Source organism: Marmota marmota, unplaced genomic scaffold, assembly GCF_001458135.2.
Source record: "Marmota marmota marmota unplaced genomic scaffold, marMar, whole genome shotgun sequence".
Taxonomy (NCBI): domain Eukaryota; kingdom Metazoa; phylum Chordata; class Mammalia; order Rodentia; family Sciuridae; genus Marmota; species Marmota marmota.
In genome coordinates, this window is record NW_025999842.1 from 34882311 (window position 1) to 34954399 (window position 72089).

Below are 72089 nucleotides of genomic sequence, written 5' to 3' on the forward strand. Positions count from 1 at the left end.
AATAGATTTCAAACATTTTCCATAATAATGTTAAATGTAATATGTAATGATTTAATTACCTAGTTAATGTTTTCATTTTGTAATCACAATTGACCTCAGCGTAGAGGAAAAAAAAATCTCCCTCTTCTGAAACTTTCTATACTCATATAGACGGTAGAAAAAAAATAAACATTTCAATAAAATTTCAAGATGAATTCACTGTCTCCTATTTAATGAGAATTAGCTATTTTCCTGTCCAGGATCTTCTTGTAGTTCAAATCTTGTTATTGCAGATTTGTTATTGTGAACCACATTTAGAGTGCTGGATTATCAATGTAGTGAATACTGCTTGAAATAAGAGGGTTCTTCTGCTTTTGGTGGCAATTGGGGTAGAAGGGGAAAGGGTAGGAATCTTTCATTAGAGAGGATGTGGATTGCTGCCCTCTTCTGGGCAGAATAGGAGAAGAAATAGTGTACAGAGGTATATAAAGATCTTCAGATATTTTCCAAGTTTACTTTAAAACATTTCATGAATGTCTATAATGTGTAGCATGTGGCTAACCCTAGCAATACTTGAAACTATTCCTCCCTTTGATAAGCTGATAGGTGTGATAGGAAAATGAAATTGTCCGGAAATGAGAAATAACTTCACTGAATAATACAAACAAGCATCAAATTAAGCAAAATATATGTTTTATAACTCAGGGAAACTATTATTTCATTCTTTTAAACTTTTTTTTGATACAGGGTCTCACTATGTTGCTCAAGCTGGCCTTGGGTTCAAGAGATCCTCCTGAGTAGCTGGTACTACAGTCATAGGCCACTATGCTCTGCTCTATTTCTATTCTTTGTGAGACACCTTTGCTCTAGTTAGATGATTAATGGAAATATATACAAAAGAAACTGTTCAATGGCAAATTCTTGGAAGATCTGTGACAAATCACCAATAAATTGGTGATAAATCACCAATAAAATTGGATATCACAGACTGATTAAAATGTTAAATAACACCTAGACCTATGTTGCTCTAATCTTCTAATAGAAATGTTTTAAGGAAGGTTAATCATGAGTTCCCTTATTTCTCTGAGGTTGGCTCTCAATTTTGCTTAACTCAACACTGCAACTCCTGCCTCATGCAAAGCAACTTTGATCCTCTAAGATCTATAGATGTTTCAGAAAATGAATCTGGTTGACTTACAGTCTATGAGATTGTATGCTTTTCATATGGGCTTCAAGCCTTGAGCTCCCACTACATCTTTCACTAGGTGGTATCTGAAGTGTCAGTCTGCTGTCGTGCCTTGCATATCATTCCCTTGGACTTTCAGATAGAAAGTAAAATTCTTAGCAATATTCTGGGATTATTGACCATATCATTTTAATAGCATGTGTTCATCAGCTTTTTGGCACTGTGACCAAAATACCTGACAAGAACAACTTAGTGAGGGAAAGATTTATTTTGGCTCATGGTTTCAGAGGAATCAGTCCATGTTCTGCTATCTCCAAGAAGAAAAATCATGGCAGAGGAGCTTGATGGAGAAAACCTCAGCTCATGGCAGTTGGAAAGCAGAGGGGTGGGGAGGGATGGAGGAAGATAGGGAGAGGGACAGGGAGAGGGAGAGAGGTGGGGAGGGAGAGAGAGAGAAAAAAGAAGAAGAGGAGAAGGAGGTGGAGGAGGAGAAGAGAGGGGAGAGGGGAGAGGAGAGAGCGGAGAAGAAAGAGACAGAGAAGGGAGCAGGGATTGATACAGTCCACCTCTGGACTTTGCTGTACTGGGGAACATACTTTCCATGCATGAGATTTGAGGGGAATTTCCAAATCTAAACCTTAACATGGCACTATTCTATTGTAATAGAGACAATAGAATTCATAGTCATGGGAGTGATTGAGGGAGAGAACATAGATTTGGTTATAGGACTTAAAAATTTTGTAGAAAAGAAAAGCAATGGCTATATTTAATAACTTTAATAGAGTCCTTATTTCAGAAGAAAAGATGTAAACTGAAAACTGTATGTTTTAGTCTATTTTTCAGTTGTAGGAAGTAGACACCACCCTGGCAAGAGTGGAATGTGGTTTCCTTTGCTCCTCCCCCATTCAACTAGAGTTGCACTGAGAGGCCAGAAGAGTTCCAGTGTGGCAAGCAGGTGGGACAGAGTCAAACACAAGGCCATGGAAGTAAAAATTTGCCATAAAAATGGTCATAGAATCCAGAGTGGCTCATGCATTCTGTGCTGGTTGTCTGATGGCCTCTCAGCCCAAAAGCTACTCTTCGTCATGCTGACTGTGGTGCTTCTGCTAGAACATGCAAACATTTCTCCTTTGCCCATAGAAGGTGCTATGGGGTCAATGCAGAAGGGAAGGAGCTCCTCATCTGGCTCTAGGGTGCCTTTTCTTGGTTTGCTCCTGGCCTGGTGACCTGCAGTGCATGATCCCTTCCTTTCTAATTTGCTAATTCTAGTCCATAGGTCTCTCTCTGCTATCCTGGATCTCAGCAGGGGTTTCTAACTTGCTAGTTTGGGCCCATTGTTCCCTGCCCACCAGTATCAGCCTGGTGGATTTCTCCATCATCCCAGGGACTCTTATCTCACCTTCTCCAACCAGATTTGAACCCTGCCCTTGGGAAAAGCAACTTCCTCCAAAATGCATTTCTTCTTTATGCTTTCTCTCTCAGCCCTAGAGTCAGAAGACTAAAATATGTTTATTTTCTTTCTAGTAGCTACATCCCCCGAAAATAGTTTAAAACTTTTTAATATTCATTATTCCTTGTTGAAATGCATATGTAGTATTTGTTCTCTGACTGGACCCCAACTGGTTTTCCTTACCTCTACAAATATTTAATACAGTTAATTAGATTTGGATGTTCCTATTGAGTGTTAACTTGGTATTTATGAGCACAATTCTGAGTAGGGGTTGACCTTCTATTGTCATGGAGCTGTGCCCATTCTAAAGTAACCTGAATCTTCAGAAGGGTTGGATTCTTCTTACAGATTCAGCCATGGCAGTCTTGTGCACTCAGATCAAGGAAGGATTTTAAAAAAGTAACTGGAATGATTTATTGGACTCCTTCTATTTAGATTCTACACCAATGTTGACTACTTTATTAGAATATAAATGATTTAGCCAGTAAAAAAAAAAAAAATCCTCTGCCATTTAACTTTCTCTCTGGATTATGTTCTAAAATCTTTTGCCCAGAGTTTATGTTTACCACATCTACTATTCCTTCCCTGTTTTAGGCATCCTTATTTGTATTATATCCTATGAAAATTTTCTTTAAATTATTTTATTGAATTTTATATCACTCACCAAAAATATCATTGCTCTCATTATTTAATTAAGGTAAAATTTGAATTTATACTATAAAAGGAAATGATCTCATTTTTGCTTTCCTGAATTTCTAACAACTGCAGTGTATTGGGTTTCAGATTCATAAGTCTTTTTACACAGTAGTTTTTTAAAGTCTCATATTAGTATCACACCACCAATGCTGTGGTGTTTACATTGAAAAATGGCAAATTCCCTCTATTACCCTTCTGAGTAACCATAATACTGAAATTGACCAGACAGTAAAAATTTGACCCAACTTTGATTAACAATACATGCAAGGCCATGCAGTTATAAACACTGTCAGTTAACTAAGGTATGGATGCTCTGAGGGAGGCTTTGGAAGTGACACTACCACACTCAGCCTTATGTGACACTACCACACTCAGCCTTACGTGATTAGAATTCAGTGTCCAGACTTTACCTAAGGAAAGTAATATTTGAAAATTAGGAGAATCACAGCCAAAAAAAAAAAGGTCTTATCTGACATATGGGGGAAGCTGCACTTTTGGACAGGCTAAATAATTTGCTTAAGGTCACATGGTGGGATTGTAGCTCAGCAGAATGTGGCTCCTTCAATCTCTACTTCATTGGAGATGGTTAGGTTAGTGATTACTTCATGATGAGGATCAGAGCTCCTTGTGCTTGAATAACTTTTAAAAGGTAATATTACAATATTTCTTGTCAAGGGTAGCCTGCATAATCATCCCGATTTAAAAGATGAAACTTATCTCTATTTCATTTCCCCTAATAATTATCATAAAGGTATTTGGAAATCCTGAAATGTATTTTTGTATAACAAAAGAGGTGTTTGTGTTTTTAGTTCTTAGACCAGAGACAGGTACAATTATATTTTCTAGTTTTTCTTATAATAAACTGAAAGACAGGTAGGACTGCAAGTAACAGTTAAATGTTCTAACTTTTCATGACTACAACTTAAATCAGCTACAATAATTCTGCCACAAATTACATATTTTATTTGGAAAAACTACAAAATTTTGCTCAGGGCAAATTTCAAATGTATATTTGAACAATGAATTTGTGAAAAAAAAAGCACTGAAATAAGATCAAAAGAATTAAATTCTTGGGGAGTGCTTTTCTTATGTATCTTTGGTAATATTATAAGTCTCTATTACACTGTCAGTAATATATAATTATTACTGATATAGATATCAGTAATAATTTTATTATCAATAAAATGGGGCTAATGATAGTTTTTTTTAACTTCACAAGGTTCTTGTAAGGTGAATATAGGTGATAGGTAGGAATTATTGTGAACTTTCATGAATAAATCCTCTGCATTATGAGAGGTTTTCAATATTATGTTGCTAAATGCTGCTACAACATTTAGAAATCATAGCCATCCTTCAGTATCTGCAAGACATTGGTTCTAGGAACCCCTGCCTTCCCTCCCCTCCCTTGGGTACCAAGATCTGTGTATGCTCAATTCCCTATACAAAACGGCATAGCACATGCATATAACCTGTGCAGTTCTCTTGTATACTTTAAATCACATCTAGATTTCTCTTGATACATTATATGATGTCAATGCTACATAAATATTTGTGATACTGTATTGTTTAAGGAATAATGACAAGAAAAAATTCCTTATGTGTTCAGCACATGTGCAACTTTTTTCAAAATTTTTTTGATTTGTGGAACCCATGGATTTGGAGAGCTATTATTATATCTTATTTAATATTTTCAGGTGTACTTGAATGTGATCAAAAATTGCAAACTAGTATTTGACAAAATCACGTTTTAAGGTTTTAAGGATCCATTTTAATTTTTTACAAAGTAGAATTTAGAGTTAGCTTGTCATCTCTTTTCATATGCAAAATATGAGTCCTGTAAGGCCTACAAAATATTTTTTCTTTTCTTTCTTTCTTTCTTTCTTTCTTTCTTTCTTTCTTTTTTTTTTTTTTGATCAACTGTTTGGACTCTTTCATGAAATTTCTTTTCAGACCACTGGATGATGAAATTTGAGGCCTAACATTAAAAGACTTTGCCAGATGCCTACTGATAAAGACATCCCTTTTGAAAAAGGCAAAGTGAGAAAAACAAGAGAGCGGGTAATGTTATTAGTATCTGAAGTTACACAGTCCTCCTGGTGGGAAGGCAGAGGGTTGCAGAGTGGAGTGAAAGTTCAAAGATCTGGCCTACCAGCAGGCTCTCGCTAACTAACTCAGAGGAATTGCTTCCCTAGGCAGAACATGGGTTTCTTCATCTAGTCAAGTCTATTCAAATGTATTCTCCTCTCTTTTCTTCTCTAGAGCCAGGAGAGAGCATATGGTATTTAGGTGCTCAGTTCTGATGTACTCTACAATGTATGGTCTAACAAGGCAACCACGAAGAAGGCACAGCCATTGGGTTCTACTCCTGACTCCACCACAATGTGAGGGCAACACGTGACTATGCTTCCTCTGACTTTGACCTAGTTCTCTATAAAACTGACTCAGTTACATTTGCTACCTGCCTCCTCTGAGGAGAGTTCACAAGAATTAATGAGATAATGATGCCAAAGGCCAGATCTTTTAATGGAAGCTGCTAATTATAAGCAAAGCACCGGTGGGTGAGTACATAACTAAAGTCTGACCCTTCATCTCTGTCAAAATGCTCCTGGAATGGGTGACATCATCACCAGATATAAAAGAACATTTTTCTGGAGAAGTGAAAATCAAAAGGGGAAAAAAATCAGGCCTTCAAAGAGTATGAGACAATTGCTATGCACACGAGAAGGATGAAGGTAATGAAATTTTTTACTGCCCAGAGAGAATCTTGCATGGGAGTGCAAAGGGAATTTTCCCAGCTCACTGAGAACAGAAGATGTCAGACAAAAATTTGCAAGATGTCAGAATGGTTGGAAAGACATAAAAAGTTTAGGGAAAGGATATTTGGAAAGCAGATGCACATGTTTCTGGTTTTATATCAAGTAGAATCGCTTCTAACCTGATGAAAATTAGGCCCACTGTTGGGAGGTCAGATATCTTTAGAAACTGCTTTACTTTTTTAAAGGCAGAATATGCTTTATAAAATAGGAGGCACTCTGCGGGAATTTTTTTTTCTTTTTGGCTGAGATAGGAATCCTTTTTCTCTCTTTCTCACTAGGCTCATCTTTAGCCGTTTTTTTTTTTTTTTTTTTTTTTTTTTTTCACTCAAAGATCAAACTTTCACTCATGCTGTTACATATTCTTCTGCAACAGGGTGTCCTTCAAAACATGCAGAGGCCCAGGTGCTGTCCAAATATCTCTTCTGCTCTTACACTAAAGTGCTCACTGCAGGGGAAGTGAGGCTGGGTGATTCATTCTCTCTTTTCCAATTTTCCTGTATTTTTATTGTTACTTTCACAATCAAAGAAAGCAAACATTCAGAAACCTGTTCAATTATTGTATCTAAAACCCTGTCTCTCAGTATTTGGCCTGGTTCTCAGCGAGGCCAGAAGTACACCCACATCTGATGCCCCTGCACTGCTTTACACACGCCTCCTGTTTGCTCCATCCTGAAGGAGCCCAGCGGAAGGCAGAGCCTGTGGTGGTGAGCAGTGGGGCTCCCAGATCAGCTGCCTTCTGCTGAACGCCTAGCTCTGCCAATTACTCTTGTAACTTTGGCACCTCACTGTATCTCAGTTTCCACATCTGAAAAACGGGCATAAGAATGTCTCTATGGCTGGTCATGGTGGTGCATTGTCAGTGACTCAGAAGGCCGAGGCAGGTGGGCTGCAAGTTCAAGGCCAGCCTGGGCAATTTAGTGAGATCCTGTCTCAAAATAAAAAATAAAAAGGGCTAGGGATGTAGCCCAGTGGTAGACTGCATGCCTGGCATGTATGAGTCTCCTGAGTTTGATTCCCATACTACTACACAAATAAATAATAAATAAAACTTTTTATTGTATTGTCNCCTCCTCCTCCTCCTCCTCCTCCTCCTCCTCCTCCTTCTTCTTCTTCTCCTTCTTCTCCTTCTTCTCCTTCTTCTCCTTCTTCTCCTTCTTCTCCTTCTTCTCCTTCTTCTCCTTCTTCTTCTTCTTCTTCTTCTTCTTCCTCTTCTTTTTTTCCCCCCTGTATTCCAATGGAAAATACAACGGGCCCTTTTAGAAAGCCCTAAAATGCTAGGCTAAATTTCCCCTTCAATCTGCCTAAGTAAATCTTCTAACCAGTGCATATTTTCCAGTCCTTTTTCAGAGCCCACAATTAAGAGGTTAAAAAGATGTTGACAGGTATTTCATTGTTTGGAAATAATCTGATGATCATATAATTATTCTGAGGAAATTAAAAGGTGAAATTTGAGCATGAGGAATCTCTATTAATAAAGACAAAAGAGAATGGGCTTATTAAGAAGTGTGTTTTTATATTTAAAATATATTTTAAAGTAAATTATAGTAAGGGCAAAAACATTCAAACAATGGAAATGTTATATAGGAAAAAGAAATTCTCCCTTCAACCCATAATTCCCTATCACCCAGTCTTCTTTTAGGCAATTATAATAACATTTTTGCATATGCTTCCTTAGATGGTCTATGCTTCTGCAAGTAAATATATACATTGTAAGGAGTCAATGTTAGAAAAAAAGACTACTGAAAAGATCAAATTGGATGCTTTATCACATTATTAAAAGAGCAACTTCAGTCTTGCCACTACAGTGGCTAATGAAGAAATAATTTCTAACAACAAACATTCCACGTTTGATATTCATGGAGAAAAAATGCCTTCCCATTAATTTCTGGTATCAATCCAAATGGCAAGTGTAAGAAATTACATTCAGCTTTCCAATATGATTCATTGACACAGAAGAAGAGCTGGTGAAATGGAGCAAGTCATCAGAGGCAGGAAAAATGTAGGTGATGTTAAGAGACAACAAACATTCTATAAGAATAAAAGATGCCTACTTACATTTTATCTAAGTATTTGTTCACATCTTCATCTTTTTCATAATCCTTACAAAGTTGGGCAACCAAAGCTCCATAGGTGAGGACAAAGAGATCTTTGTTCTGTAGGAAAAGGGATGGTTTTATGTTATAGGCAAAGTTACAACAATATACTACTGTATTTTTTTTCTTTTCTTTCCCCTTCCTACCTACTTCCTTTTCTTTACAAAATCTTGGTGTTAGAATCAGCCTCAGAGATCATCTGTTCATTTTCTCCCATCTTTCTATTATTGCAACCCTTTTCATTTTTAGAACAAACTGTACTTACATTTGGATACTTAGCTGGTGCTGTGGAAAGACCTGTGAAATCAATTTCTTAACATGAGAATATCTTTCTATGCCTTTGCTTACATTATATAACTTGCAATGTATTTCATGGATAAAGTATTTTTAATCACTAATTTCTAATACAAATTCCTACTGTTCTAAAATGAACTTTGATTTGTACTGACCCTGTTTTCAGTTGGAAGAAATAATTGGGTGAGATTTCTCCTGAGTCTGCACAATCTTTAATGAGCAGCAGATCTGCCAACGAGAAATTCAGGGTGAACCCAGCTGGAGCAGCAAATTTGTGAGTTTTTTTTTTCTTTCTTTCTTTTTACTTAAAAAAAAAGGGTGTGTGTGTGGGTGTATGTGTGTGTGTGTGTGTGTGTGTGTGTGTGTGTGTTTGGTGGGGGGCGGGGTGCTTGTGTTTTCTTTAGGGATTTCCAAAATATGTCTCATTTTTAGAGTGAATTACAAGTGAAAACTAAAACCAAAGCCAATTTAGATATCATTTAGCGTAGATGTTGAATATATGGGAAACAGAAAACAAAGCTCAATCAATCCATTGGTAATCGCTTCTAATATTGAGTACTACCCGAAAAAGGGAAGGGTATCTTAGAGATAATTAATTCCAATGCTGCCATTTCTCCAGAGGAGAGAATGAGGCTTCAGAAGAACCAAATGACTTGCCCAACTAGCCTGCAATTGTGAGAGCCAGAAAGGCCTGTCAGACTCCAAGCCTCCATTCTGACGCAGCATTTATCACTGAGGTAGACAAAGATGGAGGATACTATTTGGAGTAGAGGTGGGTAGGAGATAGAGGTAAGAAGGAGGATCACTACTGAAAATAAGTCTATTTTTCACATAATCTTTTATTTGTGTGAAAAGTCAAATGTAGATTCCAGATTAGAAGAGGTGTCCTTACCTCTAGGTCCAGGTATCTTGGATAACCTAATATATAGGAGAAGAGAAGGCCTCTGTGTGATTTTTTTTTAAAGCATGGGCAGGAATGCCTTTAAGAAACTTATCAATAAGATTGCTTATTCAACAAATTACTTTTGTAAATATTACATAATTTGATCAAAAGCTTCCAAAATTGGTTCAATACCATCAGACTCTTACGTATGGGTTTATATTGTGACAAACATGTTTCTTCAGTCAGGTAGGATATTTATTAACACTAAATAAAATTTAAATAAATAGAATCTAAATATTATTTGTCATATATGACATACTTATGCAAAAAACCCCCAAAATACCATAAATTTACATAGGATATATGTTACCTATAATTAATTGATATTATGTTATATATTTACTGATATTACAGTAATATATACAATTCAGGTATAGGAAAATAGTGAATATGTTAATATTTTTACCAGGATATAAGGGATATAAGCAAGTGATATGAACAAAAATATTGTTAAACATAACACTAAGGGTCACCATGTATTCAATTTTAATTCTCTTATTTAAATCTTCCATGAACTTAATCACAAATTACAATAATGACTGCAATTATATCTACTTAGCATATAAGAAACCACAGAATAAAACAAAATATGGCTATGTACCAATGCTACAACATAGAAATATCAAAGATGAAGAATGCAGAGAGAGAGAGAGAGAGAGAGAGAGAGAGAGAGAGAGAGAACATGGATGACAATGTATTTCTTGCAACTAGACATAAAGCAAAAGAATTTGAAAAGGAGAAAATATTATAACCCACCTACAAGCCATAGCCTCAGTATTGTGCCCATTTATAATTAAGGTCAGACTAAGAAAATGGCAACTCCCTACCACACACACTCTTTCTTGTTTCAAGACCAAAGGCTGTACCTTGAAGTACATGTGCAGTTGGATCTCAAATCCACACCACAGATCCCAAGAAATGTCAAAATAAATTTATTTATTTTTATGGTTTTTAAAACCATAACAACCAACAATTTTCATATGTGAAAAATGGAACACTTAATTATTTTCAGAGGTTTGTGCTATATCAGGATAAAAATGTTTTACTGGTACACACACACACACACACACACAATATGAACTATGTACAATAATTTTTGGTATTTGAGAACTTGATAGTAAAAGAAATCAAGATCCAGAGTGCCAGGGACAGGGGGCATCTGCATGCATTTCCAATTGGGGTGTGCCAGTTACTCACTACAACCCAAAGTACCCAAGGCTAAAATTACTTAATTACATCAAATGCCCATTATTCTCCTGAAGTAATTAACATAGTTTTAAACTTAACCATGATTTTCACATCTATAACATCTAAATGGCTAAAGCTATTATGAGAGAGGATTAAAAAAGAATATTATCTTAACTGAATCTGTACAAAATGAAATTAAAAAAAAAAACCTCTGAATTTAAAATAGAAAGAATAATAACACGGAGCAAATATAAACACATTTAAGACTACGAAATAAATTTTTAAAGGTAATCTTTTAACACCTACATTTTTTTGATGATCTTACTCATATTTGATTTTACACATAAAATTTAACTATTTTATATATATTTAATTTCTTATTTCATGCAATATATAATACAAAGAATTGCTTAATCTTTTTGTATTTCCTCACAGAGACAAGAGGAAAATTCCTCACTTTTATGGATGTAATTAATCAGGAAAGAAGACCCTAAAATCTCTATAAAGAATCGATTATTCAGTTACAGTGAGAGATAATTTGTAACCATTCCCAGAGGTGTCATTTATGATACGCTTCACCAAACCCAATCTTTGCTCAACTGAAAAATTCTACTTGTAGCATCACCTTTCAAAATAAATCAAGAATTGCTCAGAAAAAACATCTTCTATGAAGTAGAATAATGCTCCTTTATAAAAGGATCTTACAATTTTTTGGTATTCCGGTCTTCTATGTGCAGGGCGAGACATAGTGCTTGGTAGAGGAAGAATGTGATCTTCAATTTCTTTTCTTTTGTCTATAACTTAGAGGTGCATAAGTCTTCCTCCGTTTTGAGTTTTGCAAATTCCTTCTTGCTTTGAGGCAGGAGTGCTACTTCTGCCTTCTACTGCTTTTGCTCTTTGCTGAACTCAAGAGGAAGACAAAAATCATGAACAACAGGACTGTCTTGTGTCTACGTAATTTGCCACTGCTCAAATAACTGCTTGACTGGTCAGGATGAGTTGTAATCTGGACCCATAAAAGTTGATAGTGTGAAGTCAGATCAGAAGCACCAAGACACTAAAAATTCTTTAGCCCTAGGGAGTTCAAGAGTGGTGTTTTGTTCTCATGCCAAGGCATTGTTTTAAAATCACAAACAGAAACCTTTATAATCTAGAGAGAACTAAATGTTAGCATTATTCAGTCTTGTATTGATTGTCCTATGAATTAGAGAGACAAGATCAGCAATACGTAGGCACTAAATCCTCATTCAAACCTTATCAACAACTCAAATGGGTATCACATTGTTCTCAGGTCGTAGGCCCCCATATTGTGTGATTACAATATTCAAATAGTCAAATATATCCTTTATCTTTTTTCTTCTTTTCATAAGCAGCAACAGCATTTTAAGAAGTGTTGAATCAGTGATAATTTCTTTCAGAACTGTTGCACAAAATGGGTGCTCTATAGTTTAATAATGTATGTGATGATTTTGGCAGAGAAAGTAAGCCCTTAGCTTTCTTTTGATAGTTTCTAAGATGTTAACTATTGAAAGCTTGCTTTATTTATACAGAAATAAAGATATTTAAAGTTCAAACAAGAAATCTCATCTTGACAACTATGGGGTGTGGAGGATCAAAGCTGTTCCAGAAACAGAAGCATAAAGTTCAGTTTAGAAAAGTAGTTTCCTACCTCTTTACAGTTTGAGACAATTAGTTCTATTAGCTCTGGCATATTCTTGCTATAAAGGAACAGACTAGTGAATACTTTGAAGAAGTGTGAGGTAGTTGAAAGAACCTTGGAGGACTGGAAAGACTCAGGCTGAATTGCACTTCTACAATTACTGGCTGTGTGGCCTTGGGCAAGCCACTTTATTGCTCTATGGCTCAGTTTTCACATCTGCAAAATAGCAGTAATAATACCTACCTCAAAGAATAATTGTGAGTATCAAAGAGATAATATGTGCTATAAAACACACGGTAATGCGCTAAGTAAAAAATAATAGTCAATAACTATAGGTTATTCCTGTAGGTGAATTTATTGAGTGGAATTGTATAATATTTATGGTATTTCCATTAGTGCCTAGATACTATGATCTCAGGAAAATCAGTTTTGTTGAGTTGTGGGGCATGGAGGACTTTTCAGTAGCAGATTAATGACAACTTGTATAAACTATACAATTTACAACATGGTATTCATTCTCTTTGCCTTGTTTTAATTCATCTATAATCTGTGATGTAGTCACTACTGTAATCATTGCCATTTTGTAGAATAGGAATCTAAATGTAGAAAGACTAGAAATTTGTTCAAATATGCCTAGATAGTGGGTGGGAAAGGGATTTGAGCTAACTTTATTGATTATAAATTAAGACAGCGTTGTTGTTTTTTTCCCCTATTGCACATATTCTAATTATGTTAGGACAAAATATTTTCGGGGTAGGCTCACAAAGTCACTAAGGTGCAGCTATCGCACATTGATGGGCTTAGTGTAGAAACAGAGAAAAACAGAAAAGATCTGTGTGCTCGGAGAGAGCGTATGATAATACTGGAATCAATCACTAAACTCTAATGGCTGTGGTAGGACCGCATCAGAGCCATTGTGGGAATTCAGGACATTGTGAGGAATTTAGAGAAAGCGAGCTCTTCCTCCAGACTAACAAGACTACTCTCTACCCAACAGCCCTCTTCCTGGGACACAGGGATAGAGAAAGAAGAACTTAGTTTCAGCCCAGAGACTTTGTACCAAGCAAAGCTGCACAAATGCAGCTGTAGTCATTGTCACTGGGTACACTGGTTTGCTGTTTTTCAGACTGTGAAACCCACTGACCTTCAGCACTTGTTAGGATCTGAGGGAACCTTTGTTTTGTTGTCCCTGGCTCATTTTTTTTATTTAAAGCCACCCCCTACTTAAATAGAAGACAGCTCCAAGTTTATATTTGAAGCAGGTAAATGATCTGTAATATCTAGCCTGGCAATAAACTACGAAGGAGAATCATTTCAAAATAATACACAGGTAGTTTTTTTCTCTCAGTAGAAGTTCTTTAGGCTGGCCAGGACTGATTTTGGACCTAGGGCTGAGACAAAGAAGTGTTCTTGAGTTTCATCAAATGTGCACTGTAATGAACCAATCCAAGTAAATGGTGAACTGGCCATACCTCTACACAGGGCCTTTGGGAGGTATCTGGGCAGGTGAGAGGTGGGAAATAGCTAATAGAAGATGGATGAGAGCTATTTCCTGGTACCATAATATCTGGTCCAGAGGCTTAAGCCCAAAAGAAAATAGATTACTCATTTTTTTTTCAAGCTCTTTCTATTTCTTAAGCCCAAAAGAAAATAGATTACTCATTTTTTTCCCCAAACTCTTTCTATTTAAGGCTGGTTTTAGTGTTTATTTTATCTTGTGTTATTTCAGTAATATCTGTGTGTGACTTGTCCCTTAAGGATAGCCCTAGAGTTTGGTGACAATCCCATATCTATGTGCCAACTTGTACCTTGTGAATGAGGTGGTGGGTCCATGCTGAGGAATATACATTTGATACCTATGTGTTGCAAACAGCTGCAAGTTATCTTTAACAAGGAGACAATTTAGCTCTAAATTTCTATGGTCTGAATGTCCCCTCAAAATGCACTTGGCTTAAACTTAATCCCCATTGTGGTAGTATTAAGAGGTGAGGCTTTCTGAGAACTGATTAATAGCCATGAAGCTTTTGTCCTCATGAACAATGAAAGACTTGTAAAAAAGCTGGACAGAACTAGCTCAGGCCTTTTTATGTTTTGCTCCTCTGCTATATGAGGACACAGCAATAAGGTGCCATCTTGGAAGCCTTGAGCAACACTCATCAGACATCAATGTTGTCATCTTAATCTTAGAGTTCCCAGCCTCTAAAACTGTGGAATATAAATTTGTGTGTGTGTGTGTTTTTATATAAATTATCTAGTTTCATATGTTTTCTTATAACAGCACAAAAGGACTAAGACAAAGCCCGAAAGATAATAGATTACTCATAGATGTAATCCATCACAGCCATTGACAAGTTACACACACACTGGCACTGCAGATGAAGTCATTATTTCAATAGCTAACAATAAAAAAACTTGCAAATTTGTTGTCAGTGAGCTCCTTTACAGCAATAATTTGACACTCCAATAGTGACATCTACTCCATCAATGGTCCATCCTTTCCTACATAGTTCCCAGAAAGAATGGTCTGTAATTTCCTTTCCCACTTCCACATTTCTCATATACTCTAATTAGGTAGGCTTTTAAATATGAAATTATAAACCTAAGGAAATATGTGGTTTTTAATACTTTACTGAACACATTGCTATATATATTTCAGGCTTTATTTTCAGCAATAAAGCAGGACTGATACAGCTACACCCTCTTTAATTCTATTTTCCTTTCATTTTCAGTGGTTACATTATCCAGAGCTTGATGATGATCATTCTATGCATTTTTTTAAACTTGAGATATGCAACTATCCATAAAGAATATATAATAGTATTTGGAGTTTTATATAATAGTATCTTACTACATGTATCCTACAGCTTGGATTTTTCTTAAAGTTATTTAAGGTTTATCGATTTCCATGCCTGTTACTGTAGATTAACAGATTTATAGCAGGGATCAGCAAAACTTGTCTGTCAAGGACTAGAGAGTAAAAATCTTAAGTTTTGCAGTCATATAGATTTTGTCACAAGAACTCGGCACTGCTGCTGCAATGTAAAGGTGGTCTTTATCCTGAAATAACAGACATGTGACTATGTTCTATAAAACTTAATTTATAAACCCTGAAATTTGAATTTCATATAAGTTCCACATATCACAAAATAGTTTACAATTTTTTATACCATTTTAAAATATAAAATCCATTCTTAGCTTATAAACCATATAAATCAGACAGTGGGCCAATTTGGTCCGTAAGCCATAGTTGCCAAACTCCACTCTATACATTCTGTTACCATGGTGTATTAATTTATTTCCTTATTATTGGACATTAGTGCTGGAATTTCCCCTATGATTTTCTACATAATCAATATATTTTGCTAATTATTTTGTGGGTAGTTTATAAAAATGTTTATTTTCTATTTTGGGGGGGATGAAATACTACATATCTCTACCTGAACACCTATATCTTAGACAAAACTTGCTAAGATTATTCTTTGCATTTTTTGTATACTTTCCAGTGTCTACTTGATCAATTCATTTCTGATAAAGATATGTTAAAAATCTCTACGATAAAACTGTTACTTTATAGTTCAATTAGCTTTTGCTTTATATATTTCAAAGTTACGCAGTCACAGACATACAAGTTGACATTGGTATATCTTTATAATGGATCGTTGCTTTTATTATGATGGAACATTCATAATTAGCCCTTTTGACATTATTTGCCTTAGTTCACTTTTACCTTCTGTTAGTATTGTTCTCAGTGATCTACAGTCCAGTGCCTTTCTTTTCAAGCTTTACATGTGGTAAAATTTTGAGAGTGTCACTTGTAAGCAGAATAGATTGTTTACCACTTTATAGGCAAGTTGAAGCCAGTTCTGGCATGGGGGTTAAAAGTATGTGCCAGACCACCTGGTTCCTGATGTTGGTTCCTCCATTCATCTCTGTGTGACACTGAGAAATTTTCTTAATCTCTCCAGACTTAATTTTCTCAGTCTGTAACAACATTGAGGATAACATAATAACCTCATTATTAAGTGACTGTGGGAATTCATTGGGACAAAGTTCTTAGAACAGTGCCCAACATGTAGCACACCTAGTAAGTGTTAGCTATTTAAAAATTTAATTATGATTTTTCATGTATTAGGTCTCATTTCTACTGCTGTTTTGTTCTCTCTTTATCATCTTTTTCCTTTGTTTACCATCTCCTTTTATATCAACATCCCCCTTCTATTTCCTTTATTTTTGAATGACCTATACATTTTACATTTATTCTTTTTGGAATCATACTTGAATTTTATGGTTTTATTGAGATATAATTGCTGTACATTTTGATGAGAATATATATATATGTGTATATACATAATATATATGTATTCATCAAATTAATCAGCATAATTAACATTTTCATCACCCCTAAATAGACAACTTAGGTTGTCTATTTGGCATCCATTAATTACAGGGTCAAATAATGGCCAAGTTGTTTACATCTCCCCTGTGACCCTGAACCCATGTACTGAACCACCTCCTTATCTAACTCTCACATAGTAAAGGAAATATTTTCCTGCCCTAAAGCAACTCATGTTCAGGTCACACACATGTAGGGACAGTTTATTGCCAAAAGCCCACTAGAATTATCTAAACTAGCCAGTCCTAAGTGTTTGCCCTTCCTGCTGTGCCTTTCCCATAGAAACCCCAATAAATGCTCTGGCTTAGCCTTTTCCTTCCTCTTTCTGCCTCCTGACCAAACCTGTTGCTTCCTTATATGACCTAGTATGACACTGCATACCCCCTTGTCTGGGAGAAAGATCCTTCTTTCTCTGATGTTGGCATCTCTTTGTTGTTACTTAGTCACTTTCATAAATTAAAACTCTGTGGGTACAAATTGATACAACTCTCGAAAAGTTTTCTCAAGTCTCTTTGTAATTTTTCCCTTCGTATCCCTCCTCCCCTACTTTCTAGGCAGGCATCGGTCTGGTTTCTGTCAATACAGATTAATTTATAATCCCTTGAATTTATATAAATAGAATCATATACTACATATCCCTTTTTCTGAATTATTTCATCCAGAAAATTATTTTTGAATTCAGTAATGTTTTGCTTATTTAAATAATTTTCCCTTTTATTTTGCTAGTAATATTCTCTCAAATGGATATTATAATTTGTTGATTCACACATTTGGTGATGGACATTTGGAGTATTTTTTATTTATACCTACTATAAAGAAAGTTGCTATGGTCATTCATAGATAAGTTTTCATGTAGACATATGCTTTCATTTGTCTGGTGTAAATAACTAGGACATAAATGTCTGTGTTATATGATAGGTGCCTAGTTAACTTTTAAAGAAAATGTGTAGTTCAAAGTAGGTTGTCCAACTTGACATTCCATAATCAGTGTATGAGAATTCCAGTTGTTTTGCATTCTTACTGATCTTTGGTATGGTTAATCTTAAATTCTAGCCATCTTAGTAGATATGTAGTGATATCTTATTATAATAATACATAATATATGTAATAATTGCCTTAGTTATATCTTTAGAAATAAAAATAGTGTTTTCTATAGTTAATAATTAAAGAGACCTTTAAAAAGTATCCTATTGTGCTCATCAATATTTTTGCTCCCATGTCTTTCCTCAGGGTTCATTTTTCTTCTTGCTGTAATATATCCTTTCATAATTCCCTCAATGAGGTTCTGTGGGAGATCAATTTCCTAGTCTTTATGTATTTTTATTTTGCTCTGTCTTAAATGACAATTTAGCTGGTACTAAGCACCTTAAAGATAGTGTCTTCTAGGGTCTATTGTTACTGATATGAAGTCTATCTTTAGTGGGATATCTGTCTTTTCTTTTTTTGTAGCTATTAAGAATATTTCCTGTTTTCACATTCTGCATTTTTCTTTGCTGTGTCTAATTGTAAATTGATCTGATTTAGTTCTGCTCAGAACAACCAACATGCTCATGATGTAAAAACTTGACTTTGATTTTGCTATTAGTTATTTCTTTTCATAAATATTGCTTCTCTGCCTCTCCTTTCTTTTTTCTCTTTGAAATTCCTACTAGATTGTGAGTTGCTTAATCTGTCTTCTGTTTCCCTCAGCTGTATTATTTTATTTCATTGTCGTATTGCACTTTGGATGAGTTTCTCTGTTCTGCATTTTAAGTGACTAATTACATGTTTAACCATGTACAGTTGAAAGTTTTGAGAAGAAAAATTTAAAACCCCAACCAAGCCTAGTCCAGGGCCCTTCATATAGGAGCCACGCAATAAATATTTACCAATCAAATCAACATAAAATTACCTTACATATTTGATCATTTCATTAGTTACAGATATGCTAGTTCATTAAAAATAAAATATCACCTTTTTATATAAGAAAAAGATACCACATAAACAAATTTGCAACTTAACTTTTAAGGCAGCACATAGCAATATTCTGGGAACAGAAACAGATTTTAAATCTTTATGCAAAGTTAGAATGTTTTTCTTGTTATTTGGCTTTGGGGGTACCTAGGCTTATTCTTCTTTGGAAAATTTTTGGGGATATGGTAGAATCCTTAGGTTATGGAATTTCCAATGGACCCTAAGTTTCAGATTGTTCTAGTATTTGATAATATTCATTATTCTGTATATTGTAACTTTATGATGATAGAACCCTCATCTAGTACAAAGGCAGGAGTGTCTCTGTTTCGCTTCCAGCACTCTATTTCCTGATGCTCAGCATTTTGTGTTGTACAAAGCAGCACACAGAGATGGAGGCAGTCTGTTCCACAAGCAACCTATGCTCTTTTTTTTTTAAAGTAAGATTAATTTTTTTTTGTTGTTTGTTTAGTTGTCAATGTACCTTTATTTTATTTATATGCAGTGCTGAGAATCAAACCCAGTGCCTTACACATGCTAGGCAAGCGCTCTACCACTGAGCCCCAGCCCCAGCCCCGCTATGCTCTTTTTACTCTTTTTAGTAGGAAGATGTATTGAAAATTTTCTCAGTTTATACATACCAAATGAGAACTGAGATACCTTCCATTTCTTCTAGCTATCATCTGGTGTGTATTTATTAGGTCAGGATTCACAAAGTACCTAAGGAAAGATGTTAGAATCCTTTAAACATGTAAGTATGTTGGGTCACTTGACATAACCAGTTAAACCAGTAAGAGCCCATAAAATGGTTATAGCTGTGGAGTCTAATGATCAGAAAGGGCCATAAGCTGATTTGTGGATGAACTTCCCATGATGAGCCTGACCCTCAACAATATTGTTTCTTCTCTGCAGAGAAGTGGAACCTTTATCAACTCTTTGATTGCAGTGTTGACTATTGGTGGACAACAGCTGTTCTCTTCATTCACTTTCAGATGTCCCTGTCAAGTTGGAAAAAACTTCTATTATGGTTCAGCCTTTCTTGTCATTCCTGCTTTGATCCTTCTGATTGCTGGCTATGCTCTGAGAAACCAAATGTGGACGATTACCAGTGAATACTGTTGCAGCTGTGTCCCCCGCCGCCGGAACATCAGTCCCTTGGAGCGCAGCCTGGCTTGCCTTAGGATATTCAGCATCACAGGGAGGGCGCTTGTTGCACCATTAACATGGCTGGCGGTGACCCTGCTGAAAGGCAATTACTATGAGTGTGCAGCAAGTGAATTTGCATCTGTGGACCATTACCCGGAGTTTCAAAATGTCACTGCCAGCAAACGAGAAGAGATCCTAGCTGGCTTTCCATGTGACAGGTCAACTCCTTCTAATGTGATCCTAGTAAGAGATGAAGTAGCTCTTCAGCACAGGTACCAGTCGCAAGTAAGTTTTTGATTTTTTTTTTTTTTTTGGCACGCTATTCCATAATTACTATAATACTGGAAACATCTCACATTTCTGCTACTTCTAGTATTGTCTGATTATGGAAAAAAACTAGATTCCATTCATCAAAATGAGTTCCACTGAGCAGTTGCATAGATTGTAATTAGGACATTGTGCTTTGGAGTCAGCAAACTGGGATTTAGTCTTGCTTTGCCATTCATTAGCCTGAAAAATTTTGATTAAGTTATCCATGCTTCACTTTCCTCATTTGTAAAATTGGGGTATTAATAGTATTTACTGCATAGAATTGTTGTGAGGAATATATGAGCAATATATTATATATCTAACATGTAATAAATGATCAATATATCATACATCTAAAATAACATATCTAAAATGCCCCGCCCTATGAATTTATATTAAAAATAATGAATTTTATGAATATGGTTAATACTGTATTGTAAATCCCAGCTTGCTGCATGTATGTTCTCACGATCTTGCTTAAAATTACAGGAAGCTTAATTATGATTTAAATATCTCCAATGATGCTTTTAAATTTGGTCACTCCATGGACAGGTTTGTGTCAAAGTATGGGATGGAGTGGGAGGAAAGCTTGCATCTACTACATTTATAGATTAAATTTTAGAAGTACAATTTTGCATTTTGTCAGGAGGGAAAAAGTCATTGCCTCCCATCAGTCTCTCCAAGGGGTTTAGGAAAAACATACTTTCAAAATACTGTAATACAGTAAAAACATATTTTTTAAACCTCTTACTGCAAAGACATATAAGATTTCTTACCTAAAGACTTTCAGTTATTAAAACTGAGGAATGCTAATGCAGTTTAATTGAAAAAGAAACTATAATCAAAACAGACAATACTGAAGTGTTGCAATATGTTTAAGAAAAGTTAAAAATCCCAATAGGTTATGCTTTGTCTCAATTTGTTTTTTTTTTTTTTTACACTAGCCCTAAAAGTCAGGCAGAGAGGAATCTTGTGAAGCTATGTGACAAGTCAAAAAATCAGTAGGATTTTTAAAAAAATGTTCTTGCTTAAGAAAAACTAAAATATAATACAGATATTATGGTAAGATTTTCTTAAGGTCAAAATAAAATGCATACACAGATTACTATGAAAAAGGTCATTTTACAGTTCAAAGTACCATTACCAGTAGGTTTTGCTTTTGTGACAACAAAACTTATATATTTTTAGATATTTATCATCTAAAGTACTGTATAAATATTTCATGTCTCCACTTTCTCATCATATTGAGAGGTAGATGATATTAACCCCGTTTTACAAATGAGTTGCTAAATTTCAAAGAGTTTATGTAACTTGTAGATGTTCACAGAGCTAATAAATGGTTGATTAAGATATCCAGAGGTCATGTTGTTTCCATTTCACCAGGTTGCCTTCTGCAACCACCTTGAACTTCATTGTCTTTTGAAGAATATATGTTGCTTTTCAGTTTGAGTTTTCTGAGTTGACTATAAGGTCATATTAAGTTAAAATTCCTTCTTTGTCCATGTCCCATTGTAAAATACCTCTGACATTAGTTTCACCCATTTCAGTCTATCTTCTACACACATGCCGAAAGTATCTTTTAAATGTAAGTTGGATGGTGAGGTCCCTCTCCCTAAAGTCCTTTTTCTACCAGCCTAAGCAGAAATCCAAATTCCTGGCATTACATACAAAGTCCTTCACGACTTCTTCTCCACGACTCCTATGAACCTGTGAATACAAGTTTCTTGTGGTTCTCCCAACTCTTCAGGCTGTTATATTCCTGTCTTCTTTCCTTAAGGATTCTCAACTTCTTGCATCTTGTGAACTTCTTTTATTCTAAGTCTGAATACACTCGTCTGGTAAGTGTTCCTGATGTTCTTCTCCCTAAAACGAATTCAATTCTCTTCTATTGTGCTCCTTCGGTGCCATGTTTATTCATACCAGAAACGATCACATTGTGCTCTCTTTCAGCTTGCTTATTAATCTCTCCTTTTGCGTCTAAAGACTATAAGGAGAATAAATCCCCATTTGAGTCCCCATTATCAAACACCACAGGCTGCATAAGGTAGAAAGTCAAACTGGAGCTTAATAAGTGATAGTTTATGAATTAATGGGCATCTAAGATGACATTTCTGCCACTATGCTGGCCTCTATTTGGTTAAATTGTTACAAATATAAAACTGTAGTTTTTAGCCTCTATAGAGGCTAAAACTTGCACTGTGCCATCCTAGTTACTCCAGGCTTGTAGTCAAATGGCAAGATACAGAAGAGGTCTTCATTGCCCAAACTGGCTGCATACTGTTGTACTGTTGGCTTCCCTAAATGTGGGGAACTTGTCTTTCTTAATCTATTTACAAAGCAATTGTTAAATATTAAAAATAATAATAAAAAGAAAAAAATTATTCCAAGACTAGAAAACATTTATGGTGGTCTTTAAAAGCATGCACTAAATACTAAATAGTCCACTTGAAAATAATAAGGTACTACAAGCTGCAATGACTATACTATCCATAATAAATTTAGAGACTTGAGTTTCCTCACTGTCTTCTTTAGTTGCGAAAGAGAGGAAAGAGCAATACAGGAAAAAATATCAATGAATACTTGTTGGCACATGATTGAAGACATTTTGGGAGGCTACCATTATTGTCTATCATACTATTATTTTTATCACCATCATTACCAAATATTCATTAAGCTCCCAAGGAATGAATGGGCCTGTACCTAATGATTTGAGAAGTAAGGTTGAGCTATAAGCAAAGAACAATGTTTATGTATCTTATGTAAGGTTAATTGATGGGTTATGGCGTCTGTGACTTAAAGAATAGTACTTTAGAATCCATTCCATATTAACTGGTCAAATTCCTTTGTAATCTGAAAGCCAAGTTGAAACGACTTGACCTATCCTCTCAGATTCATTTCCACATCCAATGATCAGCTCTTGTTAATGTATTAGAGACTAGAAAAACAAAGTTTTTACCCATATCTAAATTCTCAGTTTTGTAGGAATCCCTCTTGACATGGCTGTTTCTTGAATATTTGATGTATTGATGTTTTCTGTTTTTCTTCCTAATAATTATATGAAGATGCTGGGCTGGATTTTGATCACCTTGGCAACCATTGCTACCGTGGTCTCCTGCTGTCTGGCAAGGTGCTGCTCTCCCCTCACCTCTCTGCAGCTTTACTACTGGACCAACCACCTCCATAATGAGAGAGAGCTTTTTGAACAAGCCGCAAAGGAGCACTCCAGTCTTCTCATTGGGCAGCGCATAAAGAAACTATTTGGCTTCTGTCCTGGGAGTGAAGATGTCAGACACATTCGTATTCCTTCATGTCAGGACTGGAGAGATATTTCAGCACCTGGTCTTCTATGCATGGGTGACACCTCACAGGGGCACTATAGCTTTCTTGGAGACAGGGTGGTTGAGGATAATGAAGACAAACCAGAAGGCATTGAATTAAAACCTTGATAATAGCATCTTTAACAATTCAAGTTATTTAACAGATATTTGACTTTATGATGATGGAGTTTCAATGCAATCTCTTCATCATTTTCTCTCTCCATTTAATATTTGTTGGTAGAAGTTCATCCAAAAATACTATTTCAGAAATCAGTTTGACAATTGTGTCCATCTCTCCCTTTTTAAAATTCATTGATGGTTTGGTAATGCCTACAGTGTCATATTGATCTAATAAAAATATGAAATTTTAAGTCACATCAAAATTTGCCTCTTTTTTCCATTATTTGCTATTTGTGAAAATTTATATTTCTGAGTGGCATTTTTTTCATCTCCACATGTTAGCTACCTCATGCAGCCATTGTGAAGACTAAATGTAATAACATCAGCAATATGTTTACTGCAGCACCTTTCATAAAGTGTTAATAAATTTTAATTTTTCTCTTCCCCTTTAAACTCTGTCTCTTCTATCATTGTTTTCCTTACCTCTAATTTCTGGCTTTCTCTATTTCTACCTTTATATAATATCTAGAAAGTTTCTACTGTCTATTCCTCTTTCTTAAAATCTGAATATCTGACCTATTGGGAAGAACAATAAAATGCCTTGCTAAACTAATAACATGTGAAGAAGGTCTTCAGTCATCCTTCCATAATCAGGAGGAAGTGATGCCTTATGGTATCATCATTAGTATCATACTGTTATTTGTAGCTTACTACATATTCGGAGCATTTTAATGGCCTAGACTACATACAAGGATTATTCTAGAAAACTTACTCTCTGTGCTCTACTACAGGGTCTCATCTGTGCCTCTTATTTATCAAATCGCACCTTGCATTAGAAGTCTGTTTGGGAAACCAGGACTACTGTTTGTTCTTGTTTATCCATTACTATAACCCCAAAGGGGAAAATATGTCCCTCCTCTGCCTGCCTTTGCTATGTGATTTCTAGTATTTGACAATTTTCTAATTTATCTTGATTCTTTTTTAATATTTTTATTAGTGCATTATACATAGTAGTGGGATTCATTATGCCATATTTGTATATGCACACAAGATAATTTGATCACTCTCATTTCCCAGTACTGTCCCTTTCCCTTCCTTCTTCCATCTCCCTCATCTACTCACTCTACTGATCGCCCTATTATTTTTATTCTTATTATTACTTTAGCTTGTACATTGTAATTGCGTGTATATATGTACATATATATGTGGGTATATACACACATATGTGTATATATACACACACACATAGTTGTCAATATATATATATATATATATATATATATATATATATATATATACAGGACTCATTTTAGTATGTTCATGTATGGACATAACAAAATTTAGTAGATTTTGTTCCCCCAGTACTTCCTTATTCCTATGCCCTCCCCACCTCCCTTCTTCTGGATTCTCTTCATCTACTCTATTGGTTTTCCTTCTATTTTTGTGAGAAATGTCCCCCCACACATTCTTTTTAATTCTGAGCTCAGAATTTTTTTTCTCTCTCTGGCTAGCTTCCACATATGAGAGAAGACATTTGTCCTTTGATTTTATGAGTCTGGTTTATTTCACTTATAACCATGTTCTCTAGTCTCCTCCTTTTACCAGCAAATGACATAGTTTCATTCTTCTTTGTGGCTAAATAAAACTCCATTGTGTATATATACCACATTTTCTTTATTTATCTGTTGATGGGCACCTGGGCTGGTTCCATAACTTGGCTACTGTGAATTGTGCTGTTGTAAACATTGGTGTGCATGTATCACTGTAGTATGCTGATTTTAGCTATTTTGGATAAAAACCAAGGAGTGAGACAGGGGGTTCATAATTCTTTCTTATGTATAGTGTCTCATGTCTGATTTTTTCATGTTTACTGAAGCAACGGGTTCATGGGCTAAAATGAGCAATCTGATGGCTTTCATTTATTCATTTCCTTAGCCAAAACAATGATCTCTTACTGTCAGTGGGCCAAACTGCCAATGGTCAACTTGACTTAGAAGATTCACTTTCAAGGAGAACAAATAGCTTGATATCTAAAATTCAGCCAATTTCTTATTAATTTATTTTTATACAATTATGGAGGATTCTATTTTGTGTCAAATGCTGGGTCCTTCAATTTAACAAAACAAGTAAAAATGAATTTTTAAGGAAACAAAATGTTTTCAGGCTTCCCCCCAACAGAAGGCTGTTCAGTGTCATATTTTGTAAGCACTGATGACTTGTGCTGCCTTATCATTGCTTATTAGTAATTTAGCCTTGTGCAACTCAGTTCATCTCTTTAGCCTTTCACTGTTTCACCTGTAAAATAAGGATAATGATGCCCTCTCTTCTGGAAGGCAAGGAACTGAACAAATTCCCGAGGTCTTTTCCAGATTGAATGACTTTAATATTTATGTTTATAGGTATACAGGTCAATATGTACACATTCTTCTGAAGTGAGTAGGACCAGATTGCTTCTCCTGGAAGAAAAATATTACCAAGTTTGATTTTGAGCTTTCTCTAAGACAGATACGGGCATTCTACTTTTAAAGAATGTTAATGTACTTTTTGCATGGGGCTAGGAAAGTTGCTCTAGCTTATCAATTAACCATATTCTCAGTACATTGCAAGAAAGACATTAAAAACAAAATATGTGTGTCATGGAAGGAAATTAGGATTCTAGTTCCCTTTGCTACATAAGATGGCAAATATGGAAAGTCTCATCCATTTCATCCTCAAAATTCTCCTCAAGCTTGAAAATTCTATGGCTCTATTTACATGAGAGGTTTTGAAACTTCTCTGTAGTAGGACTTGCTAGTTAAATCAGCCCTTTATACCATGCTCAGAATTAGTTTATTGGTTTGCAGGAACTATACCACAATAAAGACTCTCCAATAGGATATTCAATTAAGAGCAAAATCAAACAATGTATGAAGTTTTAGCATACATCATCAGAAAGAAGATTAATAGTAGCTTATATACCTTAATAACAGGAAACTTTGTCTCTATTGGCTTCTGAAGCCCTTTCTTCATAAACTCTTTTGGACTATGACATATGAAGTTTATATTTTGAGCAAGTTAATCATGCTCTTCCATCATAGCTTTCTGGTAAAAGACAATAGGCTTCCTTTGCTTCTTCTAAATGGCTTCAAAGTACTTCATAGAATCTATATGAACATTTAAAGCGTAGGATACATCCTTGTGTGTGCATTATATGTTATCCACTTCAAATGAAAGACTTGAATTCCCAGTTGTTTTGCTGTTTTTGTTTTTATCTAGAGTATTCTTTTGTCCCACAGTCAGTTAGGTAAATTTTTTCCATTAGAACATGGTACTTCCTCCCCTTTAAGCTTAGTGGATTTGTGTAATTATGAAACATATAATTAAAATCAATTATGTGCTAATACTACCTAATATTTTGCTACCAAGTGCTTTTGGCTACCACATCAGATTCTGTGGCTTGGCAGATAGAAACTTGCTGACTTCTTAACTTCATCTTTGTCAGCTCCTCCACTTCCCCACCGCAGTCTAAACTGCCCCTTTCCCAGGAACTAAATAAAGCCAATGCTTAGGTATGTTGAATTTAGATTCTTTTCTTTTCCAAAGCTGAACTGTATATAGCATTATAAATTCTATCATCCTCCTTGTTTCTTCCCTCTGTTCTCAATCTCCAACTCTGTCTTTAAAAAATATTCATTTATATTTGTAATAAGAAATACTAGTGTATTTTACCACCTATGCAAAGGGAAAGCACATAAACCATAAACTTTGACGTACCACAACTAACCAAAGGCCTTCTGAACTCATGATTATGTAGATATTTGCTAACTCAAAAATATAAGGTGTAGAGACATAATTTTAGCTTCTAAAAGAGTCTATCAAAATTTAGCTCTAGTCAAGGAAGAACAGATACTGGCAGAATAGGGGAGCAGATAGATGGCTGCTTGAGCTGGGGCAGGGGAGGCAAAAATCCATAAAATGTGACCCCTGGATCAAAGAGCAATAGATAAACCTAAGAGCAATTTCCAGAAAAGCAAAATTAATTATCGGCCAGATTATTTTTTTGAACTAAGCACCAATTTGATTAAGCTTCTCTAGTCTTAGTGTACCAGAAATCTTCAGGAAGAAAACTGATTTCAAGTATGGCTTCCTCTGCTGCCACCCAGTGGTTAGTAGTGTTGTCTGCACCCACATCCATTTGTAAATGGGGATTAACAGGTTGAGCATTCTTAATCCCAAAATTAGAAATCTGAAATGCTCCAAAATCTAAATTTTTTGAGAGCCAACATGCTGGATTAGGGATATTAAGCCAGTAAAATATGTGCAAATATTCCAAAATCCAAAAAGAAGTCTGGAGTCTGAAACACTTTTCGTGTCAAGCATTTTGCATAAGGGATATTCAACCTGCAGAAGTAAAAATAATTAAGAGTGCTCATTATATACCAGCTACTATAAAAAGTAGCTATTTATAACAAAGAAGCAAATAGAGTCACTTATCAGAAAATAACTTGCTGAAATGATATTAAATAATGTAAATAATATAAAAAAGTTTTAAAAGTCCTATACAAATGAAATACTTTCCCACTTACATGACTTTACTAGATAACCGGTGAATGGTGAGTCATAATTGGAATCCAAGCTTACATAAGTCCAATAAAGTAATTTCTTCCATTTTATTAATGAGATAATTGAGATGCAGAGAAATCAAACAATGTGCCCAAGATCATTTACCTATAAGTGATGAAGCCTGAATTTAGCCCCAGCAGGCTGACTTCTTACCCAGTACTACATAGCACTGTGCTATAATGTTGCAAAAGTAGCGGTTTATCAACTTTCCAGGGCCTTGCAGTGTTGGGAGGATTTCTCTATAGTCCAATCAATCAATAAACCACCCTGAACCCCAACAAGTCAATGTCATAGCACATTTCACTCTGTCTTTCCACTCGTATTCTTGCATACATAAGGCCTAAACCTCAAGTCACTGTGCTTCTTACCATAGTGACTTTTCCACTCTCACTGGACCATGAACTTTAGACCTTATCTACTCAACAGTCAGTAGCACTGATTTTACTAACTTCAGATGAACCATATACCTGCCCTGGGTTCTTACATGTACTCTTTCTTATGCTGGGCTCAGCAGGGCAACAGTATAATCTGTGAATATGCTTTCAGTCATAGTTATGAAGGGTCAAAATGAGGTTCAGGGAAACATAGTCTCCATTACTCTTATGATCTTATATGAGTCAGTCTCCCTGGAATTTTAATTTCCCCTTGTATGAAACAAGAGAGCATATTAAATTGTGAAAGTGGGTGATTTAAGTATTTTGAGTCACATATCTCTTTGAGGAGCCATTCTGATAAATTATTTTGACAAAATATTCAGCAAAACTGCATACACACAGACACAGGCTCACATACCTCAGAGTTTACAACACTGTGCAAGCTAAACAATGGCCCCTCAAAGATGTCTACATCCTAATTCCTGGAACTTGTAAAGTAATATGGAAGAAGAGACTTTGCAGATGTGATCAAGTTAAGAATTTTGAGATGAGATTATCCCAGTGTACTCACAAAGGTCTTTATAAGAGGGTATAGGAAGAATTAGAGTCAGGGAGAAGGAAAAGTGACAACAGAAGAGTGTTAAGAAGGGTTAGAGTGAAGCAGTTTGAGAAATCAATACTGCTCGCTTTGAGGATGGAATGGGTCATGAGCTAAGGAATGTGGGTAGCTCCTAGAAATGAAGAGGCAAAGAAGTTGACTCTCTCCAACTGCTTGCAGAAGGAACACAGCCCTGGTGACACCTGTATTTTAGGCTACTGAGACCTGTGTCAGAACTGTAAGAACCATAAACTGTTCTAGAACTATAAGATAATAAATTTGCATGTTTTAAACCACTAAGTTCGTAGTTATTTGGTGACAGGAAACCTAATGCACATACTGATATGTTACAGTAGCTTATGAATCCACAAGCCTATGGACAAATGATACCCTCTGGATTAAGACCTTTTCAAGGTCATTTCTAGCATGAGCATCCTAAGATTCTATATGTGCTGATGCTCTGTCCTAGGTACAACTGTTGCTCCTAAAATATATGTATATATTCACATATATCTAATATTTTATAAGTAAAATACAATGTGTTCTAATATTTAAGGTGTTCTAAAGTACAGAAAGAATAGCTGAATATAAAATTTATTTGTATGTATAGGTGTTTCACCTTAAGTTATAAATAAAAAGACCTATATCTAGTTTTCTTCTGTAGTTACTAGTCAGTGGTATACTATAATGAAACTGTATATTATAAGTTATTCCATAATATTTCAGCATTTGGAAATGTGAGAAAGCAAATGCCAAAGCAAAAAACAAAAACAAAACAAAACCCCCCTCCCCAAACCTACAATATTTTGTAAAAAGAGGAATCAGGATCTATGTGGCACTTTACTGATTGTATAAATTTCATAAATCAAGAGTAGCTGGCATATTAATGATGAATCTTTGCCTAATATTTTTTCATGTTGAGATTAACTTGAATTTGAGAAAAACATTTACAAAACAAGCATCTTTAATTCAGTAATGACTTAATAGATCCCATGAAATCCTATGGGAAAGGCTTGTATTTTATGGAGGATAAAAGCAAAAACAAGAAAAATATCCAAGTTATTACAGCTAGAATAATAATTAGTATGCAATTCAGTATTGCTCACCATCAGGGCCTTTGAGTTCCTTCTCTGAAATGTTTTGGGAACCACCTGGGTGAGGTGCCTGGAGCCATCTTGACTGGCTCTGCATTGCTTGGGCTCCTTTAGTCCCTTTCTGGCTATCTAGGCTGTACTTCCACAAGTGCAGGCAAGCCCTGGGTGTTCTCCACATATATGTCCCAAGCCTGCAGGATGGTGGCAGATGACACTGAGCTCCCCAGTTGATCAAGGACATTCCTTACAAGGGAATGGAACTGCTTACTTTAGCACTGCCCATAGGCTGCTTGCCTACTGGGGGCCATATGTGGAAGGCAGTGTGCAGTCAACATTGAAGAAGATTCCATTCTAGGAATGCAATGATTATGGCCTAAAGATATGGTTGGAAGGTGTGTGGTAAAGTTAGCTGACCAGAAAGCTTTGGGTTAGATCTTAATTTGTGCTCGTCAGGAAAACATTCTTGGGGAAACTCACTGGAAGCCAGTATTCAGGAGAAAACCTGATGGGGTTTAATAAGTAATGATGTGATCAGGGATATTAGGTTAGGGATGTGATATTAGGATAATGCAGAAGCAAGAACTATAATTGTTTCAATATAAATGACAAAGTCATAGCATATGTGTAATAACACCACTATTTTTCTTTTAAATAGTAATGAGAGATAAGAAATCAGACAGGAACAGTGCATTTGCAAATAAAGAACATGAAGAGGGCTGGGTTGTGGCTCAGTGGTAGAGCACTCGCCTTGCATATGTGAGGCACTGGATTCTATCCTCAGCACCACATAAAAATAAATATAAAATGAAGGCATGTGTCCAACTACGACTTAAAAAATAATAAAAAAAAAGAACATGAAGAGATGGTTCTTTAACCTCAACAGGAAGAGATGGTAAATGTACACTATGGAGAATTCTCAGAATGACTAAACAAATGTTTATGTACCTTGCCTTATTATAATTTATTCTAAGTCTTCATCAATAAGTTTATTATATCTTACAGAGGCCTATGAATTGTTTCAAAATATTTTCAATTTAATTAACTAAGTGTTTAAATAGACTGAGAGCCCGGTTTTTTAACAAGGCCCATTTGCCCACTGTAAAGTACACCAATTGCTGAAACAACGAATTTTGCAATAATTTATTTTCAAGATGGCGAAGTATAGAGATAGGAGACCCAAGTCTCAAATCTACATCCAAAGGATGGGGTTTGGGGATATTTATGACATAAAGAATCAGGATATTTAAGATATGTGGACAGGTGATTGGAGATGAGATAATTAGGGATGTGTACATGTGTAATCAGCCTTCATAGCTCTTCATAGGAAGTCTGTTCAGAAATTAGTGGCATTAGAATGATCTGAGTATGAAGTTTCTGGGGGCCCTGATGTCAAAAGGTCATCCATTGGACACATGCAGGCTCAAGTGAAGAGTTGATGGCTTCAACAAAGATGATCTTTAAGTCCCTGAAAAGTAACTTAGATAACCATTATCACGACCTGTTCATCAGAGATGTAATCCATAGCAAACCTAGTGGAAGGCTAATGATCTATTGCTCAGCTGTGTGATCTCCAAAATTGGTGATGTTTAAAATCAACTAAAAGCAACTAAATCTGAAGCTAGGTTTTCCCTCCAAATGTTTGCCATCTAGATCTTTCATACCTTAGGGGCGACCCTGAGTCACTTTTATCACAGGAAGCCAAAGAATTAATTACTTTAAATGTTTGTTTTAACTCTTAAGTTCATTTTTCTTCTATACATTTTAAGGCATTTGCTTTGTATTTCAGTAGCCCTATTTTCTTTTGCTCCTTTGATTTTTCCTCCTTCCCACCTAGTCCCTTTTAAATCCAAAGCATAAGAGGGTGTGTGTGTATGAGAGAGATTAACAATAATACAGCGATGATGATGGTGATGATGATGATAGCAAAGATAAAATTACCAAAGTGTTCTAGGTGAAAGAAAAGAAAAATGTACAAATTTTATTTTTTGTCTGCTCACCTGTTCTTACATGCAAGGTCATGTTGAAAGCATAGTTCACACAAAACTCTTGTGGTCCTTGCTTTGTTTTTGCCCAGAATTGAGATCCCCTTCTGATATATGGCTCAAGAGCATTATCCTGAGGCTACTAGGAGATAAAATATTACACATAAAATATTATTCCTTTTAGCTATGAGACTTTGGGTCAAAGAAATTAACTGTGGTCTTAAAGTTTGATTCCATACAATTGGCTCCAAAATGAACAAGATCTTGAGAAATTATTGGCTCTTACCTCTGCAAAGAAACTTTTAAATCATCTTACACAAAGCCCTCATTTTATAGATGGAGAAGGTGAGACCCAGCGATGTGGTACCTTACCCAAATTCATGTGTTAAAGTAATTGCAAAGATCCAAAACCTGGTTTTACAATCCCTGGTCCAGTGCTTAACATCATACCATTACCCCTCCACTGGGCTTATTCATTCTGAGTGTAAATACTTTTCTGAGTGACTACTTTGTTTTAGGTACTGGTATATGTGCTAAAATATAGCACCAAATAAAATTTCTGCCTTTGAGGAAAGACTACGAAGGGATGGCTTATGTGGTCACAGAAGGAACATTAGTCCAGACAGTGGAAAGAGTGAGTGCAAAGACCTTTGGAGAGATTATCTTGCATGTCTGAAGTGCAGCAAATAGGTTAGTGTGGCTGGAGCAGAAGTGTAAGTAACAGGTTAAGGTCAGAGAGGAAAGAAGTGTTGCAGGAGAGCATCAGGGAGCCAGATTCTACAGGACCTACATTTGTAAAGATATAGACCTTTAACCCGAGACGTGGGTGAGGTGCAGTTATGAGCAAAGGAGTAATCTCACCTCATGACACTGTAACAAGATCATTCTGGCTGCTGGATTGAGTCAGAGTAGACTGTGAGATAAGGGTGAAAGTGGGGAGATCAGTTAGGCTAGAAGTATTACTGAGATTCCCACCTCCAATCAAAATTTTACATAGTTATTTGTATTTATGACTGCTGAACAGCCTTTGAGATACCTGGGTAAATGAAACATTACCCACATGAATGGTAGGAAAATTAAATTAAACATTAAAAAAGGAATTCTCAATTCTGAGCTTCTAAGAGTAGTGTAAGATTGAGAACTCATAGGCATAGGAAAGCAAAAATAAACACCAAAACAAAATTTAAAGACATAATATTAAAAGATAATTGAGTTTGCATTATCCACAGAAGAAACTAAGATGAATCCAAATGATTAAGGTTACTCTTAGGTATACCCTAGAAATTAGTGCTCTGATGTGTGAGGGGTGAAAAATTATTCCCAAGATGTAGGCTCTCTATTCACCTCACAGATTGTTTCTTTTGCTGAGAAAACAAAACAAAAATACTTTTTAGTTTGAATCCATCCCATTTATTGATTCTTGGTTTTAATTCTTGCACTATAGGAGTCTTATTAAGGAAGTTGGGGCCTAATCCCAGATGATAAACATTAGGGCCTACTTTTTCTTCTATTAGACAGAGTCTCTGGTTTAATTCCTAGGTCCTTGATTCACTTTAAGTTCAGTTTTTGTGTATGGTGAGAGACAGGGGTTTAATTTCACTTTGTTGCATATGCATTTCCAGTTTTCCCAGCACCATTTGTTGAAGAGGCTATCTTTTCTCCAATGCATGTTTTTGGCACCTTTGTCTAATACAATAATTGTAATTTTGTGGGTTAGTCTGTGTTCTCTATTCTGTACCATTGGTCTACCAGTCTGTTTTGGTGCCAATACCATGTTATTTTTGTTACTATTGCTCTGTAGTATAAAGTCTAGTATAGTGATGAAAGAACTCAAAAAGAAGCTAAGCACCTAAATAAATAAATAAATAAATAACCCAATCAATTAAATGGGCCAAGACCTGAACAGACACTTCTCAGAAGAGGATATACAATCTATCAAGAAATATATGAAAAAATGTTTATCATCTCTAGCAATTAGAGAAATGCAAATCAAAACTACTCAGATATCATCTCTCTCTAGTCAGAATGGCAGCTATTATGAAGACAAACAATAAGTGTTGACAAGGATGTGGGGAAAAAGGTACACTCACACATTGCTGATAGGACTGCAAATTGATGCAGCCAATATGGAAAGCAGTTTGGAGATTCCTTGGAAAACTGGGAATGGAACCACCATTTGACCCAGCTATCCCTCTCCTTGGTCTATACTCAAAGGACTTAAAAACAGCATACTACAGGGACACGGCCACATTAATGTTTATAGCAGCACAATTCACAACAGCTGAACTGTGGAACTAAACTAGATACCCTTCAGTAGATGAATGGATTAAAAATATGTGGCCTATATACACAATGGAATATTACTCAGTATCATGACATTTGCAGGTAAATGGATGGCATTTGAGAAGATAACACTAAGTGAAGTTAGCCAATCCCAAAAAAAACAAATGGCAAATGTTTTCTCTGATATAAGGAAGCTGATTCATAGTGGGATAGGGAGTGGGAGCATGGGAGGAATGGATGAATTATAGATAGGGCAGAGGGATGGGAGGGGAAGGGAGGGGGCGGGGGGTTAGCAAGGATGGTGGAATGTGCTGGACATCATTATCTAAAGTACATATATGAAGACACGAATTGGTGTGAACATACTTTATATATAACCAGAGATATGAAAAAATGTGCTCCATATGTGTAATAAGAATTGTAATACATTCCACTGTCATTTATTTTAAAAAAATCAATTTTAAAAAAAGGTTAATCTCTTAGGGACATTTTTCTTTAGCAATAAAAAAGAACAGAGAACAGAAATGCTTCAAGGGATATTATATTTTTCAAATCACTAATAAACAACAGTTGCATTGTATCTTCTAGTTTATTATGTTTCCAAACACATTTCATGCTATCCAAATGATCCCATAAAGTTTGTAAATGTTTAAGGATGGGCTTCTCACTTCTGGCTTCACAGACCATGATGGTTATTCTCACTATACCATTTGCTTACCTGCACAGCTTGAAACATACTTGTTCCACACCATCTTTAATTATAAATTAAGGGTCAACTTGCCTCTTGAGAATTTGCCATATTTTCAGATAAGGGCTTCTTGTGCTCTGTGAAATGTTTCTCTCATTGACAAATGAAACTAAGGGATCAACTAAGAAAAATTTAATGATGTCTAGGTAGGTATGAGAAGGTAAATATTTGGGGGCATGTTTTTCTTATGGTTTAGGTATAAGGTATCCCCCAAAAGCTCATGTGTCAGACAATGCAAAAAAGTTTAGACGTAAAATGATTGAGTTATGAGCTTTAACCTAATAAGTACATTAATCCAGCTGAATGGATTAACTGGGTGGTAATCATATAGACAATGGCTAAGGGAAGTAGGTCACTGGGGGTGTGCTTTTGGGATATATGTTTTTGTCCTTTTTAAGGGGAGTTCCCTCTCCTTCCTGATTGTCATGTCCTAAGCTGTTTTCCTTCTCCATACACTTCTGCCATAATGTTTTGCCTCAACTCAAGCCCAGAGTAATGGAGTCAGTCAGTTGTGGACTAAGACCTCTGAAACCAGGAGCCCCAAGTAAACTTTTCCTTCTCTGAAATTGTTCTTGTCAGGTCTTTTGGTCACATCAAAAAACCTGACTAAAACAGTTCTTTTGATTACGCTAGGTCTGGAACTCTCTAAGGAAACTATCTCTAGTATTAAAAACACCACTCTGGAACATTTGGAAAAACAGAGGTTTTACAATGATACGTAACAGGTTTGAAAAGGATGTCTTACCAAATTTGTTAATAAAATAGTAAAATGGTCATCCCATTCATTAGATTAAAACTTAAATGGCAATAGCAACTTTCTTTTTTAATATAAATATTAAATTGGCTGTTTTGCTACGTCTCACCTATTTTGGTAGCTAGTTTGCATTATCAATTAGAAAAAAATTTACTTTGCATTTTTCTTTGATACATGATTCAAAGATGAATTTTCATCTTTTTTTCCAAACATATGCTGTCTTAGTGACTTGTCATTTTGGTTACCAGAACATCATTTTTTCAGTTGTTCTAGCCAAAAACAAACTATGACTCTTCTCTTATAACTCATGTCAAATCATACAGTTTTATCTTCAAAATATATTTGGAATTTTATCATTACTTTACCACTTCAATTACTGTCACTCTGGTCCAGATTTCCATTGTCTTCTACTTAGGTTACTGCCATAACTGTTCTCTATACTTTCAGATGTGGTCCCCCCTAAGAACTCTTACACCATAGAAACTACTGTGGTATTTTTAATCAAACCATTACTCTTTCATTTAAACATCCAATAATCCTATAACAATCTGCAATAATCCTCCTCTTCTCCAAAGTTCACTGGGCTTTCTTCACATTGGCTTCCAACATGCTATGTGGGTTCCCACCTTATGACCTTTGCAATGGATTTTGCCCGGAAGCTCTTTCCTGAAAAGAGACAATTGTAATTCCTCTGAATTAAGGATATCCAGAAAATGAAACATTTTATATATGGAAAGTTATTTTATACATTTTATTTAACTCTCAGTATAGTCAGAAGATTCCTCTGACCCAAGCTTAAATGAATATTTAAAACACGGAATCGGTAGAGATTGTTCTTGAGTATGTTGTTATAAAGTATTCCTCTGTTATAAGTAAGCAATATTTCCCAATTAAAAAAAAATCGAGATGCCTTATGGTTCATGAGACATCATCATTTTAACAAGAGAAAATCTCAGAGCCTCCGTCATTAGAGAGTTCTTATTTAAAAAGTGCTCCCCCTACGAGGTAAGTGAAATCAGATTTAATACAGAAAACAATAGGAAAATAAATGTGGAGAAAATCTGTTAACATGTTGGGAGTATTTTCTTACATTTTCCACATTTTTTGCTACACATAATCATATAATAAAGGAACATAAACACAAACCTGGTTATTTAATATTTCTCTCATAAAAACACCACGCTTATTTCCCCATCCTCTTATTTTTTGCCATTATGGTTCTCTGACAAATTTCTTTGTGACTGCTGCGCACGCTTGGAGTTGACAATGTTATTCTCATAAGTAACATTACCAAATCAAAGGTTCTTAACATTTTTCAAGGTACAGCAAAATTTTACATTGCATATCAAAACTGTTACTGACGTCTACATTCCTCTTCATCAATTCACAAAAATACATCATCATAGGCATCTTTATTATATGCAAGCCGAGTTCTTCCACAAATTCAAAAATAAGGCCTAACCATATGAACCTAAAGGTCAGATCCCCAGACCCCAGTCGATTTCTCCCTTGGATTCACCTCTACTTATTAAGGCGCTGAGCCTACCCGCCCCACGCATTAGCAGACCTTCTGCTACTCCGCTTATGGGCCTCCGCAGTGGTCCCAGCCTCTCGCTCAACTCCTGAGGAAGCCCAGCAACTTGAACTTGAACTTGGAGAAGGGCAGAAATGACCTGAACCTCACCAACAGCAGGCTGGGGGTCCGCCTAGCTTCAACAGCAGGTAAATCAGAAACCGTAAAATGCCCCAGTTCGCAGACGTCCCCACCTCCCGCCACTGGAGACAGCGCCCGACCCAAAGGTTAAGTGCACCTTCACCCCCGACTCATCGAGCGAGGTTGCCGCGCTGAGGGCTTCTCAGGCTCAGGCCCTGCAAAGCGCAGCAGCGGCGATAGGTGTCCTTAGTGAATGCCAGACCAGATGCCTCCAAAATCCCAGCAAATGTCGTACAGGCATGGAACAGGCGGCAAATCAGTGCCCCGCTGGCTAGGCCGAATAAGTCGAACGCGGAACTAGGGCTCAGGCGGAGGGCGACGCGGTGTTGTTGCTCAGCAGGTCCGGCCTGGCTTTGGACTGCGTTCCTTCCAGCCCGGGACTCTGCGCCTGCGCCCGCCCCGCAGCCGGCGCGGCCGCGCTTTCGGCTGCTGCGTGCTGCCTGGGGATCCTGGCGACCCATGGGTAGCAGCGAGGGCCACGATGACAGATTACGGCGAGGAGCAACGCAATGAGCTGGAGGCTCTCGAGTCCATCTACCCCGATTCCTTCACAGGTGATTTTCGGGGCCGCGAGCCCACAGCTGCCTTGACGTGGAGTGGGATGGGCAGGAGCCGCCTCAGGCCTAGGTCTCCCTGGCTAGGATGGAGAGGGGACCTTGAGGCCGCGTGGCCACTCAGCCCGCCAAACTAAGTTTTTCAGCCACTTGCCAGTAACTCAATGGTTGTTTCCCCTTCTCCGATTGTTCGCTCAGATCTGAAAAGCGGGGTAACGCTGGTGAAGTCCCTGGAAACTGTCAGGCCTGGAATTGGGTCGGGAGCACGTTGCTTTCTGTGTAACCTGTATCCATCCGAGATTCAGTGAAATACACTAAAAGATACTCCGAATGAGATTAGTTTTTCCAGAGCCGCAAAGGTCTGAGTTTTCACGTACTTACCCCTAACTCGATAGAAGGTGTGTTTCATAGGATGGTGTTTGAAAAATTGTGGGATTCCGAGTGCTCTTCTTAGAGCAACCTAGAATCAGTGTTCAGAGTAGCGTAATCCCTGGAGTTTGTCGACTTTCTTTCTTAAAGAGAAAGAAAAAGAAACACAACTCCTCTCCCTGGCATTCTGCAAAATGCCTCATGAATGATGTGGCCCAAATTTCTGTTCCGCTATAGGCTGGTACGGATATTAGACATCATCTAGTTTGAGACTTTTGCTACAAGTAAGATAACGGAGGCTCAGGAAAGGAAAGTGGCTTGCTTGCTTTGGTACCGCCTGCGAGTTAGTGGCAGGGATGGTACTCAGTATTAGGTCCGGTACTCTGTCCTTTTTCCTCTTCTAGGCTTTGGGGCTTGGGATCCAGTTCCAACAGATACGAAGGAAAGCAGATTACTTATTGGTTGGGCTAAGATAAAATATTAGTGAGACGTTCATTAGCTATATTGAGAATTCTTACGTATTGAGTCATGCTTCAGTTGATTCTGAAAGTGCGATAAGGTAATTCTATCAGTATAGCTTCTCTCAGATTTGAGAAGTCCAGGTAAGGCCATTATGAATGAGTAGGCATTCCCCATCCTTTCCTTTAAGTGCTGTCTATCATTGATTGTCAGATATCAGAGTGTAAAATATATTACTTGAGGTCATAAACTAGTTTTTTCTTGGTTCCACCCTTTGATCACTACTTGCAATGGTAGCAAATTTTGTTCTGCTTTGCCAACAGGCAGAAGTGTGTCAGCTACCCCAGTATAGCTCCAGTCCTGTTCATGTTGTCTCTCACCAGCAGTACAACTGTGCTGTGAGGATGTTAAGGGGATGAGTGAAGAGGGGTTTGAGAGTGTCATTACCTGGGTGAGTGTGTATGGAGTCTGGCTCCCTTCTCTATCCTTGCTTATATGTCAATGTCTAAATAAAATGGAATACCAGGGTCAGTTGTTGGATATATTCTTAATGGTGATGTTTGATGGTTTCCAATACTTTAGACGTATCACAGACATGAACTCTGTAGGTAGAGGCAAATCAGCATAGGTGTGATATTCTTTTCATTTTTTGGGAGGTGTTAAGGTATCTCTTACTATATATGTGCATATAAATAGTTAGAAAAGTGATATGTTTTTAGCTCTAAAATAGTTATGTAAGTATTTCAAATTGTATTATGCCATGACAGCTCTGGTATAGTTCAGTATGTAGAAATTTTGTCAGATACACAAGTGCTTGAGAATTCTGAGCCAGGGTAATAAATGATATTTGTGAATTTCTTTGATGCATTCAAGTATTCTACCGTTATCATTTGAGTCTACATCTCTAATTCCTGATAGCATTCCTATAAGTTTTGCAATAAATAAATTAAAATGTCTTGATTTATAGTTCTTAGGGATCTTTGTCTTGTGATTATGTTCTTTATGAAATGTCTTAGGGGAAAGGCAGAGGACTTTGAAATAAAATGTTTCCATGTTTTATCTTTTGAAATTTTGAGAACTTGTAAGATTTGCTGTTTTATATAGCCTTGTTTTGTTTGTTTCCATACTTTTGTATTTTTATGCCAGATTTAAGAAAAAGAGCTTACTTGTGTCAGTTTGTCAAAGAACTAATTCATAGTTTTCTAACTTCATTTTGAATCACAGTTAATATTAGATTTGGTAAATGCTCTTTGCTATTGATGAAGGAAGTAGATACCCACCCCCTCTTTTTTTCTTCCAATGGCTGGCTGAGAGCTAAAGAAAGCAGCATTTGTTAAGTACACACGAGTTTATGTGGATGCTGAAGAGGCACAGTTCTAGTGCATAGACCTATACTAACCTCAGAGTTAACAGGTTTTCTATTTGCAAAGACTTTTTGGTCCAGTGTTGCATTTGTTGTGAATTATAACAAATCATAATACAGTTTCTTCTTTTTGCCTATTCTGTAGCTTGATTGCACATTGATCCAACCCTCCTAACAACTAGTCTTCCAAAATTATAAATGGACTCTCCTGATACCACATTCTCCTTCAGTAGTGCTTCACTTGACAAGGTCCTGCTAAGGTAGTAGAATTTGGTTATTTCCGTTTCTGTATCAAAATCTCTGGATGTGGGGAGTTTTGTTGAAATAAATTGGTTGACATCAAGTGAACCAAAAACCAGGTTCCCTTAATTCTGTTTGCCTTGCCAAGAGGTGAACATAATCCTGTATTTGCCCTGTCAATCCTGCATTTAACAGTTAGTGTATCTTAGAGCAGGAGTCTCTTGTAAAAGCAGTTTTTCTTAGACATACTTTTGAAAGATTAAATACTCCCTAACAACCAAGGGGACTGATTTTAATATTGGCTTACTAGTTCTTTGTGGAAATCTAAGGTCATTTGTATGTTCTGCTAATATACCTTTTAGCTACTGCCTGTTATCTGTTTTTGGCAAAATCCTTAATTCTCTCCATCTCACCATTATCTGCCTCTATGTCACCTAACATCTCTCCTACCCTTCCGTTATGCCCAACAATCTTACTTTTTTTTTTTTCCAAAATTATTTTGATCCACTCACAATGGTGCAAGTCTGGCATCTGATACTTATCCCAGCTCACAGTAATGTATTAGATTGGGGTATTCCTTCATCAGAATTCAGGATCTCCATCTCTGTTTTTAGTTGCTGCCTTACTTTCACATACTATATTACCCCCTTCCCCATTTTAAAAATTGGTTCAGCTGTGATGGAAAACCCTAAATAACATTAGTTTTTGAAAGTAAAAGTTTATTGCTCTTGCACATAAGACTTATGGCAGGACTAATCCAAAAGTTCCTCAGGGCCGAGGCTTCTTTTGATCCTTTTCTTTGTCATCCCTAAAGTGTGTTCTCACCTTCTTGGCCTAAATTATGGTAGTATTCCCTTTTCAGGTAACAGGACAGATAAAGAAATTAAGCGGGGGTGAAAGCCAGCAGTTTCTTAAGGGAGTTCCTGGAAACTGTCAATGGACATTTCTGTTTTTATCTTGTTAAGTAAAACTGAGTCATTTCATGAGAAATGGGAAATGCAGCTTTTATTCTGGGACTGGTCAATATGCTCAATTAAAAATGGCATATCGAGAATAAGGGGAGAGTCAATATTAGGGGACTATCAGCAGTGTTTCCCAATATTCCTTTTCTTTATTGTACCTGATTCCCATTTTTTCTGTATAGTGACATCTTGATGTAGTGTCCTTGGACAAATCGTATAACTTCTTCAAGCCTATATATCTTTTTAATGGGAAATAATGTAAGTATAAATACTTTATATCCATTAAACAAATATAAGATACTTTTTTCTAGAAATTTACCATCTTAATTGTTGATTCTTTTAATGGTGTGACTTTATAATTCATTGCCTTCATCAACTAACAATTTTGATTTTTATATCCTTCGGTTGCATGTGGCCATGGGCATTCCTTGGCAATACCATCTAAAAATTTTGGCTTCTGAAATTCCTCCTTCTGTCCATAACCTTTGTAGCCCTATAGTTCTTTCACTGTAATGCTTTTAGAACTTCTTGTCATGATTTCTTATGGAATGGTAGTTCAGTTTTCTTTCTGGTCCGTCTTGCCTCCCTATTCAATCTGGCTCACAAGGTTCACTGATGTTCAGTGATATTCTTGCTCATATACCCATGGCCGTTTGACTTCCTCATTGACCAAATATTTATTTATATACATTTTTAAAGAACTCAGTCTACTAGGGAAACAGACATAATATAAATTTAGGGAAGAAGAGATAGCCTGAATTGTTTGGGAAAACTGAAAAGTAATGGAAGAGTTCCATTAACAAGTGAGTGAGACTGGGGGAAGAGTGTTTCAGCAGTGGGCACAGTGTATGCAGAACCAGGACTCAATAGATTATACAAAGGACAAGTGGTTTGGTATTTCTGGGATATAAAGTGAGAAGTGAGAGTCATAGAAAATGAGACTGGACAAATAAGCAGGGTCTAATCACAGAGGGCCTTGTCAGAGATTTAGATATGATCTTATAAGGCAATATAGTTCATTGTCCATTTTTCCCCTGTATAGCTATAAAACTATGTAATACACATTGTAGACATTGCCATATCAAACCCAGATCCTTATAACTGGTGTATTTTCACAAATAAAATATATTTCAGTTATGCATAGTTTCTAGTGTGTTGGCTGTATGATGCCACCCCTTTTTCACAACTGATCCAACACCACATATAGATAGAGAACTGCTGATATAGGCGGGTAATGATGTGGTAAAATCTGCTTGCTAGAAAACTCTTGAGAGACAGTTGGTAGAATGGGATGGGGAGAATTATCCTCCATCTCTTTCTGAAACTTTTCCCCTTGATTTGTTTAACATTGTTGTCTCTTGGTTTTGTTACTACCTCTTGGGGCTGCTGCTTGTAATCTTTGTCAGTTTTTTTCTTCCACTTAGTTGTTCTTCAAATTGAGGATCCCTTTAAAAGTGAATGTTGGCCTTTATCTCTCTATTACATTTTCTCCTCCATGATCTTATTTAGTTTGTCGCTTCTTTATAAGTGATCCCAATCTGAATTAAGGCCTGGTTCTCTTTAGTTCCATTTGCCTATTTCTGATTGCCTACATGACATTTCCAGCTCAGAGTACCTCTGTCTTTAAATATACCATGTTTGATTTTTGTGTGTGTGTTTTTTGTTTTTTTGACAGTACCTCTATCTTTAAATATACCATGTTTGATTTTTGTGTGTGTGTTTTTTTTGTGTGTGTGTTTTGTTTTTTATGATGATAGTGGCATCATATCCTCATCCTGCAAACTCAATATCTGATAACCATCTTAACTTCCTCCCTGTTTTCTGCCATTCCGATGGCTGACAACCTAGTTCAGAACCTTCTTACCTTTACCTGATTTGTTATAGCAGTGACCTAGTTTCATCTGTATCTAGTCTTGTTTCCCTCCTTCCATTCTATATACTATTGCCAGATTTTTTCTCCTGTGTGTAGAGAAAAAATTTTAACCACTATTAAAAACTGTTATTGATCATGCCTAAACTTTAAATTGTATTTTTCCCTAGTGTTTTTTGCTTACATATATATACTTCAAACAGAAAAAAATAATTATTCCCTATATGATCCTTAAGTTTTCTAATCATTATGATTTTGCTGCCATGGTTCCTTCAGCTATGTTCCCTTTCTCCATTTCTACATGCCACCCATGATTTTCAGCCTAACTCAAATGGAATTTCTCAGCTAGAAATATATATATATTTTTCTTTCTAAATGAAACTCTATATATCTGTTTAGTTCTGCCATTTACTAGTTGTAGAGCCTTGGATCAATTATATAAAATCTCTGTGTCTAAGTTTCCACATTATGAAATTGGAGTGATAATATAGTTAATCTTTTCTGAGACATATTTTTTACATTTTAACATTACTGAAATACAAACTGATTGAATTATGTGTCATAGCTCAATTGGTAGCTTTTTCTTTCTTAGTGGTATATAAGGTAAAGTGTATCTCATACTTGATGGCATCCTAAATTTAGTGAAATACAGTAACAGTTGTATTGTTAGAATTAAAAGATTTTTATGTAAATACATGGCACAGTCACAAAGTGATGCTAAATTTAGAATGTTAGCTGTTACACCTGGTATAGGATATCCCTGACCAACAGCTTCATGGAATTCTAGAAACAAGTAAAAGCCATTCAGTTGAACTCTTATTTCTAAAGTTGTTGCATCGTTTATATTTCGTGACATAAAAATGCCAAAATTGGTTATTTTGTAAACTTTGTTATAATGAGCTTTCAGTGCTTTTTCATCATGGGCTGGACTGATTGAGATCTAATCTAGTATAATGTGAATTCAATGCATCCTTCATCTTCCTGACCAAACACCTTTTTGGTAATTATAGATGTTCACCATTGCTTCAAGTACCTTACATTGCAATTAATATGAAGACATCCATCTTAAAAATGTGTTGATTTTATATATATATATATATATATATATATATATATTTATGATAGCTTTGGGCCGCTCTGATAAAGCCAAGTAGTTTCCGTAATGATTTCTTGAGTGATTCCTTGCTCTTTCATTTCACAAAGTCTGCAGATCTGCTGCCAGTGCAGATGCCAGTGCTTCCCAGGCACGAAGTAAGACATAGGCTTTCCTGATAGGCGTAAGCAGCCTTCCCTATAGCTTGAAGTTTCCTTGGTTTTCATCTGGTTTTGAATCTGTTCCTTTGTGTCTCTCCTTTTCTTCCATTAGTTTAGTCCGTCTTTCATTAAGCCAATATTTATTGATTCTGCCAGGCATTGATCTAGGAGGTCTCTAGAATTTTTATAATATTTTTACGGGGAAAAAGATGATAAAAAGATGTAATTTTAGTTAGGTATGAAGCTGTAAAATAATTTATAAAGTTTTCTTATGTAAATGTTGACTTACATGTCTCATTTAATAAACTATAAGCAATTAAATGTTTTGATTCAAAACTAATTCCTTTTATAATTCCATGAAAGATGATGGAGGCTTAATAAGTATCTGTGAAAGGATTAAGTTTGATTACACTTAACAAAGTGGAAAAGAACAAGAAGTATGAAAGTCAGTGAATATCATGAATATCAGCGGGCAGTGTCTGGTGCCAAACATCATCAAACTCTTTACCTTTCTGTTTGAGGTTTTTAGGAGTTGAATTTTTCATGTGTAGGTAATAAAAGTTAAATTACTTAATGCTTCATTTGGTAAAACATAAAGATAGATATTTCTTTGTAAATTAAAGAAAACTCATTTACATAGAAAATTGATATAGGTTTTATCATTTCAATATTCTGGTCAGTCTGTATTTCTGGAAATGAAAATATAGGCTAGGAAGCAGTTTGAAGCCTGGGTAATGATCAAATGTTAATAAGGAAGAAAATCTGCCATAGGAAGCAGAATAATAACATCTGTGTGTATTTTCTTGCAGTATTATCAGAAAATCCACCCAGCTTCACCATTACTGTGACATCTGAGGCTGGAGAAAATGATGAAAGTAAGTGTCATAAAAGTACTTGTGGTTTTTGTAAGCTTCTTTCTCAGAACTTTCACTGATTCTGCAGCCATTGTGCTAGGCATTGCAGGTGTGAAGGTGCTATTAAGAATCTAACATGAATGATGTGTTTCTAATTGGTATTTCCTATATACACATAACTCCTAGAAAAAAAGGAAGTCGATGAGATATAGTCTTGCACAATATGCTTCATTTTACAAGTAAAAGAGACACATTAGCAATATAGCAAATGGAGAAATGGGGGGAGATTTTTGCCTAAAATAAGACTTTGCATACAAATGTTTTTCAGTGATCATATGGTATTCCATTGAGTGACTAGTATTTTTCATACTAAACATGTAGATTGTTATTTGTCATACTAAACATTGTAGATTGTTAATTTATAACATTGCTATTATAAATGAGACTGGATATATACATATCTTTGTATTTTCTCTCTTAAAATAAAGCAGCTATAAAACCAATAAGTTAAAATTAAATTCACTTAAGTTTGGTGGATCATCAAGGAGATGGCATCTGAAGTTCATTTCTACCTTTAGTCTAGTTCAGTTAAAATAGTGCTTTGACAGAAGTGGTATATAAATTGGCATTAGTCCCAAGATTTTTTTTTCCCTGTTAGGCTGGTAAGTAAGAACTGTTAATGGTCTCACTTGATAACTCTGAATCTGTCTTGTACCTTTGAAAATAAGGTGAGCACTGAAATATTTTGAAATCTGAATGAAAAAGATGTTGGATATAGTTATTTTTTACTAAATTGATAACGAATGTACTCTTATAGGTAGGTCAATAAAAAATGCCTATAATATATCCCAGTAAGAGTAAATACTGTGCCCTCTGCTCTTCACTATTTGAAACTTTTCTTTATAAAGAAGTTGGTGATATTATGTGGGTTCATATGATGCAGTTTTGTGTGCCAGAATTGGTGTGACAGTGCTCATTGATAAAAGAATCCAGAAAGATAGCTTTCTTTAAGAGTATACTTAAATGAAAAATAAAATTTAAAAATTCCTGCATATCGTTCCCATATTCTAAGCAATAGTTTTATTAGGAGCTAATAATAGCTCTGTAATAATATTTCTATACAGTTCATCATTCCTGATTTGAGAAATACTTTTTAAATTTGTTTGAAATAATTATTAGATTATACTATTTTTGTTCCAAAACTTCATTTTAATGAACCAACTAGTAGAAAAACAGGCAAATGGAATGGATGTCTGATTTCTAGAGGCAACATTATAAATGATTGTTCAAAAAATTAATCTCACTAGTAATTAAAAAGGTAAATTAAAGTGAAAATAACATGTCGTCCAACACATTATCAATACTGATGAGGAGACAACAGTATGATACTGGGAGTGAGTTTAAACTTGTATACATGTTTAGGAAAGCCATTGGGTTTCCACTGATTCATTCATTTTCATTGATTCATTAGAGATTTAAATATATTTGTATCCTTGATAAGTAGATACTCATGGAATATTTATTCTGAGGAAACTTTTATGCACAAATAAAATGCATACAAGAATGTTATTATAATCGTAGTTTATATCTTAACCAATAAATGGTGGCCAATTTATATAATGGAAGTATGTTTATATTTAATATTTAAGGAATTGGGAGGGATGCATTTGTGATACCTGATGATCTATATGCATATATTATGAAAGAGTAAATCATGCACAGCATTATGAGTATAATTAATAATAATGTTATGGCTATGTAATTTTGTTTGAAATGTAAATGTATCTATGGAAACATACTTTAAAGTGTATTTTTAGAAATACTTCTGAGATTTTTTTAAAAATAATTATACCTTGAGCTCTTCCCAATGATAAGATTACTTGTGATTTTATTTTCTCTTATTGTATTCCTAGGTCTTCTATAATGAATGTCTGGTATTTCTAATAGTATAATCAATAAATATTATTTTTTAAAAAATTTAATCCTTAAAAATACTAAATGCATTTTAATATACCTACAGGATGTAATTCAATTTACCATTATTTAAAATATGTATTAAAGAATATTCTTAATATAATGATCATGAAACAAATAAATTATATAAAACTACATTTATAGAGGAAAGAAGTAATATGCCAACAATGGTGAATTTTAGGTATTTATTAAAATATTTTTGTGGTGATACCATTTAATATTAATCTTTTTGCAATTTTTAAGTATATGATATATTATTATTGGACTGGGGTAGAGTTCAGTGTTAGAGCACTTTCCTACCATGTGCAAGGACCTGAGTTCTATCCCTAGCACTTCAAACACAAAAACAAAAAAGCATTATTAACTAGAGTCACTATGATGTATACTTGATCTCTAGAATTTATTCACCCTTTCTGAAACTTTGTATCATAAAATAAACATCACCCACCCTGGTATCAGTTGTAAAAGTCTCAATTTTCATTTATTTGGGTCTTTTTTTTATAGTCTAGTTAAGTTTCATTGATCTTTTCTCATGTTTTTCTGGCCTATGTTTCATTTATTTCCATTCTGATTTTTATTATTTCTTTCCTTCTGCTGATTTTGTTCTTAATCTCAATCCTTATACTTCTCTCCTGTGTCCCACATGGCCTATGAAATTTGGGTTTCCCTTGTGTGAAATGTTCTAGGGCTGAGAAATACCGCAAAAAAATCACATGACACGTAAATAATTTGAAAAGCGAGGGTAGAAGGGCTCTGCGACCTTAGGGATCCTGCTTCCACACTGGAAGGAGAGAGAGAGAAGAGTCTGCATTTGCTTTATTTATATAATGGGGATTCAAAGGATTTCAGTGGAATGTTCTTTTACCAAATAAGGCAGGAGGAGGGCTGTCCAAGCCCAGTGGGTAACGCCCAAGTCCCCAGGTACAGAGCAGCCTCTCTAGCTGATTGAAGACTGAGGTCATCACCAGCTTTGCCAGACCAAAATCTCCTTGGCTCCAAGGCTGAGTAGAGGCTATTAAAGTAGCTCAAGCACGGCCCCCCAAAGCTTACTTTTTTTTTCTCCCTTATGATTCTTTTGATGTGTAAAGTTAGGTTGTTTGAGACTTTTTTCCTTTTTTATGGAGGCATTTATTGTCGTGAACTTCCCTCTTAAAACTGCTTTTGCTACCACCCACAAGTGTTGGTGTTTTGTGTTTTCATTTTCATTTGGCTTCCAGATAGTTTGATTTCCATTTTAATTTTTTCTTTGACAAATTGGTTTTTTAAATGCTGGGGCTAAGGGAATAGGGAGAGATGTTGGTCAAAGGGTATCTAGGTTCAGTGCAAGATGAATAAGTTTATGATCTTAAATATTCTTACTACATATACAATAAAAATCATAACTGTGGGAGGTGATAGTTTTGTTAATTGACTTGACCTGACCATAATAATCATTTTATAATACATGTATTTTAAAACATCATGTTTTATATCTTAAATATAAATAATTTTGTCAAGGATGCCTTAAAAAACCTAGGGAAAAATAAAAATAAATTTTATTTTTGTAGTAAAATTAGAAATGTGTTAAAAAGGGAAGAAAGAAGAATGTCAAGAGACATTGATATTATTTCTTCCTGACCCTTAGCACTCAATCCTTTGTGTTGATTTACTCATAAAATTCTTTATTGACATCATACATGAAGATTAAAAACAAATATCAAATCTGAAAATTTTAAGGTACCTCCCCCTACCCCTTGTATGGAGAGCTATATGGATTTGAAATTACTTCATCAAAGGCAGGTTTTTAGTAATTAAAATTCTAGACAGAAGATCGTTTTGATTAATACAACTTTGAACAGGAAATGCATAGCAGTGCTGCTTAACTTCACATTGCCTGGTGGAATAGAGAACTCACTGAGTTGGGTTGTAGAGTGACAGCTTGCACTAATATACCCTTAAGAATTTTATTACTGTACAAGAGTCAGATCTGTAAAATGGCACGTCAAAAGAGCAAATGAGAATGTATAGCTGAATCAAGTTAAACGTTTTCCAGATAATTTCTCAAAATATCTAGTTCAGAACTGTCATTTAGCCACCAGATAGCAATGTCCTGCTATTGTTGTGCAGATATAAATGTAAATTCCAGGGCTATAACCATATCTGGCTATGAGAGAGGATGAAAATGAGCCTATGATAGAATTTTATTTTATTTCTAATGATCATTGCTTTTTGTTTATCTCAGGGAAGATTTAAGAAGAAATAAAAAAGTAGTTTTTGTTCATCTTTTTTTTTTTTTTCTTCAGAAAAATAGTATAGTAAAATGCCAGTTGGTGGTAAATGTGTTTCATATGTAAAAAGTTATTTTGGGTATTTAATTGTTTTTGTTATATATATTGTTTATACTAGTGATTTTCTATCTTAATAGCCTTAGTTTTCATTGTGGGAAAATCTATTACTACTTTTCATTGACACATTGTAAATGAATTACTGATTCAACAAAAATACCAGTCTCTATACTTTTAATGTATTCACATCAAACTCTTTCTTGTGTCTTAGCTGTTCAGACTACACTCAAGTTTACATACAGTGAAAAATACCCAGATGAAGCTCCCCTTTATGAAATATTCTCCCAGGAAAACCTAGAAGATAATGATGTCACAGACATTTTAAAATTATTAGCATTGCAGGTAAGGAAATAGTTTTGTTTTATAGTAGTGATATTATTTCATTGGCCCTAAATATTATACATTAATCTAAGAGTTAGAAAAATGCCATTAAATATTTAAGTAGTACATTTACCAAACCAAATTTAAGATGCATTCAAAGCATCTTTATTTTTTGTTTCTCACTGTCCCTTTAAAGTTCTAGTAATAAAAGGTGTGCCTATTTAAAGCCCAGCCCCTGGCTTATCTGTTCTCTTTAAGTAATAAAAAAGCCCAACAAGTTGTTTAAGTTATAAACACAGTTCTAATTTGGTCCTTGGATTGTCTAGTCACATGTGTAGCTAAAAAATGAAACTGTGGGTGTGTGTTACTAGGGATCAAACCCCAGGGGGCTGGTTTTATAGCTCAGTTGGTAGAGTGCTTGCCTCGCATGTAGTCTACCACTGAGCTATACCACCAGCTCTTTTTACATTTTATTTTGAGACAGAGTCTTGCTAAGTTGCCCAGGCTGGTATCAAACTTGTAACCCTCTTGCGTCTTTTTCCTGCCTCAGCCTCCCAAGTAGCTGGGATTACAGGTATATGCCACCATGCTCAGCAAGAATTTCAACTTAGGAAAAAATAAAACTTCTACCCCCTCTCACTTAATATTATAGGTTAGTACCCTGCAGTCTGGGAAGAGGCCTGCGATTTTTTTTTTTTCCTCCCTGGGTGGCTCTTCATCACTATTCTTAGAAATACCAATAATGGCTTATGACCTCTCCAAAAGGAGAAACTTGTATGGAAGAAAAAGTGAATATTGGGAAGTTCATACTAGACTAGGGCGGAATGGGCTGTCCACAGTGAGGGCTTATCATGCTTTGGTAGAAAGTTTTCATGGGTTCTTTAGATACAGTAAGGAAGGCAAGTGTGTTAGAGTCTGTAAACAAGTCAAGATGGCGCGGCATTTTGCAGAGGGAGTGGTTTGTGAAGTAATAGCAAGCCATTAAGTGTGGAGATTCCTTATTGGTTGACTGCTGTATCTAGTTTATGTTAATTAAGATAAGCTGTGTGGAATGTATATATACCCCTCCGGTCCTACAATAAATGGCTCCCACTCCTGCTGTATCAACGTACACAAGTTGCTCATTACCCCCCGGTTATTTTGCCCAGCCAGCCAGGATGCGGCACAAGTGAAAGATTTTACTCTACCATTTTAAAATCCGAAGTCCCAATTTTGTTTATTTCTAAGAATTACCCAAAAAACATCTCTTAACTTTAGATGTGACTTATATATTCTAAGGACCAATCCATTGTCCTTTGAGTGCTGATTTTATAACAAAAGTATCTGGAGCTATTAGAGAATGAGGCATGAAAAAAGGTCTGTCAGGAAGGAGTTTTTTGCTGATGTTGGGCCCTGTTCATTCTGTTTCCCAGCATGAAATTATAGTAATTCTAGTGTAATTTGGCTTAGTGTATTTAATTTTAAAACACTGTAGAAGACCTCGGATGATTATATTAGTTTGTCCCACATTAATGTTCATTATTGAATCTGAGTGAATTTTTTTGTGTGTTTAGTATATTATTATTTATACTCCAATTTTCTCCTTTCAAAAAGGCAGTTTTGATTTCTTTATACTTATCTGACATAAGATGTGTTGAGGGAATATTGTACTTTTTCTCAAAAAATAATATTAATATCCAGTTATCAAAAAACAAATTTATATTAGGAAAAAAAGTCATGAAGAAAATAAAAATGACTCTTAAACCCACCAGTTGGGTATAATTATCTATTATTTATGATATAGTGCCAGATTTTTTTCTGACACTTATACACCATCCATAATGTTTTATAACATCTCATTTTTCACATAACAATGTATGTGGACATCTTCGCTCATTTTTGATAACTGCATAAAATTTCATTGTATGTATATTTAAGACACATTCATTTTTGCTTGATTTAATATATAATTCTATCACCATTCTTATATAACTATTTTTAAGTCCTTAGAGCAGATCTTCCATTATATCTCTAGTGCCTGGCATAGGAGGTACTCAAATGTTTGTTGAATAAACGAAAATAATGAACTACTGATGACCTTACTAGTCTGATGCTTTCTAGAAGTCAAATTGGTAGATCTAAGGGTTTGCATGTTTAACAGTTTCATTCATACTGCTAAGTTGATTTTACCAGTTTATTACCTCATGATAGCCATTCAGATATCTGTTTCTCAGTTTTCCTAATACTACATATTTTCATTAAGAAATAAAATGTTGATAAGATGAAAACAGTATATTTTTATAATTTGCATTTCTAATACTAGTGATGTGGAACTAGTATGATTTCTGAGTTGTTTAGTTTCCATGAATGTTTGTTCATTGATATATTTATTTATTTTTTGCTGTTCTATTGAAATACTTAATTTTTATAAAAGATACCCTACTGAGATTTGTTAATGAAATGTGTCAAGCATTAAGTTAAGTGACACCATCCTTAGTCTCATAGATTTTATACTCTGTTGAGGAATTTGGTCTGACAAGCTGAGTATCATTATTTTATGTGAACAATGCAATGATGGTGAAATTCAGGATTGTGTGGATGGTCATAGACTTGAAGCATTGGAGAAGCTTCCAAGAGGAAGTTGAGACCTAAAGGAAGAGATTTCCAGGCCATCAAGGGAATGGAAGAGTTTTAAGAAAGAGTTTTAACACAGAGTTTTAAGATTGTTAAAGGAACAAGCTTGAGAATGAGGGATGAGTGGTGAGGTAGACAGAGAGATAGTGAGAGATTCTTCCCAGAACTTCCATTTATACAGCCTCAGTGGAATTTAAAGTTCAATGCTCATGGTGACAAGAGATGAAACTAAAGAAGTTACCCCATTCTTTAGAAGGATCTTCTAAACTGTTTAAAAATATGGACTTGGTTCTGATTGGTTTGGGAAGCTGTTGAGGAAAGCAAGAGACTGACTAGATCAGTTTTATGTTGCTTCAGTATATAAATTAGTTTAGCCGTGTATGTATGTATATGTAGAGTGGTCTAGAGAAGTTATGTCAGGGGGCGAGGTCATAGGTTTAAGAAGATCAATTAAAGTTTCTTGTATTCCAAACTGAAAATGATGGTATCCTGGGATAGGGTATTAACAATGTTGCTTGAAAACAATGGGCAGAACAACAGAGACAGAGACTGATTTTAAATGGGTAAGGATATTCACACTGGGTAGAGGATGGTGTGGTTTGCTGAGATTGAGAACCCAGGAATGGGTTTTGTGGAAAACATTTAGTATTGAAGTGACTGTTGGATATTAAGTCACCCTCTAGTGGGCAGTTTCAGTATGGGTTCACACTCACGAGAGACTCTTATTACTCATAAATTTAGGATGCTTAGCATAGATGCAGCACATTGAGGAGGATTACAGGAGTTAGCTTGAAGCCCCTTACAAAGGGCACAAAAGTACCCACAGTCTTTATTATAGTAATAGTTTAAAAATTCAAGCTGGTGTCTAAATTCTGTTGTTTTAGCTTTTAATACTCAAAACGGTAATTTAAAATACTGAGAAATGCTTGAGAAATGTTGTTACTCATACTGTAGGAAAAGGTTTTCTGAATTCTACCTATATGATTATTAAACACAATTTACTGAAATGCGTGCTTTATGTTGGGTATGGCAAATGACATAGATCTTTTAGAGGAAGCTCTCATTATCTCATATATAATCACTTCTTAACATGTTCATTTATTCTAGTGTATGAATATATGGTGTAACTGAATTGTAATCATGTTAGAAACATGTCTTCAGTGATTACACTAAAACATTTTATCCTAGGCTAGTTTCTATTTTTCTAAGAAGTGTGTTCTTTACCACCTTTTTGTTGCATAGGCTGAAGAAAATCTTGGTATGGTGATGATCTTTACTCTAGTGACAGCTGTGCAAGAAAAATTAAATGAAATAGTAGATCAGATAAAAACTAGAAGAGAGGAAGAAAAGAAACAAAAAGAAAGAGAAGCAGAAGAAGCAGAAAAGGTACATTTATTCTCTAAATCTGTTGTATATGGTTAATTACTATAGGTTTTTCTACATTGGAAATTTTTATTTGTTTTGAAATTACAAAAACAAACATTTTGTAAATTTTTCGAAGAGTTTAGAAGTCTCATTTGGTTGGTGGAATAACATGAGTAATGATTTCTAGTCAGTTAGATAAGTAAAGCTCATACCAGTAAAACCAAGAAATGTAAATATTTTACTTATCATATAGAGTTTAGAATGATAAAGTCGCTGTCACAATGATCTGAGAACCTCAAATTCTGAAACGAAGTTAACTATGATTTATTCTTATAAATTTATATGTATTCAACACATATTAAAACTGACAGCATTCTTCTTAATGGTAAATATCAGTGGTAAATATAGTAACTACATTGTATATTATTTTTGTTTTTTGTAATAAGAATAAAAAAGAAATGGGCTTTTCCAGAGCAAGTTGCCAAAACCAATGAAAGTAGCCAGGACCGGCAGAAATCAAATTAAATGTTTCAAAATTTCAAACATTAATTTTTCTTATAAATTGTTTCTCTTCTAAGTTGTACTTATTTAACTAGAAGATATTGTTAGGCTTCATTTGTGAAACTGTCATGTCAGTCTGCTAAGTTATGTCATTTTTATTTTCTAAGCAACTATTCCATGGCACTCCTGTTACAATAGAGAATTTCTTAAGTTGGAAGGCCAAGTTTGATGCAGAACTTTTGGAAATTAAAAAGAAACGGATGAAAGAAGAAGAGCAAGCAGGAAAAAATAAATTAAGTGGTATGATACTCCCCTACCCCGTATTTTTTTCTGTTACCCTCAAATATTTTGGTATCCTTTCTTGTGCAGCAAGAGGATTATTTGAACAGATTTTTATAAGACAATAATATTCGTAGGCATCTAGGACAAAAAAGAAAATAACATGATGTTATTTTTTTAAAGTATAGTTTATAATTAATTTTTCCTCCAGTACTGAGGATTTATTCCAGTGACCTTCTATCACTGAGCCATGTCCCCAGCCCTTTTTCATTTTTTATTTTGACATGGGTCTCACTTAAGATGACAAGGCCTGTCTTGATTGTTGTCCTTCTGCCTCAGTCTCTCAAGTAATTGGGATTACAGGCATCTTTCACTGTGCCTGGCTGTGAGGAATTTTTATGTCTGATTTCTGGTACAAATATTACAAATAATAGATCTTGAAATACAGAAATATTTAAGGTAATAAACTTTATATAGAGGCAATCTCATTTTTCTAGGACTCTAGATAAACTAGATTTATCACTTGTTCCATTTTAATGTGAATATATTTCATATACCATAAGCTACTGAATGAATTAATATAATTCATTGAAATTTATCAGAAGATGGATTTTCAGACTTGTTTTCCTTAATTGTTACATTTTTTTTTTCAATGTTCGTAGGGAAAGTGAATGAATACTATGCCATTTTAGTTAAATATACTTGTGTCTTTTAGGGAAACAGCTATTTGAAACAGATCATAATCTTGACACATCTGATATCCAGTTCTTGGAGGATGGTAAGATAATATCAGAATTCCATATATGTATAATGTTGTCTTTAATTTTAACCATAAAGATCAGAGTGATAATTCAATGTAAATTTTTCCTCCCAAGACTGATGAAAAATTCATTTTGAAGCAAAAATTCTAACATTTGATCAATTAATACATTTGAACTGAATATTTTAATCCTACAATAATATACTATTTAAAAGTTTTATGATAATTTAAGCAATCTCAAGATTGGGATAGACAATTATGGGGACAAGAAAACAGGCCCATTGTGACTCAGATGACCTGTTTCCCCCAAATTTCTCGTATCACAACTAACTTACATAGTTTCTCATGGAGCTTGTCCCCTTTGCTTTCTTTATCCTCCTTTGTCTCCTACCCCTTACCTCTTTTGGTTTTCCATCTATCCATTATCCATCCATACACTTATAAATATTTATTGTATAACTTGGACACTGAGATTATAGCAGAGAATAGTATAAAGCAATTTCCTGTCCTCATGGAGCTTATGGCCTACTTATATATTTTTTTAAAATATTTTTTTTAGTTGTAGATGGACACAATACCTTTATTTTATTTACTTATTTTCATGTGGTGCTGAGGATAGAATTCAGTGCCTCATACTTGCAAGGCAAATGCTCCGCCACTGAACTAGAATCCCAATCCTGGCCTACTTATATTTTTATACTGGACTCTACACTCACTCGCACCTCTAACATGACCCTAGATTTCTGTACTTTGTGAAATTTCTGCAAGCTCCATCTTGCTAGGTGGGGATCTTCTAGCTTTTGTCCTTTCAAACTGCTTCTGCTTTCTCTGATATAGAAGGTTAGAATTGTAAAGGTGTTATGTTTATAGAGGTTAAAAAGCAACCTTGAAGGGGCTCACTGCTAATCATTCCTTTTTTGTTGGTACTCGCTTTTTTTTTTTAATGTATCTTATTACCTTCTCTGTACCAGATTTTTAATTGTCTAATTTTTGTAGTCTGGGAAAAAAATAAGTAAAAACCTAGCAAGCCTGTTCCTTTCTCTCTATTTTTTTTTTTTTTTTTTGAGAAGTACTAACTCCAAAGCTTCATCTCATTCTCTCAGAACAAGTTTTAGTGTCACTCATCCTTCATTCCTTTCCTTTTGTGATGGATCAAATTCCTCTTCATATCCAGTAAGTTACCAAAACATACCTATTGATTTTGCCTCTGAAATGTCTTCTCATCACTTTCCTTCCCTTACTTGAAGGTTTTATCATTTTCACTTGGACTTTTGTAGTAGTTTCTGAAACTGTATCCCCAAATCTGTTCCTCCTTCTAATGTCTTTATCTGTTTTATTGTTGCTGCCTCTGAGATGGAATTTCTAAAACCTATATTTAATCATAAACCTCTCTTTTGAAATTCTTTCATGGTTTCCATTAGTTTGAAAAAAAGGTTGACTTATGCTGTCCTCCGTCTGACTCTTATCCATGCTTTATCTGTTGGTATTTTTCCTAAAAAATCTTGCCTTCCAGTTCGACATATTCTTGCCTTTGTATACATTTCTACGAAGAATTACTTTCACCTGATCTTTTCTTCTTGGTCCATTCATATATATGACAAAGATATTTTAGACTTCATCTGCTCTGTGAAACCCTACAGAGACAGTTATTCTTTGACTAGGGCTTAGCATTTTATATTTTTCTTTTTGATCTACTCATAGGCATGAAACAACACTTGTTCTCTTTATATTCTCATTACAATGAATGTCAGTGAGTGGATCTGAGAGGGAAGGAAGGTATTACAATGTGTGGGGATTCAATAGAGCTATACTATCCTTTATTTATCTACTTCAGACAAAGTGAAGAGTGATATGTTTAATGGGGAACCTGGCTATTGCTTACTGTAGGGCTCAGACAGGTGGAATCTTGAGAAGTGATACTATTAGTTACAAGGAAAACTGGTGGAGAGAAAAGGTCAAGTTCCATCTGTCAATTAATTAGCAAGTATAAGAGAGATTCCTGGTACAAGTCTCATTGATAGTTAACTTACTATAACCAGGGCAATATATCTTCAGTATATAACATGCCATATTATAAATATGCATTCTATGATAATCCCTTAACAACAACAATAACAACAAGAGATTTTTGAACTGTGACCTGGAGGAATGAAATTCCTCTTAAAGTGTTAAGAGTCTCTACTGACAAAGAAAGATGTGATTTTCACTAGTTTGGGATTTCATAAGTGACACCTCCTATATACACTGAGAAGCTTCTGTCTGGTATTCCAGTGAGTTCTGTCATTGACTCTTGAGTATAAGTCTGAAAGGGAATTTTGTTTTGCTTTTTGCAGCTGGAAACAATGTGGAGGTGGATGAGTCTTTGTTCCAGGAAATGGATGACTTGGAGCTGGAGGATGATGAAGATGATCCAGACTACAATCCTGCTGACCCAGGGAGTGACTCAGCAGACTAATGGACTGTCCCCATCTGCAGAGAAGTTGACTGCCACAGCATCTGTGGCTATGCTGAGAGGGTTTTGATTTTCCTTTCTTTTTTTCTAAGAAAAAAAATAATTTTCAGGAGAGTATTCTTCTGATCACTTTCATCAATGAACTTAATAAACTGACCTTAAAGTTTAAAATATAGAATGTTCATGTCTTCTAATTGATGAGCAGAAGATTACATATTTAATGGTATTTAGTATTGAAGAGAAATCCTTCCTATAATACCAAGACTTGAGGGTAGGCTGTGGCATGTGAGGGTTTATACATGAAGAATCAGAATAACTCAGAATTTCTCTGCTTGTGATCGTTGTTTCTTTGGTTTCTAAGTGTTATCATTTGTATTAGAAGGCTGAGGCAAATACAGAATTAATCCTAGATACTTCTGACACAATAAATTTAAGTCTTAATAAACCAGAACCCATATTATAGGCAGGAAAAAAATGGATTTCATTATAATAGTAGTATTGGAGTCAGATTTTGTGGTATTTTTAAGAGATGTTTATTCTTAGGTCACTTCTCAGGTAAGACTTTGTAAGTCCCAGTCTGCATTTTTAAACAGTGAAATTGCATACCAGTTCTACAGGTGATTCTGATGCATACTCCTGATTGAACTACCGTCTTGCAATTGTGACATCTGTATGTTTTAGTGTTTCCCTGCTGCTTTCTAATTAGCCAGTCTGAAGTGGTCTGAATTATAAGAGTTATATACTGTGTGCAAGGGGAACACAAATCAATCTCCATATATGTGTAAGACTATCTTTGTATTAATTTGAAATGATTGACGTAGGGGTACCTTATGGGAGAGCCAGGCTTCATGTGAGTTTTCCAGTCTTTGAAGCCATGGAGGATTAATCCAAATCCAGTGGGAAATCACTTGTGCTGTTGTCAAAAAAGACCCATGCCACATACCTGCAAACAAAACTATATCAATCCCACATTGACTTTTGGACTTTTGTTATTAAAAGCCAAATTATCATTGGGTAATTTATTACTTTTTTAAGGAAACTTGTAGTCAGTCTTGATGCCAGAGCAATAGAACAGAATAGCAGGGAGAGATCCAAAAATTGTTACGTGAGGTTTTGTTTTTCCTAAAAGCTCCTGATGAAAGCTGTTTAAAAGATACATAAGAACGTGGAAGAAGCAAACTAACTGGGGCTAAAACAGCAGTTAGGAGCCATGTGATACTGTGTTCAGTGAAGACTTGACCTCGCAGTATCAAGAATGATTCCCGGGCCTTGGGATGTAGCTCAATGGTAAAGTGCTTACCTAGTACGTGTAAGGTTCTGAATTCAATCCCTAGTACTGCCAAAAAATAAAAAAGATTTCTCTCTCCCCTTCATGTTGTTTTTAAGCATCAGTTTTATACATTTCCTCTAGGTATTGAAATGGCTTTCCACTTTTGTCATTTCAGACTATAGGCAAAACCTGTGATAAAATAAATATAACCTGTTTAGTTCTAGTATCATTTCTAAGTCTTTTCATGTAGGAATTCAGTTTGCTCTTGGCATTATTTTGGGAATTAAACCAAGATTCAGCTTCTCAAACCAGAGCACACAGACTCCCAAGATGAGCAATGGTATGACTAATGGTATATGAAGCAATAATTAGCATGTCTTGGATTATCTGTTTTTTTCTTGGATTTGGGCAAATCTTTGTTTAGGTTTTCTACTTGAGCCAAGTTAAATTTTACTAGGTTAAAAATAAAAACTCTGTATTCATTACAGTGTACTCTAGTAATGCCTGTCATGGAGCAAGCAGCTAGTATTGTTGAATGAATGAATTATAGAATAGAATGCAAAGTGATGTACTTCAAAAGATACAACATGAGACTTCAAAGAATTTTTTTTTTTGCCATCTACATCTTTGGACAGTAGTAGATTTCACATTACTTGATGTTCTTTTGCCAATAGGGCTCTCCTAGGTAAAAGGCTGAATAGGTTGTGATCTAAGGCAGCACATTAAATGGTTACGTGGACATTGCCTGCTTGGGATAGAATCAAGTGGAGTGATCAGTCACATCTCAATGGAAAGAATGAGTTTAATGATGGTATTGTCACAAACTCAAGATACATGTGCCAAGAAGGAAAGAGATGCATCTAGACCAAGAAAATTATTGTGGGTTTACAGTATTTGTGTGCTTGCACTTTCGTTAGGTGTGTTGAAGTACAAATGAAAAGCAGGGGAACTGCCTCAATATATGGTGTTTCTCTTTTGAAGAATATACATGTCAGATAGTAAAAGTAGGAGACAGTATGTGATTTTGTGTCAAAATGAATCACACTCTTTAATAGTTTTAGGGAGTGATCTTAGAGACCATTGAATGGTAGGTAAACTATTTCAGAAGAAAGTGTTAATTTGTGTAACTGTAAATGTGAATGACACCAATTAGCTGTTTTAGGAACTGTGTGAGAGTGCCATTAAAAAATGCTGCCAAAATGGTAATTGTTAGGTTTTCAGGTTTCATTTTAAGTGGATTCATGTGACCTTTTGGTCAAGTTACTTGTGTCAGAAGGTGGCTGACATTCTAATGATGGTCAAACTCATCAAAAGACTTACAGAAATGGCCTATGATGATTTAAATCTTACATCTAAACTCATTTTGCATTATCCTGTGTATGTGAGTTACCCTCAACCCAGTTTACATTTTTTGGTCCAACTTTTAAAAATTTCATTTTCACAAGCACTTTGGAAAGCAAGAAAGATACACACAAATTTACTTTGTTGTTGCTCTGATTGGGAATGTTCACTTTGAAAGATCTGTTAACTAAGCTGACTTATTGAGCCATGAGCCAGTAAGGTCAGCAGCTGATTCATTTAATACTTGAGTGCTACTGAGTGCCAGCTGTCCTTTGTGGTAATGTGAATATCCTTTCCCTCCTCACTGTGAAAGGAAATAAAATAATGCAGGTTGGCCCCATGTTTTCATCTGACCAGCACTTTATCCACTTGTAGCCATACCAAATTATAGGTTAGGTTCTGTTATAACCACTTTCAAAGACACTCCCCAATACGCCACAAGTGAGCACACCAACACAAATGGTGTTGTTTGCAGTCCTGAACCACCAAGTTAAGTGGCACTTCATTGTTTCTCTTAATTCTGTGATGCAGCTAAATATTTTAGGCATACTAAGCCAAATGAGAAGAGAGCACTGGGTGGAAGAGGAGATAGGAAGAGTAAGAGAGACAGACTGATTCATACTCTTGGAAAAGTATAGTCTCTGAATGAGGCTAATGAGAAAAAGGATTGTTTTCAAAGAACTAAGAGAATTGTTTCCCATAGTTAACCAGATCTTTTCATTTCCATTTACATTTAATTAATGTTTTTAAATAATTGTATTTTCCTGCCTGTTGGCTTTTTCAGTTAGGCATTTGCTCATCCTAAACATACTCAAAAGAGTTTCTTCTAGTTCCACCTCATCTCTACATTTGCAACAATTTTTCTTTGAAAGAACACTCTGCTAGTTTTTCTGACTTTCTTTACTTGCACAGAGGTGAAGAGTATTTACTTTTGGAAATTCTTTACTGTTGAAACTTTTTTATCTGAACAATGCACCATGGGATTCGTTGTCTGAAACAAAATATATTTAGTTCCCCCACCCTTTTTAAAGGTATTTAGTCCCCCAAAAGCAGGCGGGCAGGGGTGGAGCATAAACTCTCTCATGATGCACGTATATGCCAGTACTAAAATAAATTTTTATAGCAACAACAAAATCAGTGATTAGAAAATGAGAAACAATAGCTTTGATGAAGTTTGCATTTTAAGTAAATCATATTTGCCACTATTCTCTTTCCTTGCTATTATTAACTAATTTTATTAGAGATAAAGATAAGTTTGAGATAGGAAGTCTGCACATTTGTTTATTATGTTGGAAGGTTGGTGTTTTTCTGTTTATCTTCATTGGAAATCAATTGATAATGAACTTGAGCCAGTGCTGAGGGGCTTTAGCGCAAGAGAAAACAAGAAGTAAGAGTGAGGATTTAATATTTAAAAATTAATATGCTCACCAGTTATGTTGGCACATTTGTTAGTATGAAAATGTATGGTACAGTTGTTTAGAATGGTGAGGATTGAAATAGTCATGCACAAGTAATGTGAACTTGAAGAAAATTCACTGAACCTGTCTGATTCTTGTCTCATCTGTAAGGTGGGGATGATAATATTTAATGATTCATTTTTAGAAAGAGAAAATTGTTGCGTTACTGGTCAGTTACAGTAAAGCTTTTCACTGGGCTTTGCCTATAAATGTTTCCTGATGCATCTTATTCCACAAGCCCTACACAATTGAATTGCAATGCTGTATTCTTCTCCACCTTCCTTTGTCATGATATCATCAAAACATCTAAATCCAGAAAAAGTCAAAAGTTTATTTAGCAGTGTGCATCTCCTTTAGTTTGCACAAATGTTGCTCTGCATTCCCACCTGTGGCAGCCAACCTACCTCAAGTTAGAATAATTCTGAAGAGTAGAATAGGGAGCTCTTTATCTCCCTATTTAATCAACTGTGGCCTCTACTGCAACTGCATTTCAGTTCAGCTTCTCCCTTGCTAGGTCATGCTTGCTCCACTCCCACAAAGATATGTTTCCTTGGAGTTCTTCCCAGCCTATATACAAATCCGTCTCTTCCCTGGGAGAACTCAAACTAAGGCATCTTATACAATAATTTAAATTAAAAAATCATGGTGTCTCAATGGCAAATGGTAGTAGATCAGACCTGGCTGAGAGCAAATTTGGTCAGGAGGGTCTTGAGCTAGTGCCTAAGCCAATTCCCACTAACCCAAGGTTGTGCTAAGAAGAGTGGTTCTGGGTGGGCAGTGGAAATATGTGGGAGCAGTTTTTAGTGTTTGGATACACCAAAGAGGGTAGGAGCCAGTGATACTAGACATTTTCTGATATGCATAGTCCCACAAGACAAAAAGCTGTTCCAAATGCTACACAAATTTCTAATATTTCTCCAGACATTCATGACTGTGGAAAAACATGTATAAAATTGAGTTCAGAACTTCATTCCATTTTACATATAAACTCAAAGTTTGTTTTGTAAACTTTTAATATCCATTCAGTGTTTTAAGAATATAATTCCATACAAATTGAGGAAAGATTACATTGTTGTGTTCAGAAATTTATCAAGAGCTTATTAACATTTAACAAAATAGCATTATTGATTCCAAGGCTTTATATGATACATGAATTGCCAAGACACTGTATATATTTTATACATTTGTAGTTCTTGAATTATAGTGATTCTTCTTATAGGTGTAATAATTTGTAATTTATTATATTATAGTTAGTACTTGCATATTTCACATATAAATATATGCTATTTTATTACACTCATTTTTTCAGCTTTTTAGTTATGGTATTGAGTTTTTTCCAAATTGCATGTATATATTTAGGTCATGCTATCTGTGGATTTTATCTCAGGAGAGTAAAGGGATTAGAGCTTTTTTAAAAGTGTAAATGAAATGAAAATAAAATACTTTAGACTCACTAAAATGATTACAATTAAAAGACAAACAATCTCAATATGGTGGGAGTGTGAAGCAATTGAAACTCACAAATGATGCTGGAAGAGTAAAAAGGTATAATCATTTTGAAAAACGGGAGTTTCTGATAAGTAAACAATTCATTTTCTAAGGACTTGCTGATTTTATTTTTCGGTATTTATGCGAGACACTTAACATCTATCCAAAAACAAAATCTTGTTCAAGACTATTCGTAGCAATTTTATTCATGAAAATCCTGAACTAGAAACAACCTAAGCCATCAATGGGTAAATGAACAATTTATGTGATTTTTATACAAAATTCTACTCAGCAATTAGAAAAGAACACATCCTGGTATATATTAGAAAACAGATGAATCTGAATTTTTTTTTTTTAGCAAAAGATGATTGATATCCTTTATATGAATTTTCAGGAAGCAAAACCCATGTTTAAAAAAAACTGAAATAATGCTTGTCTCAGATATGGAAACTGACTGGAAAAGATTTGAGTTGATGGAAATGTATATATTTTATAAAATCCATAATCCATGTGTTAATATATGTATTTTGTAGTATGTCTATTATACTTCCATTAAAACAGTATTGTGGGGAAAATAAAATGGGGAAATACAAGAGATAAGGACATAACAGGGTGGGAATCATTGTTCTAGGACATAAAGAATTTCCACCAAGCTCCTGTTAAAGGATGAAGAAGGGCCTGGGGTAGGGTAAGGAAGTGACTCAGTGAAGACTTTTGAGACCTCAGACAAGGCAAGGTCCACTGTTCCCAATTGTAGTTGCCAATTTCACATAAGAGATACCATTGCTGGATGCCTAGGTGGAAGAAGACACATTTAGTGAAGGTCAGCAAAGATCAAGGAGACAGAACACAAAATGTGGACACTAAGCTTCCATGTCCTGTGCCATTTATGGAAAGAGAAATAGAAAGGGAAGATTCATTGACAGGAGAACCACCCTGTCAGGATGTTTAAATTGCCTGGATATTTACTTGAAGTCACTCTTTAACACTGATGGTGATTTCAGTCTGTAGGTTGCATTTATTTTTTTTTAAACAATGATAATGGAGATTTAAGGATAAAATGGGTAGAAAATAACATCCCCTACCCCTACCCCATTGCCGAGTCATAGAGCTACAATCCTTACCAAGTTGTAGGAGATTGAGAGAATAATTAAAGTCCTGGACTTAAATTTGTATCAGTGCTGGAAGGTGCCTCCTTGGGAGCAAATCACTCAGCTAGTGAGTGAGCAGAGCACGCACTGTTGAAGAGTCCCATGAACATGGAAATCTTGTAGGTCCTGCAGTGAGTTACACTTCAACAATGTTCATTATTTATCAAAGACAGGAACTGTGTTGAAGTAAATGCAATTAATTTATTTTATTTTTGATATTGTTTATGATGAAAAAAAACATATCTTCAGTTTCTCTGACATGGTTGTGAATGAGAGATAATGAGACTAATGTGACTTTCACTTTCAATTATCATATGAGGCCAATACATTATCATTAAGTAAGAAATATTTTTGTACTTTTTTCTAAGCATAAAATGTACTCATAGTAACTGTACTGTGAATATATAATTAATGGTAAATTTAAATGCCTCTTTTGATCATATAAAAGACACTATTGCTCTCTTCAGCCAAATAGACTAAATTCTCTTGAGAGGGCAATGTTCATGAGTGCCACTTAAGGGCAATGTTCATGAGTGCCACTTACTGGTTGACATATTTATCGTGCTCTAGCTGCCAGTATTATTATCTGTTGCTGGCTCCTGGGAGCAAAGGGACACAAAAATAAAAAACAAAAAAGGAAAACTTTGCCCTCCCCATACTAGATTCTTCTTTGAGTTTCGTTTCCCCTCCACAATCTTCCTGCCTTTGCTTACTTTTCTGTATCTTCAGCTACTTGTATTTTTGTTATTTGCCTAGAATTTATAGATGTTTGGCAGATGGTCTCAAAGGGGGTTAAGTTGTCATAATGGTATGGGAAATTGAATGATATGGTTTTGGTTGTAGGACTGTATGAATCTTTGAATAACCACACTGAGCTTTAACCTCCTGTAAGCTGGATTTATTTGAGACAAAATCCTGGTTTCTTAGGTTGGTTTCTCTTCTATATGGGTACATTTCTTTTCACCCACAACTGGCACCTATAATTTTCCCTTGGAACCTGTGTTTTCTTGAATTCCCTACTTTCCCAGAATTCCTGATTTTTAAAGGTTACAGTTGTATTGAATTTAAACTTCATCTTCTTCCCCATTTATCCAAGATTCTAGAGGTGAGGGATTCCTTATTTTATCCATCAACTCCATTGACAGGAGAGAAATAGATAGACCCTTGACCTCACCTTCTTTTAAATATTTTTTTTTACTTGTCAGTGGACCTTTAATCTTTTTAAATTAATTTATATGTGGTGCTAAAAATTGAACCCAGAGCCTCACACATGCTAGGTATGTGCTGTTCCACTGAGCTACATACAACCCCAGCCCAGACCCTTGACCTTATTAAAGAGTGACCTGAGAGGTTGAGACTTTCCCAGATAAGTGTAAACCAGTGTGCTTATTTTTTATGATAAAATAAGGTATATATAAATGAAAATTCATATCCCTTTTCTAGATCTTTTTAAGGGTCCTGTGTTTTTCAGGTTCTATAGGGATGTTTGGCTTAAGAAACATTATCTACCCAATTTCCTAAACAGGTACAGGGAAGATTTTCTTTAATCCTTGGTATGACAGCCATCAAATTCAGTCTGTAGGGGGCATACTTGATCCTTCCATTCTCAAGATTCTCAGGGATAGGAGACTTCTGCCCATTTCTGAGAGGGAACATTAAAATAAACATCTAAAATCTAATCAGTCCTTATTGTCAGTGGTTTTCTAAGGGCCCAATGCTTTATTCTCTTTCTTTCTTCCTCTGGGAATTTTGTGTCTGGGCACAACATTGAATATTCCCTAGTTTTTAAACTTTTGCTAATTATGAAATAATGTTTTGTCCATTTAGTTACTACAAGATTTTTTCTGCTCTTTGAAATTTTTTTCTTATTTATAAATCTCATAAATGTATGGTAAAAATCAGAAAAATGTATAAATCCTATGTACACTGTCACACAAATATTCCCAAAATGGACAGTACTGAGATCAAGAGAAAAAAATAATCCTAATATCCCAGAAGTGCTCTCATTTACCTGTTAAGTTACTACATTATATAAGGTGAACACCCACCTTCTAAAACCATCATTAGGTGCACCTGTTTTTGAATCATATAAGAAAACATGCAATGTCTGGCTTTTTTCCACTGAATATTATATTCTAGACTTGTGTATTTTTCAGAGAGTTGTAATTCATGCTTCTTTATAGATAATTTGTTTCATAATGTGAAATGCCACGATTTATTTATTTGAATGTACATGGATATTGGTTTGTGCTATGGTTTGGGTAAGTGTCCTCCAAAAGACCCCTATGTTGAAAGCTCCATTCCTACCCCCTAGTGCTCTTGGGAAGCAGAGCAACCTGTTGGGTCTAGATGGAGGAAGTTAAGTCATCAGGGCCATTCCTTTGGGGAATATTAGGACCCTGGCCTTTTCTTCTTTCTCTCTTTTTCCTTCCCAGATGCCTTGAAGGGAGCAGCTTTACTCCACTACACACTGCCCATCATGAAATAATGTTTCACTACAGCCCAAAATCCACTGAGTCAAGTGACTGTGTCTGAAACCTCTGAAACAATGATCCAAAATCGACTTTTCCTTTCTGATGAATTTATTATCTCAGGTATTTTGTTATAATAATAGAAGTACAAGTAACACAGGTTGTTTCCATTTGATGACTTTGTATGATGCTACCCTTAAAGCCTTATAAATATTAAATATTCAACTGTTAAATTTCTGTGATGTAATTTTATTCAGTGATACATTATGGATAGAACTTTTGTTGTGGTCGCAGTGGTGTTTCAGTACTAGAGAATAACCACAGGGGAGTTCTACTACTGAACTCTATTCCCAAGCTCCCTTTCCTTTTCTAAAACTTTTGAGACAGGATCTCTGTATGGAGCTGAGGCTGGCTAGAACTTGCTATCCTCTTGCCTCAGCTTCCTGAGTCCTGAGGTTACAGGTGCATGCCATCCTGACCAGCCAGAAAAAAACTAGTGCAAACTGTGATCTGTACAATTATTAAAAAGAAGTACCTGTTTATGTAGGATTTCTCCATTTATTCTATATCACCTTTGAATATCCACATTGATTTTAAGTACAAGAATAAAATGATTTTTAATATTTAATTGATCCTAAGTTTAATGGTGGGTAAAGGAAAATACACAATACAGAATCGTCTCTCAAGATATTTGCAAGTCATGTTTTATGCATTCTGTTTTGCCATTTTCATGCAGGGTACCAAAGCTGCAAAAGCAATTTAATTTCTGATGTGCAATTTTAATTATTAAAGTAAAACTATTTTTTTTAATTTTAAAGAATTCATGGCAACTAATCTAAGCATAGTTTATTTATTTTGTTAATTATGTTTTATAATTAGTAATTAAATAGGCATAAATTATTATGTAGGTTAAGGTATAGACTCTGATTAGAGTTAATATGATTCTTTTATGGTTTGATTAGAATTCTACTCCTCATTTATATCCCAGATGAACTTCAGGGGAACGTCTTTCATTTCCCTTTGGAATATCTGGTCAAATCTTTCATTCTGCTCCATAGTAAAATGATGTTTCCAATCTCCAGTGGTACCTAATGGGATAAGAACATGAATGGCACTTTGGTGAATAAAGAACACTTCATTTTAAAGACTGCCTCAACATTTGAACCCATGTGTCCCATTGTCCCAGATGTGGAACACCTGTCAAATTTAAGTGGAGCAACCAATATACCTCTTGTGGTAACTTTGTAATAATATGTGAATATTAGTATATTCACAGAATATAAAATTGGAAATTAATGGATTAATCTGTTTTCAACTAAGCTAAATATTTGTTCATGCCCACAGGATTGGAGACCTCATCTTTTCTTACACAGGAATGATTGAATAAAGAATCTAGGAACAAAATAATGCTGTAAATAGATTTAAAGTTCACTTCACCATATGTTAGCCTTTCCCCCTATGTGAACCTTAAGAGGAAAAAACTATACAGGATAAGACTATATTAGAATTTAACAAGTATGTTTTAGTATATCTACTCTTGTATATATACTAAGTGAACCTCACACTAAGTGAACCACATTTATCAACTGTAATATAATTCTTATTAAAACCCTCCCAGATAAGTCTTTCTTCCTTTTTAAATTTGAAAAAAATGAGACTCAAATATTTTCAACTAACTACATCAAATTCATATAGAGCACCAGAGCTTCCCTTTCTGCATCTATATTTTATACAAGATTAAATCATCATTATGCCATTCTTTTTTGGGGGGAGGGAGGGGGTGACTGGAGATTGAAACTCATGGGCACTCGACCACTGAGCCACTCCCCAGCCCTATTTTGTACTTTATTTAGAGCCAGGGTCTCATTGAGTTGCTTTGCACCTTGTTTTTGCTGATGCTGGCTTTGAACTTGCATTCTTCCTGCCTCAGCGTCCTGAGCTGCAGGGATTATATTATGCCATTCTTCTTAAGTGAAAAATAACTTGGCATTTTCAGCTATCAGGTTCACTTGTGTAGACATTATTATTGGCCTTTGGAAAAGATAACAATCTTTTAGGGATATGAGAATTGCTTTTTATCTGCTGTAGCTGAGGAATGAAAAGGGAGAATTGATAATAAATGTCACCAAAAAAATAAGAATTTTAAAATATATCAATTTCTAGGGCAATGTCCATAAGATGTTTATACAATTGTTCATAAATTAATATTGATCATCCTATTGGTAAATTATGAGCCAATTATGATATAAAATGTGAATAAAGTAGAAGTGAAGTGTTTAGAATGTTTATACACTAAATGATTAAATTAAAAATTAACAATTTGAAGCCAGGTGTGGTGGTGTATGCTTGTAATCCCAGCAGCTCAGGAGGCTGAGGCAGGAGGTTGTTGAGTTCAAAGCCAGCCTCAGCAATGTGAGGCTCTAAGCATCTCAGTGAGATCCTGTCTCTAAACAAAATACAAAATAGCAGCTGGGAATGTGGCTTAGTGTTTGAATGCACCTGAGTTCAATCCTTGGTAATAATAATAATAATAATTTGAATTTGAAGGGTATCAGTTACAAGGGAAATAATATTCTTGACAACTACTTCAGGCATGTAATAAGATCACAGTGAAAATGAATTCAATGACTTTTTGAAGTAACTGAATTCATAGCATATAGCACTAATAAGATATCACTCTTTGTGATGATGCAGTCTGACACATGGGAACACAGTAATCCCAGCAGAGCAAAATACACATTAAGTTTACTCCTTAGCTTATTCTAGAAGAAAAAAGGGAAAATAAGGATTATTGTTCTTCTCATTTAATATACCTGACCAGGCTCATGTGACTTAGAAATAAGGCAATATTAATTAAGCAGTTTGTATACTAAAACACTTAGGTTTCTTGAAAACCTCTTCAGACCTACTCTCAATTAGATGCTTAATTTCTCTAGGTTCCAAATGTCACTGTTACTTGGAGAGACATAATGGAAGCACTTATTATTTCTCCTAGGTATCAAGGACTTGAATGACAGCTTACATCTTGCTACTATAAACTACTGAATAGTACCTTTGCGCAGAAAATGTCCTTTATCACTTCTCATTCCAATTTCATATTTTATAATATCATGATAATTTGCTTGTGGATTAGTCTTCATGTTCTGAAATGAAGCCTGTTTCACAACAGTATCCACGACTTCTTCACTAAGTTCTTTCTCAAGAAATCTACAGATTTTCAACACTGCACTTCTGAGGTCCTGAAAGGGTCATGAGTATGCATGAGTTACAGCCAAACACACAACATTTTCATATTCTAGTGAAATTGATTGCTGGAATGCAAAGAAATGTCATCATATGAACCATGCAGTTTGTTATGAGAAGAGAATGGGGAAACAAACTGACATGATTATCTCAATTGATGCACAAAAAACATTTAACAAAACCCAACATCTTTGAGCATGGGAAGAAGATTACCTCTATATAGGGAAGAAGGGTGGGAGGAAAAGGGAGTGAAAAAGGGAATTGCATGGATGGGGGAAGGAGACCCTCATTGTTATACAAAATACATGTATGAAGATGTGAGAAAGAAAAAAAAAAAGAATAGCGTTACCCTAGACTAGGTAGAGAGAAGTGATGGGAGGGGAGCGGAGGGGCTGGAGAGATAGGAAGGATAGTAGAATGAAACAGACATTATTATTACTGTGTGTATATTATGCAACCTGTATACTCAGAAAAATGAGAAATTATATCCCATCTGCTTCAAATGTATAATATGTCAAAGTCATTGTACTGTCATGTGTAACTAATTAAAACAAAAAACAAATGAAAAAAATAAATGTTAAAAAAATACTCACTGATATTTACTCAGAGAATAAAATTTTAGCTTAAAAAAAACCGGGCTGGGGATGTGGCTCAAGTGGTAGCGCGCTCGCCTGGCGTGCATGCGGCCCGGGTTCGATCCCCAGTACCACATACAAACAAAGATGTTGTGTCCGCCAAAAACTAAAAAATAAATATTAAAATTCTCTCTCTCTCCTCTCTCTCTCTCTCTCTCTCTCTTTAAAAAAAAAAAGAATTAAAAAAAAAAAACCCAGATGTAAGGCCGTTCGCTTGTCTAGGCGCAGACAGAAGGCGGCGCAGAACAGAGGTTTTGCTTGTGGGACACCAGACCTAGCTCTGGACACAGCACAAGGTTACCCCAGCACCCCCCACCTCACCAAACATCCTATGCGGGTAATAGACGGAATCCATCTTGGAAAACCTTACTCACCATCTTTCGGGGGGTGTGGCTACCAGCACGGTTCTGCGGCTGATCAGGTACCCGGTTTCCAACTCCCCCAACCCCAGAGGTGATAACTCAAAAATTTTCCCAGAAGCTTTTGGGGGGCATAGCTATCAACGCAGAACAGCAACTGTACAGGCACCTGGTTTCCAACTCAGAGACTAAGAGTAGGGAGGCTTCAGGTAGAAGCTCAAGCCCTCTCACGCTGGCTACCTTCACCACCCTAAACGCAGAGACTCAAGCTAGGAATAGACAACGCCACCTACTGAAAGAAAAGGAAACAGTTCTGAGACTTTTTTTTCTTCTTTCTTTTTTTCTCGCTCTTCTCATCCAATCTCCTCTAACCTTCCCCCTCTGGTCCTCACAACCTCAATATATGTGAATCCAAGATCTTTGCATGAAATTAGACTTTAAGAACTGAATCACCAGAATAATATAATATAG

General features: G+C 35.4%; 3 protein-coding genes and 1 long non-coding RNA gene across 13 annotated transcripts in view; 2 read left to right on the forward strand and 2 right to left on the reverse strand.

Moving 5' to 3' along the window:
* The first annotated feature begins 5209 nt into the window (after positions 1-5209).
* Positions 5210-23858, forward strand: Calhm4 (calcium homeostasis modulator family member 4). Of its 3 annotated transcripts, XM_048792325.1 has the most exons (4): positions 5210-5869; positions 8681-8788; positions 19641-20079; positions 23166-23858. In XM_048792325.1, exons 2-4 carry the CDS (start codon positions 8730-8732, stop codon positions 23547-23549), a joined length of 882 nt encoding a protein of 293 aa, XP_048648282.1. In that variant the 5' UTR covers positions 5210-5869; positions 8681-8729; the 3' UTR covers positions 23550-23858. The 3 variants fall into 3 exon arrangements, with proteins under 3 accessions (XP_048648282.1, XP_048648315.1, XP_015353922.2); XM_048792358.1 differs by lacking the exon at positions 5210-5869 and having other exon boundaries at positions 8653-8788; XM_015498436.2 differs by lacking the exons at positions 5210-5869; positions 8681-8788 and having other exon boundaries at positions 19477-20079.
* Positions 23859-36459: 12601 nt separating this feature from the next.
* LOC107154793 lies at positions 36460-37828 on the reverse strand. 2 transcript variants are annotated; one of them, XR_007343867.1, is made up of 2 exons: positions 37660-37828; positions 36460-36641 (listed from the first exon to the last, which is right to left on the reverse strand). It is a non-coding gene; the product is annotated as an uncharacterized LOC107154793 (long non-coding RNA). The 2 variants fall into 2 exon arrangements; XR_001505111.2 differs by having other exon boundaries at positions 37543-37780.
* A 144-nt stretch (positions 37829-37972) lies between these two features.
* Positions 37973-58378, forward strand: Rwdd1 (RWD domain containing 1). 7 transcript variants are annotated; one of them, XM_015500481.2, is made up of 10 exons: positions 38100-38243; positions 39395-39522; positions 40580-40694; positions 41819-41894; positions 45570-45635; positions 50124-50254; positions 54089-54232; positions 54880-55012; positions 55707-55769; positions 58085-58378. In XM_015500481.2, the coding sequence occupies exons 7-10, from the start codon at positions 54107-54109 to the stop codon at positions 58204-58206; spliced, it is 444 nt and encodes a 147-aa protein (XP_015355967.1). In that variant the 5' UTR covers positions 38100-38243; positions 39395-39522; positions 40580-40694; positions 41819-41894; positions 45570-45635; positions 50124-50254; positions 54089-54106; the 3' UTR covers positions 58207-58378. The 7 variants fall into 7 exon arrangements, with proteins under 7 accessions (XP_015355962.1, XP_015355967.1, XP_015355976.1 ...); XM_015500490.2 differs by lacking the exon at positions 41819-41894; XM_048792791.1 differs by lacking the exons at positions 41819-41894; positions 50124-50254.
* Positions 58379-67987: 9609 nt separating this feature from the next.
* LOC107154812 (amine sulfotransferase-like) overlaps positions 67988-72089 on the reverse strand; it is a 21242-nt gene continuing 17140 nt past the window's right edge. Inside the window, exons 5-6 of the mRNA XM_015500537.2 lie at positions 70434-70620; positions 67988-68469 (exon numbers count right to left, since the gene is read on the reverse strand). Of these exons, the coding sequence (XP_015356023.1) occupies positions 68348-68469; positions 70434-70620 (309 nt within the window). The 3' untranslated portion in view covers positions 67988-68347. The remainder of the gene's footprint in view (positions 68470-70433; positions 70621-72089) is intronic.

What these genes read in the sequence shown, in the direction of transcription:
- Rwdd1 (XM_015500476.2), top strand. Translation starts at nt 38,171, where the DNA reads ATGACAGATTACGGCGAGGAGCAACGCAATGAGCTGGAGGCTCTCGAG. An exon ending in GGCTGGAGAAAATGATGAAA is followed by an intron (nt 45,636 to 50,123) that starts GTAAGTGTCATA and finishes CTTGTGTCTTAG; the next exon opens with CTGTTCAGACTACACTCAAG. An exon ending in AAGCAGAAGAAGCAGAAAAG is followed by an intron (nt 54,233 to 54,879) that starts GTACATTTATTC and finishes TTATTTTCTAAG; the next exon opens with CAACTATTCCATGGCACTCC.
- Calhm4 (XM_015498436.2), top strand. Translation starts at nt 19,519, where the DNA reads ATGATGAGCCTGACCCTCAACAATATTGTTTCTTCTCTGCAGAGAAGT. An exon ending in AGCACAGGTACCAGTCGCAA is followed by an intron (nt 20,080 to 23,165) that starts GTAAGTTTTTGA and finishes AATTATATGAAG; the next exon opens with ATGCTGGGCTGGATTTTGAT.